At 35.1% G+C, this 72,089-nt stretch overlaps 1 pseudogene; it reads right to left on the reverse strand.

Annotated features, from left to right (window-relative positions):
• Nucleotides 1–19,542: 19,542 nt before the first annotated feature.
• Nucleotides 19,543–30,706, reverse strand: LOC113943658 (annotated as a pseudogene).
• Nucleotides 30,707–72,089: the final 41,383 nt, after the last annotated feature.

The following is a 72,089-nucleotide window of genomic DNA, read 5'->3' on the forward strand; positions in this document are numbered from 1 at the left end:
GATATTCTGCGATTCTACATAGCTGCTTTTAAAAGACTATCTGAAACAAAATGCCATCAAATTTGTATAATTTCAATTTCCACATATTTTATGCACCTCAGTAATCTTTTAACCACCTGACCACTCCTGAATGTGACTAATCTGCATATAGATAGTCTAAATTAACATACTTAAATATCTAAGAGCAGATTTCAAAGGAATCATTCTGGAGCTAGGTACCCAGGCTTCAATAATTTTCACAGGCTGGTTTGGAAACTCAAATGATATATTTATCCTTTAGATTATGGTAAAAGAGATAACCTTCTTCCAGGAAAAATAGCTCCTGTATATAACAGTATTTCTCAGATATTTCCTCTCTCTGTACAAGCCCATGAGATAACATGACCTTAAGTTCCTAATCAATAAATCAAAACTACTTTCAGATATCTTAAGCTTTGTGACATTTAGAGAGGGTGGCAAGATGAATATTAGGAGAGAATTGTCAGTATCATTTCTATACTTACAAGAATGTCTTCCCCTAGAAAGGAAGACAGATTGCCTTTATTTCTGTTTCAGACTTTAATTCTCTCTTCAGCCTTATTTCAGATTAAGAAGGGCAAAATTATGATGTCTCTTTTGAAGTCCCAATTACCCTCACTTATGTCAATGGTAATTTTATTAAGGTTTCTTTGTGTTTTAAGCCACTGAAGCACAATCCAAACAATTAAATCTATGCTATCAAAAACTGTGTGCCTTTGAGGAAGATGTCATTCCTTCTGTAGCTCTGAATGCAGTCCAAAGGCTTGACCTTTCTTAGGCAGGTGCAACATTGTACAGACTTGTCTGTGTGTTTCCCACTGGGAGCTTTAAATAGGAGGCAACTAATTTTTAGTTTCCATTTTTAATTATTCAATGCTGCAAGTTGGATTCTTGTGGCATAATGTTAATTAGTAGGAAACAAAGTGAAACAAGTGAAATGCAAACTTTCGACACTGCAAGAATTTTTCCTCTGTCCTCTGAGAGTTGGTAAGCACTGTAAAAGAAAAATGTTTCTGTCATTTAACTTTGCTTGTGCCATTTTTCCCTTGTACAAACTTAAACTAGGGAAAGTCTGTGGTTTCATTTTAGTGCACAGTAAAGACAACAGTGTCAAAAAATAATATTTAGATGTTAGGTTTATTCTAAAAATGGCAATCAGGGCACACAAATCTATTAAAAGACAGCTAAGTAAATTAAATGTTACATTCTACATACAGGGAGTTATTCTGACATACCATCATCATCTGTCATCAGAGATCTGGGTTCGAAGGGACCTCTTGAGATCATCTGGTCCAAATTCCTTGATCAATCAGGGTCAGCTAAAGCTGGTTGTCCAGGATAAAGTCCAGTTGGATTTTGATTATATCTACAGATGGAGACACACAACTTCTCTGGGCAGTCAGTATGTACTGATGCATAGGAATATTCCTCTATAGGAAAACTGAGGGTGATTCATGTCGCATCATTCAGCCAGGCAGAAAGGGACCTGGGGGTACTAATTGACAGGAAGCTCAACATGAGCCAACAGTGTGCCCAGGTGGCCAAGAAGGCCAATGGGATCTTGTCCTGTATCACAAATAGAGTGGCCAGCAGGACCAGGGAAGTGATCCTTCCCCTGTACTCTGCATTGGTGAGGTCATACCTTGAGTATTGTGTTCAGTTCTGGGCCCCTCAGTTCAGAAAGGATATTGAGGTGCTGGAGCGGGTCCAGAGAAGAGCAACAAGGCTGGTGAAGGGACTGGAGCATAAGTCCTATGAGGAGAGGCTGAGGGAGCTGGGGTTGTTTAACCTGGAGAAGAGGAGGCTCAGAGGTGACCTCATCACCGTCTATAACTACCTGAAGGGAAGTTCTAGCCAGGTGAGAGTTGATCTCTTCTCTCAGGCACTCAGCATAGGACAAGAGGGCATGGGCTTAAGCTCCGCCAGGGGAAATTTAAGTTGGATATCAGGAGAAAATTCTTTACAGAGAGAGTAATCAGGCATTGGAATGGGCTGCCCAGAGAGGTGGTGGATTCACCATCCCTGGAGATTTTAAACGCAGATTGGACGTGGCACTGAGTGCAATGATCTAGTAAATGGACTGGATTTGGACCAAGGTTTGGACTCGATGATCTCGGAGGTCTTTTCCAACCCAATCAATTCTATGATTCTATGATTAAAAATAATATAGACTGCTGAAGAATAAATACATCAAACAATAAATATAACTTTTATTTGGATGTTTCCCCAACCCAAATTAGAAGACTGGGTGTCTTTTTTTCTCATCATTCAAAATAAAACAGAATATCCCACTGTCTGGAAGCCAGGGTATTTAAAGAGGTTTAATCAGTTTCTTTTTCATTGTGTTTTATGTTGTCTAATATCTCATCCTGTTCATATGTAATTAATACTTTAGGTCAAAATACATATTTTTTAGGCATGGGCAGCTTTCAACCAAGTCATGTTAGGTAACCGTGGGGAAAAATACAACTGAAAAATTATTTCACTTTTTTCACTAATGTTTACTTTAGTTGGGGTATTTTCAATTAGTATTATTAGCAAGTGACTGCATGTAGTTTTAGATTTATCTTATTCTGTAAAAGTGAAAGTCATGTGCAATATCTACGATATAGAAAGGTCATTTGGCATGCCTATACTGTGTTATGGTGTGCAGGAATATTTGTATTGTCCTAGAAATAATAAGAGGGAGTGGTATACAGCTGTGCTATCAGTCTGCTGTTTGGGATAATCTGTCATGTCTGCTTAGATGCAATGCAGCAACAACCTTTGTTTCTGTCCTATGGCTGAAAAAAGTGTCTTTTGAATTACATTCAGTAAAAGCCAGGATTAGGGAAAAAATAGAAGTAATTTTTTTTGTTGTTGTCTTTATTTTTGTACTGGTTCCTCATTCCTCTGGCAAAAGTTTTAGGAGGATGGAATTTTTGAATTCTTAAAAAAACCACTGTGGTGAATATTAACATAACTTTCATATAGGATTTGTTTGCTTGAGAGGAAAGTTTTCTTTTTCTTGGGCTGGTACAGGGGAGCAAATCAATCATGTTTAATGAACAAGTGCGTCCATTTAAAAAGGACTGACTTTTTTTGTTCTCTTCCAAACTGGAAATGCATTGTGCATTTTAGTGGTAGGACAGGTCAGGTATGACAGCAGAAATTAATAAGTTACTTTTTTATTGACCTTAAAGAAATATATAATTGAGCCTGAAATGTAGATCATGTTTCAGATTATTTTGTATAATTAATTGATATTTCAGACCCTTCAAAATAAGGATTTAATTGGTAATGTTGATCAAAATTTGAATGAACAGTCATTCATCGAAGTTGCAGTAACAGATAGGTAATAGTTTTCAGATATCTATTGAACATCCATGTTCTGTCATTCCATCTTTTATTTTCTATGTTTGGTTTTTGGAAGCTTTCAAACATAAAACAAAAGTCCAAAATAAAAGCCCAAATAAAACTACCTCTACAACTTCTTCATAAACATCTCTTCATAAACTGATTACATTGCAAACTTCGTCTACATGTGTGTCTTATATGAAAACTACAATAAAATGGAATAAAAGTGTATCTTGCAAAATAACTCGTAGTTTTTTGAGGGTGCAGTTGAAATAATAAAATGAAAAGAAGATTTTTAAAAAGTTCTAAAATGAGCAGATTAATTAAAATACCATGAAAGGAAAGGTGAATTTAATTTACAGGTAAAAACTTTCATGAGTGAAAGGATGCGTTTTTTAGTGGACAATATTAATGGGGTCATAACTTACCTGCTTCTATTTTATGTTTTTATCAGTCTTCATTATGTTTGATTTGACTAAATGGCATGATCAAGTAACACAGATTTAATCTGACTTTTGCTTTGCCACTCCACTCTGAAGGAGGCACTGAATATATCTGGCACTGAGCCAAATTTTGAACCAATTTTCCTGGCCAGACTTCTATGTTTTCATGTTGATCCTAAACCAAATACAGAGAAGAGTGGTCCTCTACCTTTCAATAGAGCACTGATGCAAAAATGCAGTTCAGGAGCCAGAAATTCTTTCTAAGGTTGGGTGGAGGGGGAAGAGAAGGGAGAAGTAATGGAAACTTCACTGGAAATTCATGTGAAAATGCACAATACCCTCTTCACCACAGAGTTAATCAGATTAATATCTCTGGTGGAGTCATAGATGTCAGTACTTCTGTTTAGTTGGGAATTTTACAGTAAGATAAGCACAGCAGTTACTGCGTCCTGATATATTCCATACTTCAAAATAACAATAGTGTAATGATGTTAATCAAATATAAGAGCATTAACATTTAATTTTTTCTAAAATCCAGAGGTTATATTTGAAGACACCCTCTGCAGTTATATGACTGCCTGGTTCCCTTTATATCAATAATGAACTGGGCTAAAAAAGTATTTCTTTTGTGGTTTAAGCATATATAAAGTTATCTTTGATAGAAAATAGCAATAAATTAATGCAAAAAATGTAAAGTGAGACTGGTATCCAATATTCAACAATTTTTCAAGCTCAACACATGAAATATGTACTAAAAAATGGCTTTTGATTACATGTCTACATATATTATGTATAAAAATTAAAGCAGTGTTTTTATTACTGTGTTCATATGCACAAATAATAGTGTGTGTAAAAAATGTTAAATTTAAAATTGAAGTATTTGTCAATTTGCTATTATAATGAGACCATTTTTCTCTAAATTGGTGGGAAAATTTCCATTAATATTTGTGAAGCCATATGCTAATATTAAGTTGTTAATTACATTTAATTTTTTATCCCTCACTGTAAATGTTGCCTGTAAATTACTGTGAAAAACAGTAAGAGTAATGAATAATATACTTCATTGTGACTATTGTTTGAATTCTTCAGACATAGAAATGTGCTTTATGTACATTTTTCAGCATAAAACTCTTAAAAATTTAGCATTAAAAATTCCTGCAAGATTAGTTCTAACTTCTCCACTACAAGCAGTCAACAGCTCTCCTCTGTGAGAGTTGCAGGCAAATGTTATCACCTTTTAGGTAGTAACAGAGGTAATTTTGCTTCATCATCTATCACTTTTCTCTGATGCTTTCCCCACTGTAGCAGCTAACACCTTTGAGAGTACCAAAGGCAATGCAATCACAGAATCATAGAATCAACTGGGTTGGAAAAGACCTCTGAGATCATCAAGTTCAACCCTTGACCCAACACTGCTGTGGTTACTAGACCATGACACTAAGTGCCACATCCAGTCTCAGCTTAAAAACCTCCGGGGACAGTGAATCCACCACCTCCCTGGGCAGTCCATTCCAATGTATGATTACTCTCTCTGTAAAAAATTTCTTCTTAATATTCAACCTAAACCTCCCCTGGCAGAACTTAAGACTGTGCCTTCTTGTCCTACTGCTGGTTGTCTGGGAGAAGAGACCAACGCACACCTGGCTACAACCTCCTTTCAGGGAATTGTAGAGAGTGATGAGGTCTCCTCTGAGCCTCCTCCAGGGTGAACAACCCCAACTCCCTCAGCCTCTCCTCATAGAACTTGTGCTCAAGCCCCTTCAACAGCCTCGTTGCTCTTCTCTGGACCTGCTCCAGCATCTCAATATCTTTCCTGAACTGGGAGACCCAGAACTGGACACAGTACTCAAGGTGTGGCCTCACCAGTGCTGAGTACAGGGAAGAATCACTTCCCTGGACCTGCTGACCACAGTGTTCCTGATACAGGCCAGGATGCCATTGGCCCTCTTGGCCACCTGGGCACGCTGCTGGCTCATGTTCAGCTTCCTGTTGATCCAAACTCCCAAGTCCCTTTCTGCCTGGCTGCTCTCCAGTCACTCTTTCCCCAGCCTGTAGCGCTGCGTGGGGTTGTTGTGGCCAAAGTGCAGGACCCAGCACTTGGCCTTGTTGAACTTCATCCCATTGGAATCAGACCATATCTCCAGCTTGTCCAGGTCCCTCTGAAGAGCCCTCCTGCCTTCCAGCAAATCAACACTCCCCCGCAACTTGGTGTCATCTACAAATTTGCTGATTGTACACTCAATCCCCTTATCCAGATCATCAATAAAGATATTAAATAGAACTGGACCCAACACTGGTCCCTGAGGGACACCACTAGTGACCGGCCACCAACTGGATGCAGCACTATCCACTGCTCTCTGGGCCCAACCCTTCAGCCAGTTCTGAGGATGATCTGCTCCATAACCTTGTCAGGCACTGAGGTCAGGCTGACAAGCCTGTAGTTTCCTGGGTCCTCCTTGCAGCCCTTTTTGTGGATCGGCGTGACATTTGCCAACTTCCAGTCATCTGGGACCTCCCCAGTGATCCAGGACTGTTGGTAAATGATGGAGAGCGTCTTGCTGAGCTCTTCTGCCAGCTCCCTCATCACCCAAGGATGGTTCCCATCTGATCCCATAGACTTGTGAGGATCCAAGTGGCTCAGCAGGTCGCTAACTGTTTCCTCCTGGATTACAGGGGCATTATTCGCCTTCCTGTCTCTGTCTACCAGCTCCGGAGGCCACTTGTCCTGAGGAGAACCTGTCTGACTGTTGAAAACTGAGGCAAAGAAGGTGTTAACTATCTCAGCCTTTTCCTCATCTTTGGAGACTGTTCCCCGCCATGTCCAACAAAGAATGGAGGTTTTCCTTGCCCCTCCTTTCGCTATTGATGTATTTGTAGAAGTACTTGTTATCCCTAGCAGAAGTGGCTAGATTGAGTTCAAAGTGTGCCTTTGTCTCTCTAATTTTCTTTCTACGTGATCTAACTATATTCCTAAACTCTGCATGAGTAGCCAGCCCTTTTTTCCATAGTTGGTAAGCTCTTTTTCCTCCTAATTTCCTTCAAAATCTCCCTGTTCAGCCATAGTGGCTGTCTTCCCTGCTCGCTCGCCTTTCAGCACACTGGGACAGCCTGCTCTTGTGTGTTCAAGACTTCCTTCTTGAATCATATCCATTCCTCCTGGACTCCTTTGTTTTCAAGGGCTCTTTCCCAAGGTACCCTCTGAACCAGTCTTCTGAGCAGGTCGAAATCTGCCCTGCGGAAGTCCAGGGTAGAAGTTTTATTGATGGCCCTCTTTGCATCCCTGAGTATTGAAAACTCTATTATTTCATGGTCACTGTGCCCCAGACGGCCTCTGACAACCACATCTCCCACCAACCCCTCTCTGTGAAGAGTAGGTCTAGCGGGTCCCCACCCCTGGTAAGCTCATTTACCAGTTGGAGTAGGAAATTATTCTCCATGCACTCTAGGAATCTCCTAGGTCGCCTCTTCTCCACTGTGTTGAGTTTCCAGCAGATATCTGGCAGGTTAAAGTCACCCAAAAGGACAAGGGCTGATGATTTTGAGACATCTACCAGCTGCTTGTAGAATAATTCATCACCCTCGTCATCCATTAGAAAGGAATAATGAGTCACACTGGCATAGTTAGGTTTTACTTTGAGACTTTGATGTTAAAACTAATATTGTCAGTTATTGTGACACAGTTCTGCAACAAATGCAGGTAATTCAGCATTGTAAAATACCAGATATTTTTAACTAATACTGTACTCAGAAGGTCGTAAAATTTTATTGAATAATGTGACCTATATAAACTGCTTTTGTATGTTTTGGAAAAGCACAGCCATAAATAAATAACCCTAAGGCACCAATACAAATTGATTAGCTAAATGTAAATGAAGAAACTGTAAATGCAAAGTACAAACAGCTGTATTATCATAAAAAGAGCAGTATCCTTTGTACAGATTATGCACTGATCACAACCAATACAAATATCAAAGCATGTGACGTTCTGTAACCAGCTTTCTATTCTCTCTGAAAAGAATTCCTAATCAATTCTGATAAGTAGACAGTGCTAACTTAAGCAAAGTAAGTCTCAGGTCTTTGCTAAGTTAAACCATTTTGACTGAACTAGGTTAATATATGAGAACCACAGCTAGCAAAACCATCAGGAGCAATAGCTTGTGGTGTAAGGGTGACAACAATCAGCTGTGCTCAGGTTGGAGGCAGTTGACAGAAGATGTACAACCGTGTTCAAGCTATAAATACAGGTTATGGTTTTCTTTCAAATACTTTTCCTTCTCTAACATTGCTTACAGGCATTTAAGTTGTTTGATCTAACCTCTGACTCAGTTTTCCTAGACATAACTCACATCTACTTGCATTGATTTTTTTCTCCTGGTTTTATTTGTTTTGATCAGAAGAAAATACAAAGTTTCATTAATAATACCACAAGATTTTTTAAATCCATATGGGAATAGCTGTACACATTTTACAATCAAAAGAAAGCAAGTTGTGTATTTCAAACTGCTACTTTGAAGTAATTTGACTAGATTGGTTTTTTTCCTGACATTTAAAGGTGCAGATAAAGCATTAGGCCTAATATTGTAAAAATAATGTGTTTGGAGGAACTATTTCAGACAAAAAATTGCACTTTTCCACAGAGTAGAGAAGGTAAACAGGTCTTTAGATCATGATTTATATATTGCCCTTGCATTGTATGATTAATTGACTCTCATGTAACAATTCTAATCCTCTCTATGAATAATTTTCTAGGTAGTCTATGAAAAAAAATGTGTGAAGTATCTTAAGATGGTGGTTTTATTTTTTTTGTTTGTTGGTTGGTTTTAAGGTCTATCTCTAACAGTGAATTCTGTACTACAGAAATAAAACATTTTTTTCTTAGTTTTCACAGCCAATATCAAAATGTGTATGTGTTCTCCAACAATTACTAGGACATGAAAAGTCATTAAGATATAATGTCTAAGTAGCATCAATAATTCCAGTGTTCTCAGAGAAAGTAAAGCAAGAAAATAGAAAAACTAAATTCAGAAGATTATATTTGTTCAGTTTTGTGGTTAGAGAAAAGACTGTCTCACCAAACTGGTAATGAAATACAAGATCAAGTGAAACAGCCTATTTTTAGGTATTATAATATTATTGGATAAAAGTATTGCTTTAAGACAGTTATTCTTGTAAAGGCCTTAAAGGAAAAGAAAGTGAGAAATCCAAATCTGATCTTAGTAGTATAATATATATTAAGATGTGTTGTACTAAACCAAATCTAACACCAGAAACAGTCAGGGCAGACAAATAAAAAAATCCCCAAACCCTGTGTTTAGAGTGAGTTTTTATCTTTTATTAACAGCACTCAAAGTGACCCTTAAGTAGGTTATATGCATATTGCTTGTAGGAAGCAGTTTGTGTTATTGTCAACCCGCTTATTTTACTTCTATTTTCCTAACAGGATTAAGACCCGAAATAAAAAAGCGAGGCTCTGTATGGGTTGTGTGGAAAGCTCAGGTGTTCTGAGCCTGAATCAGGCTCCAAGCTAAAACACCAATGTCGATCTACTCACACAAATCAGGATCAAGACAAGTTGTAAGACTGACAACCAGACAAAATCAGACAAAAATCAGACAAAAATTATATAAAATCAGAAGCAACCTGTAAAGATTCAGATATAAATAGAACTAGAACTGAATTTGTTCTTGATGGTCATCTTAAAGAGCAAAAGTTTTCATCCTCTAATATTATGGCTGTAGAAAAAGAAATTCAATTTTTCATTTGTATATCTTTACACCTTTCCAATTGAGAGGAAAATCTGGCTCAGGCTTTTGCTTTGATATCCCCTGGATAAGAATATAATCCCAGTCCTCAAAGCTAATGCACATTTTGGTTTCCCCTGAACAGCAGCAGTTACGGCCATCTGTTAGACTGGCATTACTCCTAAGCCAAAATTCTTCTACCAGTTTAAAAATGGCATGGAAGACCAACTGATGGAAAGAATCAATTTTTATCTCTTCTCCCTCCTGTGGTAGCCTTCATCAGATATTGCTCTAAAATTTATGGGTTTTTTTAAATTATTTTAAGTGTTTCTAGTTAACAACAAGGCTAATTGCAGAAAGTTAATTGCCCATGTGACTCTTTAACCACCATTAATCTTAGACCTATACCAAATTAGTTTTTGTAAGATTATGTTTGAACTTTATAAAAGTAAAAAAAAAGAAAAAGAAAAGAGGATGAAGTTTAATAAAATAAGGCAATAAGGAAAGCACTAAAAAGTCCATGAAATATTTTTTAGTGGTTCAAGTTTTGTGAAAGAATAACAATTTTTTCTGGTTTTAAGTAAATTAATAAGTCATTTTATATTAAGCCATTCTGTGGGAAACATGGCCCTCATTTTTACTTCTAAGAAAAGCCATTAGCTTTAGTAGTATTCTTCCAGTTGAGCCTGGGATATCACATACAGTATAGCTTCTAAGTGAGTAAGCACAGTGATTATTGAAGCATCCAAAACAGTTTACTTCTCTGTGACTATCTGGAAAGAGGTATGCAAACAAATTTTCTCCAGAGGTTGCTTGAAGAAAAATGTTTATTTTAGACCTGTAGCATTGCAGTACTTCAGCTATAAAGTTTTCAGCTATTTCAAACACTTCCAGAAATTCTTGTGATTATTCCTTAATGCGGGAATCCTTCAAATGGTCGTACACGGCATACAGTGCTAAAAAATATCAGTCAGGAATCCACTATCCTCTGGCTGGCTTAGCATCTAGAAGTAGTGAACATCTGCCATGTACAACAATCACAGTATGACCTCAGACTGTGGGCAGACAGACAGCCACCCTTAATTCTTCTATGGTAGACACACCGCCAGGAAAACTTGTATTGAAGGAAATGCTGGTAACACAAGCAACCAAACAATGGGTGGCTATTGCTGATGAAACAGTAATTCAGTTTAAAAAATGCTTTCACTATGAGAAACTTTTCCCTCTGTGAGAAGAAAAATACCTTATCTACAAATAGACTAATTTAATGTATGTTCCATGGAATTTGATAGTATCAAACATTTGTTTGAGACTAATTCAAGGTTTTGTCTTCAGTTGAAGATACGCTCTTGTGAGTTTCTTTGTGCAGGAATCAGTTCTACGCTAAATTAACTGCTCTGTTTGAAGAGCTTCTGTTTTCAGTTGCATAGCATGCATCTTTGGGGAATGCATTTATTTTAAACTGTCACGGTTTCCTGGTTTTATTTTTACGAGGAACTGTTCTGCATTCTTAGAGTTTCATTTTCAGACTATTATGTTTGTTCATTAATGCTTTTAATGTTCCTGCTGAATCACTGTTGCACTTTTACTCTCTAACATGCACCAAGCTCTCACATCTTGGAATTTATCCCACTGTAATGAAAATTTGGGACTGTGACCTAAATTATGCTGATACAAATCAATCTGCTGTTATCTGGTATGCACTGGTATTAATTGATAGGTTTGTTGGCATTTCTTTAATTGCTTGAGTTATGCAATTAAGACAGATCTTGTGAAATGGCAGTAGGCTTAAACAGAACTGTTAAGAAAATAATGTCATACTGAATAAAATCAGGAAAAAAGTCTCACCCATAGGATATTTTATAGTGTGACACTCCTAAAAAATCCAGAAACCTGGTCACTACAACTAGCTGTGTAATTGGTTAAGTCATAATAATTAAGTAGTTGTCCTATGATAACTTTTTTTATCTTTAATTCAGTGAGGATTGTTTAGGGGTTTTTTGGGCAATGAGTTATTTATTGAGTACAACTAATTTTTATTTGTAATTTGCCTTCACTCTTTCTCTCTTGATATAATCCATTTTAAAGTACAAATGACACAAATTATCTTCAAGCTGAAAGAAATAATAACTTTCTATTATCTATTTTTTACCAAGAATGATTAAGCAAGCTATGTTTTCCATAAGACTTGCACTGGGACAAGAGGGTTGAAAGTGAAGTATGAAGGATGTAGTGGAGACAAACAAAGTCATGACTAAGATTAGTATTGTTTTCAGTGGAGAAGATGTGTGGAGCCTGGGAGAAAGAATAGAGAGAGGGACCTAGATGAGAGGACAACTACTGAAGCTAGATGCAAATATTGTCTGATGTATATATAGCAAAATACTGATACATGTAAGAAGTTCTGCTGCAAGACAGTACAGATTCCTAGCTCAGAAATCACAATGGGATGAGGATCAGTTCAGTCACATGTGATGAATGTGATGGACTGTTAATTCTTATGGACTGTGCTTATGCCATTGTATGCTTATTTCAAGCATTTGTTATTTCAAAAGAGTTGTTATATCATGAGCAAAAATTCCAGGATGCTCAGGTTTACATAACAGGATGTATGGTAATCTAATACGACATACAAAAACATCACTTTAGTCCTTCTGTTATCACGTATGGTCTTCAAACTAAAAATTAGCAGAAGAATATTTATAAGTAGGTATCTCTTGGAGTGAGAAACTGTCAGAATTGATTCTAGTAATTGAATCTAAGTAAACTCAAGGAGAAAGTGATTGAATAGTTTGTGCAGGTGGATAGAGACAGCTCTAAGTAATAAAAGTGTAATGCAATAAGTGTAATGCAAGAAATCACTCCTGGAGGGGAGGAACCATATTTCTCAACAGTACCTTGAAGCTGAGCATGCAGAATAGTTGGTGTTCTAATGATACTCATAGCATAAAAGTTGCTCGCTACTGATGTATCTATTCCCTCAGATGAGAAACCATTGCTTCCAGTACTCCACAATAGCTTTTATATCACCTTCAGTTAGTGAGCGAGCACTTTCCAGCCTTTTGTTTCATTTGCTAGTACTTCTTCTCTGGAAGACAGAAAATATAAAGTTGATTATCAGTTTTAATGTTTTAGGTTCTGAAAGACTGAAGGGATTTCAGATGCTCAATCACTATTTTTATGGAAAAAAATTAGCTCTATCTGCATATGGGCATAGGGATTCTGTGTAGGGAAAGCAGAGAATGAATTCAGTCTTACACGAGTAGTTACACTGTCTGCATTTAAATATATAGACAAAAAAGGCTGCAGTTTCTCAGATATATCTTAACACATCTGTTTTTTACTGTATTTCAAATATTTGTATGTACACATGTGTGTGCCTTTATATCCTCCTCAGAATAGGAGCAAAGTAAAACACTTCAATTTTTTATGTGATCAGGACCAGGAACAGATGATGCATAATTCTAGTCTTCATTTCACCCAGAGGAAAGATAAGAATGTAGTAAGTTGTGCATGTCTCTCATGTCTATATCCTCAGACATCTTGTGTATCAAAGGTTTCCAAGAGATCTAAAGAAACAAAAAACTAGTCCTGCCTTCTTGATGATTGTAAAAAAATAACTGAAGAAGTGTGAGACTAGTATTAATGCTGTATGTTACTGCATCTGAAATCTGGATGTACAGAGACAAAAAAGTCTCAGGATGTCCAAGTATAGCCAAAAATATTGGAATAAAATTTTACTTCCTTCCTTTCTTCCTTTTCATTTGTCCATTTGTTTATGTATTAATGTGCTTTCACACCTCTGCTGGTTATGTCTACAGATTTATTTTACATGTCAAAGGAGAAATGAGCTTGAGTTCATTAAACAAAAGATGCAGGAGAGGAACTGATTTACTCTTTTGCTCTTGCTCGTGTACATTTGTTTTAACCATAAGGTAAAATGTATTTAGACTGATTTCTTCCACTCTCTCATAAAGAATAATGCTTATGTAGAGTAAAATTGAGAAAATGTGGCATACTATACCACACTGATTCGAAATTATTACAGAATTTATATTACAAATACCTGTTAACAGGAAATCATACAAATGTTTGGTAATAATGCTATAGATCTTTTAATTTTATGTACTTCTATTATACTGTATTTTAAACAACCACACAAACTAGAGAGATGCAACACACTTTTGATGCACTTTCTCTGATTTTGGTGCTGAAAGCAGCAAAATATTTACCTTATTTGTTTGTTTATTTTGTCCTCTATGGAGTTCAATGAATCTAAAATGGCAGACCCTTGTGTGATGCCAACAATAAAAATGTGTCTTTGAAAATCTCTTTTCCAAGAAACAAACCAGTGCTTTTCCAAGTGTAGTCCCTATGCAGCCAGAAAATATAAAGACGAGTCTTACATATAAGCTTCCTTTTTATGTTTTTAATGTATATTTATAGAATTTAGTGTCAAAATTATAAATCCCAAATGAGACATGCATTGTGTAACTGTACTAAAAGTGTTTCTGGTTTAAATCCAAGTGGGAGGTGAGCAAGGCATCTATAGCTTTTTAAAATCTGTCCCTGGTTTCATAATGACTTTACGTCTTCAAATTCAATTTTGAAATAACTGTTGCATTGCTATCTCTCTACACAGTACATTTCTGCAACAGGAAGTAAGCTGAATTCAGCAATCAGATAGCTTGTTCTCTTATCAACAAAGCAGACTTCATTATGAAGCATCCCTGTTTATCTAATTTCTTTCTGTACATACTATCTGAATGCAGTGTCAGCCTCCACTAGCTTAGGATGTCTACAATTTCCTGTGGAAAAATGGTGTTTACAAGTAAAAATTATTTTATAGTTACATATATACGAGTGTGGGTTTGTGTATATATACGTTTATATATATATATATATAAAATTCTCAAACATTTATATGAATATACATTATATAATTCCATGGCTCCAGCCAGGACAGAGTTAATTTTTTGCAGTACTTGTGAGGGGTGGAGCCTGTAACCATGTGGGCATGGCTATGTGGTTCTTTGATGCCACCTCATGTCATTGCCAGAGGCAGAGGAAAGGTACTCTGGCTTCTGAGAAGGGTGGGGCTTCTGGTCCAGAAAACATGGTGGGAGAAGCCATCTGCTGTTGTTCATTGTTGCCCAGGGTCTGTGGAGAGCATCTTTGCATGTAAATCGTTCTTTTGTATGCTTTTGTTATTAATGTTGTTACTGTTACTGTTTGTTTTCTTATCTCATTTCTGTTTCTGGTAAACTGTTCTTTTCTCAAGATTTACATGTATGTAAATCTTAACTTTCTTATCTTATCATACATCTTATCTGTATGATCAGATAAGCTTCTGATCGTCCCCCATCTTTTAAAGCAGTGTGAGATAAGAAAAATCAAATTTTATGGAGAGACCATCATATAGGGGCTAAACACTATTCTATCTAAAATTTCACCTCCTTCAAACTAACAAAAATCAGGATGGTGAGCTCTTTTAGCTCCTAGCTTTTTTCCCCACTTGCCACTCATTCTCTCCAGCCTTGCTGTGGCCGAGACCGAACAAGAGAGAGGTGTCAAAGAATATCTCCGCCCTGAAAGACTATGAGGATAGTGTGTATAGATTATCATAATTAGTTTAGCACAATAATTTCTAATGATGTGGCTAATTGAAAAGAATTTTTTTTGTAGTGTGTGCCTCAGTTTTAATGGCATTTCTGTCTTGAAAGCAAGTTTGAGTTCCATATGGTTCTTCCCACATCAGTTATCCAAAACCTAGGGAAAAGAACTTGTCTTGCAATTGTGAGAAGAGCAAGACGAGGTCACTGCTCTGAGCCAGGAGGGCAGGAGCTGTAAGCATGAAAGACCACCAAGAGAGACTTATCTGCCCTTGAACTTCTATGGTATTCCTCTACTTTTTCATCAACTTTCTTTCCTGTATATATAAGAATAGTGTTTTCTTGGTGTTTTTCCCAGCATTCTCAGTGAAGCACTTGAACACTAGTGAAGGGAAGAAATTGTCACTTTTCCTGCATTTAATAAAAGAAAGGCAAATAATTTTCCTAAGTGTAATGAAGGCTTTGGAAATGCATTGGGTATCTGAAACTGTAGAATTTCCATTTTCAGTGATTTTATCATTCTGGGTTATTAGACACTCCATATTTTCAAAGTAATTCCAAGAGAGCAGTTTTTAAAACCTCCTACATCAAAATCTAGGATTTAAAAATACTTATTCTCATTACTCAAAAAGAAGAGATTAACCTCTATCTGTTACAAGCTAACATTAGACAGATGTAAGAGAATATTATTACTGTTATTTCAATATATGCAAATCTTGAGCCAAAATTTCAGAAGAAACCCTCCATGAGATCTAGAACCCATAAAATAATTCTGTTAAATGGCAAATATTTGAATCTAGAATGAAGAAAGGACTACAGAGACCATTTATCTATTTGAAGTAGAAGTTCCGCCTGATACGCATCATTTTTCCTCTATTGTTTGTAAGGTAGTGGTAGATTTCTTTAGCAAATACGTATCTTTACCCTGTTTTAGAGTGGATAATTTGAAATAATTAGATTGCCCAAATTTGAGTACTTAAACTCCACTTACCTGGGCTTATTTTTGGCTATAACAGTGTATGTTTGAAAATATAAGCCTTTACCTTCCACTTACATCTAGCTGTATTTTGATGTTACCATAATTGCACTTTCCTCCATAAAATATATTACTGTACTTTCCCCTCAAAACAACGGTCTAAGATTCTTTCAGCAGGCTCCTAAGCTACTGTTTTAGGCAGATGCATGTTCGCTTTTCTGTGACTTGGAGACTATCGTTCAACTGCCACTTGTTTCTGTAAAGGAGCACAAAGACCTTTTACAACAATATCAGATGGATAACAGCATTTACTCCCAATAGCTTGGAAGTAATTTCTGGTCTGAGAAAAAGAGACCTGTATAATGTGAAATTCCTAAAATGAAACTGGTGATTGTATATTAATATTACAATGCTAACACAGTATGTTAATTTTATTCATAGATATTAACGTGATAGGGTGTTACACAGAGTTAGACCTCAAGAGAGGCAGGAGGAAATTTTAGTGACTCATGAGAAATCAAGTATTTCAGGCAAAGTAAGCTCATTCAAAACAGAATTATTGAATTTCTCTTTATGATTACATTGTGTGAGTCTTACCTATAACTGTTTGGCTCGTAAAGTAGTTGTAGATATGACAAAGTTAACTTCTTATTTAAATGGGTTAACAAAGGTGTGTGTTTGTTTACTGACATGCAGGATTTTTTCCTTAGAGTACTTGGTAAAAAAAGTGTAGATTATCTCACAATTTCCATTTCAGTAGCAGTACAGATACATGTTTGGGTTTTCTGTTGTAGTATGTATTTTCCTAGCAATATTCTGTAAGGGTAATTTTCTACCTTATAATATGTTGCACACACGTTTTCATTTTACAGGTATTACAATGGTCCCTCTAAATGTGCGGTGTCTCTTATCAAAACTGCAGAAATTTTCTTGGGTTGCCTTTGCTGTACTAAATTAAGGTATAACTTCGGTCAGTGCTTCTAAAATTTCTGACTGATAAAAGACGATATTTCATCTCTACTTGCATATTGTGTAGTGCAAAAATACTGTTTTCTATGTTCATATTCTATAATAATCCTAATTTTGATTTTAACTTTGGGTTTCTGATGTGAAACTGTTATTGTGTGTGCATGTATTTTCTATTTAGGGACCAGATTTTATTAAGAGCTCTCCTGTTCATGTATCAGGCATCAATCATCTATCACCTGTGAGACTCTTCCAGTATGGCTCAGGCATGCATCAGTCAGGCATATGAAACACAAAACAGTTTTAGATATATGTAACTGTTTGTGTTTGTATGGCTAGTTGACATTTTAAATACTAGGCCTTTCATTTTAGCTAATTCTAGCTAGCAATACTTCGTCTTTCGTATCTCTGCTTGCATTTTGATATTTTACAGTATCAAAGAAAGTCTAGATAAAAATAAAGAAAAAACCATGTATTTTAATCTTTTATAAGATTTATCTCTCAGGCTTAACTTACATATTCATCCAAAATAAGAAAATGTTTTACCTTATTAGAGATTATTTACTTATCAAAGAAAATATTTAAAACACACAAGGGAATCTATTTAATTTTGGTCTAGTGGAACAGAAATTAAGTGACTCTTTAGAAGTAGTTTATTGATTTAAACAGTTGACTAGCTATAATTTTCTAGAAAGTATTACATCATAAATTGTATTATGTCTCCACAGAAAAGATATTGCACTGGAATCTCTGAACTGGCAAAGAGAGTTCATTAGAAATAATAGACACTTTTTCCCAAAACTCTGACTCTCTTGATTAGTTTTGTTGCTTTCTATATATTGTTGCTGCCTCAAAGATATGAACTACTAGGACTTCATAACAGATAGAATCTAGATTTTTTATATCTTCTAATCAAAAATTTCTATCTTCTGCAGTGTTGTGTGGCTGTGCATATAAAAGCTGAATTCAATATATAAAACTTCAGAATGACTCTAAACAGTAGAAGCTTGAATTCATTAGTATTAAATAAACATTTGAAAATTTTATAAACATACTTGAAGGCTTCCTAGGGTTCCTAAAATGCTGTATTGTAAGGACACTTAATATTGTTGCTCATTGTGATATGGTGCTACTAACAATGAAGGTGTCTTATTGGTGAAGTAATGGCATTTTATGACTCAAAAAATGGAAGCAGAATGATATATTTAAGGGAAAACAGGGTTTTCCTGAGCTAGGGTTACAGGAAAGCTTTCAAGTCATAGAATGTGGATCATGTAAGTACAAACCTTTCCTCTCCTTCCCTACTTATAGAATTTGGAGACAAAAATGTAAGTAACCTCTCCTTTCCTACTTATAGAATTTGGAGACAAAAATTTAAAAGCAGGATGATGTTTCCAGGTTTTCTTACTTAGTTTAAAAAAGATTTATTTTGGAGGTATTGGGTCATTCTAAAGTATCAGTAAATATGCTAACAATCTTTAATTATTATTTTCTAGGAGTCATTTAGAGGACTGAAAAATTCCAAAATTCCAAAGAGTAAAGGTAGACTAAAAAGTCCAACACAGTATAAATTGAAGCTCATATCTAGCTAGAAGTATGCAGTAGTCATTACCAGGTTTTAAAACACACTACTCTAAAAATATATTTTGAGTTTTTGAGTTCATTAAAAAAAAATCAAATATTAAGAGTAGATGAAGCTAGCCTGCCTAGTCTTTGCAGTTGTATTTTCCTGAGTGAGAGTGGATTCACCAACTTGTCAGAAAATCAATTAGAAATATTTCCTAAACTAAAACAAATTTTATTTTAGGAAAAAATTGAGGCTAACAAGAATTTATTTAGTGCTCAGTTAATTGCTTTATTCCATGACTTAAAGCAATGCACAAAAAGACGTGAATTCATCTCTTTTTTTTTTTTAACTTGGAAAATGTTTCTACCAATTAAAATAATAGATTTATCTATAGCTGAAGTCATTCTTATCTGCAGTGGTCTGGAAATAAAAGTGAGTTGTTTAGGGAAAGCAAAGCAGTCTAATTTCAGGCTGAAGAGATTATTCTGGGCATTTTATATATGAGTTAAACTCCAGTAGAGGCATAATGAATTCCACTGTGTATTGCAATGAAGGTTTTGGCTAATCAGACAGAATAAACTGATAATAAACTTGTGCCTTGAATAGTTTGCCTCATATCCTGCATAATTTAATGTGAGTTGTAGAAGAAGCTGGTGAAGGAAAGAAATCAGGATCAACAATTAATCATCAGTAAATGCAGATAAGGGCATAGCAGACAGCATCTGTCTCTGTTGGGACTACGTTGTATTGCTTTCCTTGGTTACTTCCCTGACACTGAATTAAACTTTATCAATGTTTATTCATCCACTGGAGAAATGCTCTTGTTTTTCCTAGGTCACAATGACCTTTAAGAGCCTGATATTCACAGTATTCACTGTAGATCTTATTTAAATGAGTGATTGGGAAGGTATTTAGGAGGAGAGACTTAGAGAAAGGTGCAGTTTAACTCATAATTCTATATTTGTAGCTAATGTTAGGTTCCCTTGGCCATGAGAATATAATTGTGAACAAGTGCATGAATTATGTAACTCATATTATGGAAAATCCAAAGTCCAACTTCTGTGCCTCTAAGAAACTCATTCAGGTTTGGGTAAAAGAGTAAGTTCCAAAAGTAAGTGACAACCACATCCAGTTTTCACTTTGATGACTTGTATGTATAAAAAAGATAGCTGCAAATTATGGCATCAAAGTCTGCCTTTATCCCTGGCTGCCAGTTCTAGCCTGGATTCCACATTTTGCTGCCTTTCCTATACTTTGTTTATAAAAAAGAAAAAAAAAAACAAACAAGCCAAACAAAAAATTTGTTTTTCAAGCATTTGGTTGGTTTTTTAAGTGGAATATTTCACATAAAAATGTGATTATATTTTTTAAACATTCACAGCTAGGTGAAAACTCAGAGTTGCTATTTTAAAGCTGTTGCAATAGAAGACTTTTCCCAGATAAAAGCTTGCAGGTAAAAACTCCCAGACAAAACCCACACTAAAAATCAGTCTCTTCATTTATAACTCTTAACATTTAACTTGAAATCTTCTTATATTCCTCAGTACCAAATAAAGAACCTCCTGTAGCTGGAAACCATCTCCCTATGCACCTGCTTAACAGACAGCTACCATGTCACCCTCTGTTGAAAAGATAAATAGCATAAAGAACAAATACTAATCAATAATACTGTGTGGGCCTCTGTCACAAGTTCTGCAGTGATCTCGAGTTGCTTCTGAGGTACTATCAGATCATACTTTACCTTTACAACCCTCACTGTTCTTAAGACCCTTCAGATCAGGTCATGCTGATCACTGTAAGTTTGAGAAACCAAAGAAATACAGCCCAGAATTTGAGAGCGGTTTGTTATTTTTCATTGAAACAAATCAGTGATTTTGTGGAAGAGAAGGTTCTATGGGTTACTTCCAAAATATTTCAGACTTTTCTAAGTGAGGAAAGGAAATAATGGTAAATACAAAAAACTGAGGTCAGGGAAAAAAACTTAAAAACTGTTTCTCCATCTTCCAGAGAGCTTCCCTAATCAGTTATGCTTCAGACATTATTTCTTCTTCATAGTGATTAAAGTGGATATTTTATAGAGAACAGAGGAACATTTCACTGTTCAGGAGCAGTTAAAGATCTGAATTGTGGGGGTTTGAAATTGGAAGAATATGCAATTTCTAAGGAATTACTTAATTTTCTGGTAGTTTTGGGTAACTGATCTCTTAGAGATTTTCCCATCCAATCTTATGAACACTTCTGGGAGGACAGAATTCATGCATTTTTAAAGAATAAACAATTTTCACATCAAACATAAAAAATTGGGAGCTTTTTGCAATGTAAGTATTTATCGTCTTTTTATGTAGGAAGGGAATCTGTAAAAACAAGCCCTCGGGTGATATTTTTGATGGCATATATTTGGAGTGAGTTTCTCTGACTTACCAGCTCCTGTTCCTAGTCAGAATGATCACTGCAGCTGCTTGCATTTTTACTGTTTTTTGCCAAAGGTCACTTTTTTCCCTTCCTAATTTTTAAGTCAAATGAAATTTTCCATAGTTTTACTTTCTTATGTTAGTGAAACTATAACAGTCATTAGTCATTAGGGAAATCAGTGTGCGACAGTGATTGCCTTGTGCCTGCTCTAATCTATTTCTAAGTACTGAAGTTTGTATGCTTGGAATATTAGTGCAAAAGTTGACAATGTTCCTAAGACTCTGAAAGAAGGAGATGTTATCCCTGTTACTTATTTTTCCATAGAACTTGACAGAGGTTTCTGTGCCAATGGAGCTCTTAGTGGGGTTGTTTCTGCAGTGGTGAAGTTTGGGATTGCTTTAGTTTTGAAGAATGCACTGACAAATTCAGTTGAGACTACCAGGATTAACAGAAATTAATAAAATTTTATTGAAGGTAATCCTTAGCTGACTGATATCAGGTGAAGGGCACTGGAGTCTGTAGCTAGCTTTGAAAAATCTTCAGAGAAAAATGAAGTGAAAATTGAAGTTCCTTACAGACCTTTTTTTGTAGTACAACAAACTTCCTGATATTTTGCTTCATATTAAAAAAAAACAACAGCAAAAACCCAAAACCGAAACCAAACACAAAATACTGAACTCTAAGACTATATGTGTTTTCTAAATCACCTTCTTTGTTAACAACCTTGACTACAAGCTTATTCTCTATTTAATGCTGTTCGGAGTTGTTGGCAATGCATTGTTATTCCTAATGGAGCCATTTCAGTTATAAAATGTGGAAAAAATACAAACCAGGTCCATGGTTCTTGGTGGTTTTTTGTGACAATGAAATATACATACAGTATGGCTTATTTAGTATTTGCACAGTGAAGGAAATATTCCAAGTTCTAATGTTGCATATATTGACCCAAAGCTTGACCCAGAACTTTCCCCTGTATCCTGAATAAAAATCTTAAATTATTTATTATGTTTTGCTTAAAAAGTGAGAAATACAACCAAAGATTCCATTTTCGGAAACATTTATGTTAATTCATACTTTCATGATAATTTTCTCTAATAGATCTTTTGTTTGGTCAGATCTACATCATCAGTAGAGAGTTAAACTTGGAAATAGAGGCAAGAAGAACTTCTATAAGAGAATGTGCAATATTTATAATTAAATGAGTCTTTAAAATTATTTTGTTTTGAAGTTAAGAATTAGTAGTAAGTATTTCACATTATCATCATGTTTGTTTATTAAGTTAGAGGAACAGAAATATCTTGGACTGTTTTAATTTCAAACATATTAGATTTTCTGGCTGAAAATAAAAAATCAGATGTAGACCTACTTAAAAGTGCATAGAGTTTGTGTTTTGGGAGTCCTGGAAAACAAAAAGGCACCAAAAAAATCTTATGCTTGCTTGTGGTGTTTTTGTGCTTTTAACTTTTAGCAGTACAAGAGTGTACTCCTTTCCAGTGTATTGTTGTTCTTTGGTTTTAATACGCTAAAGTTTTCTAATCAGATCTGAGTTTAGAAATTAACATGAAAAATTAGTACAAATTAAAGACTTTTCCAGGTCTATATCTTGTTTGAATTCTTACAATATTTTCTTGGAAGTCTTATGTCTTCCAGTGAGCCACACAGTTTGCCAATGTAATAATTGTTAATTTTTTAATCATGAGTAAGAAATTATGTGAGAAAAGTTTTAAGGATGGAAAAGATAATAATATTTACTATGTATTTTTCAGATTATTCATTAAATGAAATCTTATGAACATATGAAGCAAAGCATGTAAGTCCACTGCAGAAAACTTTTGTTGGTAACAATTTTCTCACTTCTTTGCTACTCCAGATTTGATTCTATTGATGAGTTTTATAACTATGACAGAATGCCACAGTATATTGGTTCCTTATATTCAGTCCCATACCATCTGTTATATTCTAGTATGACTACATATCATACTTTATAATACATTTCAAAACTGATGAAAATCTGTATTGTTGCACGAGACATGTACTTTGCTATCCTGTCTTTGTCCATTAACGAGAAATATCTGACACTGAAATTTCTGCTACTGCTACTGTTTTAATTATTCCCACTGATTTCAATGAATAAAGTTAAATTGTGTCTGCGGAACTAATATTATTTATAATCTTGCCTATATATTTATGTTTTATGAGATTTCTTCCATTGGACTGTATTCTATTTGACATCTTATTAATTTTTATTTCCAGAATTGAGAGAAAATAGAATAAATTGCATACACATTATTTATATTTAAAATATATTGATTTATACATGTGCTGCACATGTATTGCATCATATAGATTTCCACATATTAAATTTATGTTACATTTATAAATACAGTTTATAATTCAGAATTTTTCACATGCATTTTACGGGAAGCTTTTTCATTAATCTTATCCAGGAGTCTTTCTAAGATTGTAGCATGTGTTACTCTACATCTTAGGATTGATTTATACATACCAGATTTGTTTTTTCCCTTTACATTGGTGAAAATTCATATGAAAGAAATTTCAGGCATGGAGCATATAAAAAAGCCTGACTGCATTGTATTTTACTGGCTTCCAAGTACTCTACAAATCACTGACATAAGAATAGAAATTACATTTCTACTTTTTTACATTAAAATATTAAGCATAACTAGGATAAGCTGGGAGAAGGAGGAGATTAAAGGAATCGTGACTTTGGGGTTTTTTTTGCTATGTTTTGTTTTGTTTTACACTTTCCTTCCCTTTAATAAAATATATATTTTGAGAGAGAAATCTAGTGATTATAATAATATTTATAGATAGATATTTTTTGACTCAGTTTGTTTCAGTTTTGGTTTGGTTTTTTTACATTTTTGATACAAGCTGTGTTATATAATTAATATGCTTGTGCACTACGTAAAAAATATAAAATAAATGTGTGATTTTAATCTGGGAATATTCTAACAACCTAGAAAATTACTGTATCCAAACTGCAGGAAAAAATCTCCCAGTATTACTTAGTTAGGGTGTAAGAGAAGGTTTAGTCTTTCATTTAATCTAAAGAATTACTGCTATTAGTTTATCTTTTCTACTTAATAGATATTAGCAAACCAAACCATTATTATCATTCTCTCACATACGCAATTCATATCTTCAATAGAATACTCAACTGATTCTTCAGAAAAATCCTGAAATATCTTTTTCCATCTGATGCTTTGTAGGGATCAGAGCTGGGGTGAGAGGGAATGGAGGTATTAAGTAAACTTCTTCCATTATTTGCACTAATTTATAGCATATGTTTCTGCTTAATGACTAGAATGTAACCTACCAATTTGCTAATAGCTCTGTATGTAAAATGCATTATATGTGATATTGTAAACAAAATATTACCTTCTTCAGAAATATGTTTTGTCTTAGAAATGGGACAGGGTAAACAGGTAAACTAGTGAAAAAATTCAAAAGCTGTGATTTTTTTTTTATCTGAGACACTGAGGATGTCTGTATTTTCCATTCCTGCAAAGATGCTACATGAAATTTGCATTCACAGCATTGTCATAGTTTCTTTTAAGTCAGATGTTTCACTGAAGTAGAGAAAGAAAGGCTGCTAATACTCAAATTCAGAAAAGACTATACTTTTATAGTTTCAGTATATTGATTAAATCATTAGTAATTTAGGATTCTAATGCTTTCTTCCTGTACGGTGGTTCAACCTTATTGTTAAAGAGAGGAGCAAAAATTCCAATTTAGAACAGAATAAAAATAGCTGTTCCTGTTAGGAAATAATAACTCAGCTTATCAAAATTTCATTACACCAGTATAAATACAAACAGTCCTACTGAAACTAATAACTATTCTAGATTTACACCAGTGAAATGGTGTGAATCTCAGACTCTGGACCAATGCCTCACACAATCTTATTAACATAAGTTTATGCATGAATTTTGATAGCAAAAGGTTTGAGGTGGGAAAGAAGGCATCTGAAAGTATATTTAGGGATGTGCATACACTGCATAATGGGAACAGAAGTAGCATACAATGTGAATTGCTGCTAAAATTATCTATTGTCTTTCACGGTCTGTTTTTCTCATCAGAAACATTGGATGCTGGTGTTAGAGCAAAGAAAGGTTCAAGAAACATTTTGCTATGTAAATGAATTCAGGAATTTTTTTTTCTTTTCAGAGAAGACAAATTTTAAGTGCTTGATGCAGTATAAAAATTTGCTTTTAGAGAGCAACACACTAACACACAAATAGCACACAGTCAGTTTCAGAGACTTGCCAGAGACTGGCAATTTTCAAGTCATTTTCTGAACTATTGCTTCTGTATGCATTTAAAATTTTCAGCATGATTAAAAACTTATAAATATATTAATCACTAGGTGAACACCTTGAAGGAGTATGAGATTAGAATTATGAAACTGAGGTCCTGATTCAAGGAAGTCATTAAGTGCGTTTTATCTCACCGAAGTTCAAACCTAAAATTAAGCCTGTATTTGCATGTTTGTCAAGGTAAAGCTTAAATTAATATGACAAGTCCTCTTAGAAAGAGCAGAAGTGTGTTTGACTGCCACGTACCAAAAAGATAAGTTATTAGAGTCAAACCACAAAGCTAGGAGAGAAAAGCAAAACTGGCTCACAGAAAAGAGAAGCTTGTCAGACTATATAAGCTAGTGAGAAAGAGGTATGAATTATGGAAAAAAAAAAACAAACAAACAACCAAAAACCATCCTCAGAGAGACAGGGTACTGCAGTCCCTAGGGAAAAATATTACAAAGAGTTTGGAGATCATGGTGGAATTGTCTCTCAACTGAGCTTCGGAAGGTAGAAAAATGTGGCTGGTGTCCTCATATCCTGATTCTTTTCCTCCAGGCCCTTGTTATATATTCAGCCCAAGAAGTGCTCATTTTTCCTTTTTCTTCCTTTTTTCCTTTTCCTTTTATTTTTTTTCTGCCAACCTTGCTCTCATCCTGTATGTGTCCTGCCCTTTCAATGTTTATTCTTTGAATTGTTTATATCATCTTTTCAGCCATATTTTACCCATGCATGATTTTGGACAGCTGAACATCTAGGATGTATTTAAAAAAGGGAAGGTTTCCTGCCCATTGCAGAAGGGTTGGAACTAGATGATCTTTAAGGACCCTTAAAACTGTAAACATTGTATGATTCTATTATATGCAAAGAGAATGCAAGATATTGTGACACGTCATTGGCATTTATTAGGAAAAAACTGGGGAAATAATGGAAGCTGCATTCCTAAATGTAGCTGCGGTTTTCTAAGGCAAAATTACTGAAGGGATTTTGGAAAGCTGCAGGGCTACACATAACTTCCCAGAACAAAAAAAAAAAAAAAGCTTATCTAAAATCCCTCAAGCACACAAACAAAACATTATCCATATCTAAACAAAAATGTACAGTCTAACTACAAAGAAAATTATTAGGAGGGAAAAAAGAATCATGAGAAGTTCTTACTTTGGGTATGGCAGGGTCTAAGGTGAGCTTTGAAAACAGATACTCATCCTTTTATACCTGCATGTCCAATGTAAATCTGCTTGTCAAAGCACCCCTTTCTCATAAGAGCAGGGTCAGAAGTATCTGGCCTGTTAGTACCTGCCAAAATTGCTACATTAGTAATTGTATTAAATCCATCTATTTCTACTAGAAGCTGATTGAGTGTGTTCCCTTGCTCCCTTTGTCCTCCAAGGTTGCCCTTTTCTCTCTTCCTTTCTACTGTATCTATTTCACCAATGAAGAGAATGCACAAGGTATTTTTCCGAGCAAGAGCAAATAAGTCTCTAACTTGAGCTGGAAGGACACTAACAAATAGCTCTGAGAACTCTGAGCCATTGACTGTGATAAATGGTACATTAGTTTCTCCAGCTGTAGCTTTAGATAGAAGTGTTTCCCCAGTACTGCAGGACTTGTCAAAATTGCCCCCTTTGGAGTTTTTGCTCCCAGATCCTCATATTGTTTGAGATTTTTCAGAAAGGTTGCAAACTCCATTATCTCTATTTTGGTCTCCTCATATCCAGCTGCATTTTTGAATTTAACATCTATTTCCTCCTTAAGGACTTTGGCTATGGTTTCACTCACAATGAAATGTCCACCGATTCAACACCCTGCTGCACCTAAACCTGCAGGACCCTTCTTAGTGTGCACAGTAAAGAACCAGTAACCAGTAAAGAACCAGTAATCATATACAACAAACTCTGGAGAAATGGTCCATCACTCTCTGTTGAGTAGACTACAGGCAATCTGTTCTTCACAGATCTTGCTGTACAGTTTCAAGATTTAATTCAAAAGTGTCCACAGTACCAATATTAAACCAGATGTACCATTCAGGAGGATACTTTCCAGAAACAAAGATCATGCTAACAAAGTGCCTGTTTATAATTTCAGATCTGTCCACCACTTCTTTAGAAAGGTAGTTATTGACAAAGTCTTTCCAGGTGATTTCTCTCCCAGGAACCCAGAACTTCCCTCTACACATACCCAAAAGTCCCTGACAGCCTGTGGACTGTCACCCTTCTGTAATCTGGTTCATAATTCAGTTTCTTCTTTCTTGCCATGTTTTTTCCACCGCTGCCACCTCCTCTGCTACTAGTCCGACCAGGTTGCTGGGCAGTAGCCTACATCTTTTGTTTCTCCAGCTGTACCTCTAGTTCCATTATTTTTCTTCCCATTGGGAAAATATTTTTTGAAGTCTTATGAGGAGTGGATGGGGGAGCTGCGGTGGTTTAGCCTGGAGCAAAGGAGGCTTGGAGGAGACCTTATCTCTCTCTACAGCCACCTAAAAGGAGGTTGTAGTGAGCTGAGTGTCAATCTCTTCTCCCAGGTAACAAGTGACAGGACAAGAGGAAATGGCCTCAAGTTGTACCAGGGGATGTTTAAATTAGATATTAGGAAAAATTTCTTCATGTAAAGGGTTTTAAAGCATTTTTTAAAGGAACAGGCTGCCCAGGGAAACGCTGTAGTCACCATCCCTGGAAGAGTTCAAAAAACATGTGGATGTGGCACTTGAGGACATGGTTTAATGGTGAATAGGGTGGTGGTGCTTGATTGATGGTTGGATTTGATGATCTTAAAGGTCTTCTCCAACCTTAAAAACTCTATGATTCTAAGGTAACACAACCAAAACATGAAGAGTATTCAAGCAGGAGGTATGTTGTGCTTGTCCAGTCACCCTTAGTGGGAGTTTTCACAGCTCTACTCAAGATCACAGGAACAAGCCTGCAACAACTGTGCCAGAATGCAAAACCATTAGGTAGGAAAAGGTTAGAAGGTCCAAAAACCCTGCCCATCCTGGTTTTTTTTTTCACAAAATGGTGAGAATTTATTCAATAGCTTCATGATTTAGACTTCTTTTTTTTCAACAAGCATGAGCAAAATACTGGGGTTTAGAGTTTTTTTCCATTGAAAAATGAGTTCAGTAAATGCATCAAAGAGTTTTCAATACACATGTGCCTGCAAAATAGTCTTCAGTGGGGATTTTACTGGCCATTCCCAAGCTCAGAGAGCTGAATGTGAATGAAGGCATGTCAGAGAAATTTAGATCTTTTAAAAAGTAATGATTATTACTCTTGATTTCCAACATGTGAAAGCTAAATATTCTCATCTTGCTAGACTTGTCCTGATAATAAAAAACCTAGGCAGATTGTGTTTTGTGTGATAACTTTGTCTTAAACTTCTCTTTTATCATATGTATGTGTGTTCTCAAGTGTAAGCACCCATTCACATATCTGGTAAATTTTTTTTTGGTGTTGAAATCTCACCTGGTTAAAGGGTAAAGCTAAAGGCAATGACTTGGAGACACAGTCTGTCAGTACAATTGAAGAAACAGCAGCTCCTTGTGGTAAAACCAAGGAGAGATAGTGAGAAGGTAAATCCTCATGAGGCGTGGCAAAGTTTCTTGTTTGCACAGTAACACTAAACTTTCTGAACCTCTTGTAGCGCAGGTGCAATGATCACCAAGCAAAGGCATACACAGGTTGTCTAATAGTTTCCAGAGGGACTAAGATTCATTTGCTTGTAGACTGGGATGCCCTTTTAATTCCCAAGTGTGAATGTTAATAGGCTTCCTCATTAAAGAACCTCATTAAATTCAAAATCCCACTGAAAATTAACTGTGCTATGGTAATGCTGAGAAGGGAAGCTAACACAAAACCGGTAAATGTGTTTTGAATGTCCTGCTAATCTAGTGAAATTAGCTGTTGAGCATGTTGTCTTGGACCTCCAATGACCATCATAATAGGATCACTTTAATTCCTTAATTCTATTTTCACCATTCTACTAAGGGAACAACATGAAAAAAGCAATCTGATATATATACTGTTTGCAATTCTCTTTTTTGGAGACTCTCTTACTCCTGATTAACAGTACTATTTTTCTTAAGATTTTTTCATGTCTACCCTGTTTCTGTTTGCATCAGCATTTCTAGTAACTTCATTTATTAGAAGATATACGATGCAATAGAATATTTCATGATTACCAAAGTGTATGAAAACAAGGCCAAGATATAGAATGAGTAAAATATGAGAAAAGCAAGAAGAAAATCTGGCAACATTTGACTCCATTAAAGGCTGACTGACAACTGAATAAGTAAGTTAATCATAGGTACACCTCTATTCCTGTTTATTTTGACTTTTGAAATCATTTCTTGTTATCTCCTTTCCTCAATTACTCAATTTCCTCAAAGGAAGATCTTGAGTCCCACCAAGGTATATGTCTTCCTTCTGTGGTCCAGACTCACACAGATTGTTTGTGATATTCAATTCTGTAGGATACGACAATTCCTTTACATCAGGAAAACCTCTTCCCTACAGAAAAATGTGGAATTTGAAGGTGGTAATGGTTGCCTTACGCTCCGACAGAAAAGCTGTGTCTGGTTGTGAGGCAGGAGTAGTGTTTGTGATGTATGGGTTCACACAAAAGGGTTATGTTTAGCATCTTTCTCTCCACACACTTGCAAATCCAGTCATACTGTGGCCTGTTCTGTACATTTTAAGATTAAACTTAATGTGCTTATATTGCAGCTAATGTTAACTCTATACCCAGTGCACACTGTTGTGATAGGAGGTGAATTATGGCTGGAAGAGGCACAGCAGTTATATTTGTGGAGCTGGAAGACCACTTATTAGACAGGATAGTGTTGCTGTAGCAGCAGACTTACTGTCAAGCAGAGCAAAAAGGAATCAGGTTTACAGTGGAAGCTACAGCACTTTTAAATAAACACTGTGGTTTTTTTACCCTAGTGGGAAGCGATGTATTTAAGGACTCAGGTGAAAACCTCTGTTAGTCTGTTCCTTTGGGACAGTTACAGGATTTATATCAGCACATGCTGATTGACAAATTGCTAGTTCCTGAATGAAAGAAGGGATGGAATACCAAGTCCCTTTGTTTGTTAAAAAAGAGAGCATGATTTGGTGCCAGGATCCTACCATACCATTTTATATATAATCAGTTATTCTTCACAATGGACAACAGTGGAGACATTATGGTTTCAGTTGATGCGTGAGTGCACACAAGTAGCCAAAGCCTTTCTAATTTTGTAAGATTTTCTGCAGACTGACCTTTTAGTGCAATGAGGTCACTTATGTACTTATGATTAAATATTTGACTAAGAACCATGCTGGATTGAGATGTTGTACCTCTCCTTGAGGGCAAGCAGTGGTTTCTTGCTCACCACATGAAGAACTCTATTTCCCTACCACTAAAATAATTATTAAAGAAGTCTTGCTGTGACAGCTATTATGTATTCTAATCCTTGTGGATGCGTTAGAAATTGACAACAGTAAGTTCTGCATTAGAAATGGTCCCCATAGTGAGTAAGCATGCTGCTAGCTAAAATGGTTTAATCTTCTACCACAGTGATTTTTTTTTCCCTAACATTCTTATTGTTGCTTAGTTCATAAGTGAGATGCAGAGATCACTTATACTTTTATGGTTGATAATATGCCCCTCTCTGGGACATAATTGACATCACTGCAGTTGCAAAACAATGAATGAAAGGCTTTTATTCGTTCCAAGTGATTACTTCATGAGCTTTTTTCAATCAACTCTTTTAAAAAATATACAAATAATAAAGGAAACCAGGAAGCTTGTGACAACAAATTTAAATTCTGAAAGAAACATTCTGTATAGATAACTAAAGGGAAAATAGGGCTCATTTTCTAGTCTACCCAGAGAGTCAAAGGGTCATTTATTTACAAAACAGTCCTTTCTAAACTCATTTGAATTTGTCAGAAGACTCACAAAACTATTACCGCTGTACAAGTTGTCAATGTGTGATTAGCTTGTTAATGCAGATGGGAGAATGATTATAAATGAGAATGATTCCCAGTTCCTCAGCCCAAGTGAAACATGGACATACTGGAGAAAGTCCAGGGACCGATGATTAGGAGACTGGAGCACCACTCCTGTGAGGAAAGAATGAGGAAGCTGGTATTGTCCAGCCTGGAAAAGAGAAGGTTCAGGGTGGCATCTCATCAGTGTGTATAAATACCTAAAGAGGATGAAGCAAGGATCTTCTGTTGTGCCCACTGTCAGGGCACAAGATAAAATAGACACAAAGAGGCTACATCTGAACTTCAGGAAACACTATTGTTTTTAATTTATGAGCACTGGTACAAGTTGCCTAGGGAGGTTGTGCAGTCTTTGTCCTTGTACACATATCAAACAATGTCTGGACATGGTTTGGGTCAACTGATTTTAAGTGGCCGTGCTTGAGCAGGGCAGTTGTACCAGCTTGTCTCCAGAGACCCCTTCCAACTTCACTTATTCCGTGACTCTGTGATGAAAACAGTCATTAAATAAAACTCAGGGATGAGCCCAGCTGACAGAGCCATTTAAGAAACCAGCCACTGCTCTAATAACACTTATACAGATTGTAGAGACATCACAGAGGTTATAATGTCTGGATTTTTTCTTTCCAGGGGGCCGCTAATCACTGTTGTCTTTCATGGCTTTTACCGTTAAATAGCAATGGGAGCTCAAAGTAAATTTTGTTGTCATTTATGCCACTGGAGCTGAAAGCAGTATTTGGCCCACACAAAGTTAAATTCAATTTTAAGCTACATTATTATTATTATCATTATTATTATTACTATTATTATTTTGGCCTTCAAATAAAGAATAATGAACAATAAACTCTTGGGTGCTTTTGGAGTTTAAAAAACTTAGGACAGTTTACCCCCAAACAAGCTACATCTCCTGAAAGGGAATAAAGAGTTACTCAAATTTCTGATACTGATTCTAGCACTACACTGGAGGGAAGGATTTGGCCCATGGAGAGAGCTGTAACAGATGAATGAATTTAATAGATTTTTCAAAGGGCTATACTGGTGTGACAGCTTGTCTTTATTTAATTTTAACTCTCTAAATTTAAAGAGCAATTTAAACAAGAATGATAGAAGCTAGAGGGGAAAGACACCTATTAGATCATTGAGTTAATCTCCTGCCAGTGCACAAATGTTCCTTGTTGGCATTTTCAAGTACTTTGTCCAAAATTGTTCTTAAAATCAAAAGCAACAGGGCTCCCACCCCTTCAAGAGGATTAGGATTTTCTGGCCCTAGGGACATTTCTCAGACATAGTCTTTCTTTTCCTTTTCATAGTTTAATTGATGTAGGTCTGATGTTTTGTGAGAACAGTAGGAGGTTTAATAAAGAACCCTTATTACCTGCTTTTTTTGCTGAAAGCCTACAGGAAAATGGGAACTACAGCTTTTGGAGAAATGTAGGTTTTTCTGATGCAGCAGAGCTGCAGTAAAAGTTCAGCCCCACCTTCCCCAATACTCAACCTGCTCTTTCTTATGCCCAATAGAGAGTCCTGCCTTCTGGCCTTTTTTTTTTTTTTGTCTCTGCTGCTATCTACAGAAACTCTTCTAGCTTATCTCTTTCTTTCTCAGACAGAAATGTTCATTTTTTTCCTTGCTGTTTAGTGAGAATGTCAAACCAAATAGTGAAGATGTCTCTCTTGCCTATTCCATAGTCAGACATCTCTGAGCTTTTCATTTCTTTGCTCCTTCTCACACAGATAATTTTGTTCATGTACTGTCAGTTTTCTTTTCCCAAAGACTTAGATTCTTTCTGGTTGATAACTGTTGAATTTTTTTCTTTTTCTGCTGTTTCTCTGTGGTGACCTGTTCATTATCTGGTCATTACCTTTCAGGATTTTCTTTTGCTCTCTGTTATTCCTCTATTGCCTTAATTCCCTTTATTTCCACTTTCAAACTACTCCATATCTCCTGCTGCAGCTTGTGGAATTAGTTCCTTCCTTCTAGACTTTGTTCATGCCTAATGACTCTTGCAAATTTTGAGGAACCAGGATATTGTGTGGTGGAGATATTTATATTCAACCTGTTGAAGCTTTTTTATTTCATAGGATATTGGGGTTGAGATCCAATACAAAAGATTGTGAAATATAAAATGTAACAATATTCACAGAAATAATGAACTTTATATGTATTTAGTAGTGAAACAGTGCCCTACTGCTAAATTGAAATTTATGTTGAGACTGCAGATTCTTAGGCTGGCCATTAAATTTGGAACAGCTTGAAGAGGAGGAGCTGACAGGCTCCAGGGCCACCTTTGCCATAGAAACTGAAGAGCTCACATGATATTTGGGCAGAGTAGTGAATGCTATCTGGATCTTAAAATGGGTAAGAGAATAAGCACTGGTACATTGGATTAGAAGACATCCGTTTTAATGGGTGGTCTCTACCACAGGAGCTTGATGTTCTTCTGAACTGGCTAACTTTGGTGGCTGGCTGCTAATTGTTCCTTTTTTTTTTTTTTTTTTGATTACAAATAGAGTCTAAAAACCTAAAAACTTGGCATTGGGTTTTGGTGTGTTACATTCTGGAGAGCAAGTCACCTAAAAATTAATGCTACCATTCCATATTTCTTACTGGGATGTATAAATTTGTTTCTGGATCTATACTTAACCTGTGCTATTATAAGAGTTTATCTCATCACAAATGTAACACCTTTGCCTTTGTTGCATTTGCCTTTGTTGAACTTCATAAGGAATCTTCATATATTCAATCCACTTTTTGCTCCATCCAGCACCTCTCTGAATGGCATGCCATCCTTTCAGTGTAAACCAGTCCACCCAGTTTGATTGCATCTGAAAACACGATGCACGACCCTTTTTTTAGGCTGTCCAGGCCCTTAATGAAGACTTTAAGCAGTATCAGCTCCAATAGGAAAACTTGAAGAACATTACTTGTTACTAGCTATCAGAATTCACTTGCAACTAGAATTTTAAAAACTAAGAGTCTAACCTAATGAAAAAAACAAACACAAAGTATTTCTAAGTATGAATTTAAATTTCTCATTTGTGATTTTAGGAATTATTACAAAACCAAAGCCTGTGGTGTAAATACTCCTGCAAATTGGACAAAGGTAATGAATTCACAAGCTATACCTTCAGGGCTGGAAATCAGGCAACTCTGAATATCATTCTGGCAAACTGAGACAATACACATCTCTATTTTGCCTTGTTTGTCATTTAATATCTTCTAGAGGCAGTGTGCGTAGGAAGTAGACAGACATCCAGCAATTTTTCTCACACCAATAGCTTTGAAATGTCTTAGTCATATTTGTAAAGAGACATTTCAAGCAAAGTAGCCACTTTTGAAAGTAGGTCTTTAAAAGGAAAAGTACAAATAATTTTTCCCCATAAAAACAGAGAAACACATTTTTTTGCCAAGGTATTTCACATAATTGCTTCAAATCTTCATTATCCTAAATGAAATTCTTCTCCAACATGCCCTGCATTTCCAGAAGGTGTTGAATGGGTGCCTCAGTAAGAGATACTGAGGTGCTCTGAACTGCTACTCTCAACTAAAAGGGAATGAATACTTCCTTGCCTCTTTGACAATCATTTCCTTTAAAAACCTGTCATGCTTTTCAAAAGAAGCCCAGGACATCTTATTATGCATTTGCTGGGTAGTTGTATCTGTCATTTATAGCTTATTTCTTAAAACTAGCTCAGTAGAGAGTAGAGTGTATGAGGGAGATATAAGGAAGTTCTTTGTCTTTGCTTACTTCTTTTGATAGCACAACCAGATCCTTTCTCTGCTAGCCCAGAGAAGTCAAGCAGGCTCCAACGAGTGGCTCCTTGAGGACCATGCATGAAACATAAAGCTGAATCTCTGAAGATAGATAGATGGAGAGATTCTTGGCAAAAGTAGTGTTCAAAATAATGTTATGCATTACTTATAGATGAGAAATAGGCAGATTCTGCCTAAACTCATACAAAGGATACATCTGAAGATACTTTGGACCACTGAATAAGGATGGCATGTTCCCATGAGCTTTTGACTATTTGTGCTTTTTGTTCACTACCCATTACGTTTGAATTCTGCTTGGACCTCAGGTAGATTCAAGACAAAACCTTTGCTGCCAAATGTCTGACTTTTGTGGCTTGGATCAGTTTTCATTTGCTGAAGAGACTTGATGTGATTGGAAATCTAGAAAGTAAATTATTTTATGAAACACATAGAATAACAAAACTAATATGAACTTTTTGTTCTGTAGCTGGCTCACTGAAACCTTAAAGTAACTGTTTGAAATAATAAGGAGAAAGAAAATTCTTCAAGTAATGAAAAAAAATCGAAAGAGAATGTGCATTTGAATAACATCCAAATTACTATTTACCTCCTGTCAGTTTCCGTTTTTTGTTGATTTTCCTCTGAAGTGCTATGTATTCAATGTAAACAAATGCAGAGAGGAAACAGAATGCTATTGCTTTTGTTGTGGTTGTCTGTTCTTGTATCTCTGCAGACTCAAGATGTGAAAAGCTGTTTGTTGGTCTGCTACATTTCAGAATTTCATGCAGTTGTTAAAAATATCCTATTTAATTTCAACAGAAGCATATAGCAGTTATCTTTGTCGCTGTCATTCCTAAGAACAACTGCTGAATGAAATTACTTGAAGCATGAGTACACATGTAAGTAGTTACAAATCAAATGCAAATAAAATTTGACAATCATGCAAACAATGCATTTTACTAACCAGACAAAATAATTAAGTCACTGTTGAGGAAACTGTCCTTCAAAGAACAGACATGTACAAATCAAGCTGCATTCAAAAATGGAATTAGTTTTATTAATTTTTCATTTTATTTTAAAACCTGGTAGGCTACATGATTTTTCCTTTATGCATATATCCATATTTACAATATAATTCACTTTTTTGCTTATTAGGTCACAGAGAGTTTTTCTAGTGGAGTGGGTTTTTTTCCAGAGCTTAAACAGACAATAAAGGCTAGTTTTAACTGAAGCCTTCATAGTGTTGTAAACCTGCACAAAGTGATAGAAATGTGAAAAAGGAAAAAAAAAAGGTATTGATTGAGATGATTCAGGAGTTTTGATTGAAGCATTCATGTAAGTGCTTTTCTGAACATGTGCCAGGGCACTTAGTTGTTCTTTTAGTGACAACTCTCCAGTAAAGTAGATCTCTCAGACTGTTTACAATGCTGTTTATACGAGTCATTCTTACAATTTCTCATGGTAATTTGAGTTGGAATAAACCCAAAGTTTTTAATTATCAGAAAGATCAGAAATAGGATTTGAACTTGGCTCTTTAGCTCACCTCATATCCTGAGAACTGCTGAGACTTCCCAATGGACTGGCTCCCCTTCCTGCCTACTGGCATCATGCAAATGAGCTACAGAACAGTGCAATGTTTCCTCATCTGAGTGGAAGTGTAGCTTTTGGTTACATTTCAGGGATTTTTATTTTATTCACAGTATAATTTTTCATGGCCTTATGGCCTAATGTATTTTGAGTATGAACTATCTTTCATTTAAGCAGTTGAGAAAGATGTAAAAGTCTGTGTGCTTCACTTCTATTCAATTAAATGTGAAGACATGGAAAACCAATGTTACATCAGAAAAATAATTTCTAAAAAACAGGTAGCATTTAAAAGTATTTGAGGTATAACTGCAGGTTTTTCTTAAAGAAAGGAACTTGAACTAAACCAAAGGAACTTGAGTAGAAGCTTTAAAAATTGAATATGTGACAACTTCAAAAGCAACAGAGGAAACTCTTGAACACCTGTCAAATGAAACAGAGACTGTACTCCACTCCAAGTATGACTGAAAGGCTTTAGAGAGATGAGAGTTGAGACTGTGTATATATATATACATACATACATATATATATATATATACAAAAAAGATGTTTTCCTTTTAAACTTCTTTACCACTTCCTTTTAATCATAAGTAGCAAGATATTTTTCATAACTCTGTAAGAGCTGACAGATTCTTTTCTACACATCTACAAATATGTGTTTCCATTCGATTTGCCTTCGCTTCAGCTATGCTACTTTTCCTACTCTATTTTAAATTCTGATTTACAAAACAATTACAGTCTACCAGAATTTAAATCGTAACATCATAGAAATACTCCACAGGATACAAAAAAATAATTTAGAAAAAGATCCTGCTTCAGGATGCAGAATAATTTTCAATAATAAGCATGAAAATTGTACAAAATACTCATAAAGTGAAATGCCTGGAAATGCAAATCATGATAATGTGGTTTCTCTGCTAGAAAGTCCAAGTTGTTTGAGTATGTTAACTTTAAAAGTCTTTAAAACTCTCTTTCTCTTCTAACAATACAATGTCAATAGAAAGAGAAAAATGTTTTTGCATTTTAAAATATGCTGCCATCATTGCCATGCTATGTAACATTTTACCGCAAAATTACTTGTTTCATGGCAGTGGATTTTTTTAGCAAAGTCAGACATTAGATCTCTGGCTCCTGAATGTTGCAAAAACTTTTCTAACGTATTTCAGATATGACATTTCCAAAAGAGCCCTCCAGCTCTGTCATTTCCACAGTAGTCATTAAATTAATCTATAAAGCTCATAGGTGAGATCACTGTTCCAGTATGTTCAAGATAGCAGAAGTGAAGAATTGTTCACTTGTTATTAAATAATTTGCAAGTTAGTATTGGATAAATGGAAATCCTTAACAAGAATTTTTCATGTTTAAAACTTTCTTCTTTTCCTAGTCTGAAAGATATAATTTTTATCTTGATGATATATAACATGATTATTACTGGAATTAGTACAATTTTAGCAGGACATAATATTCCTAAACCATCTTGAAATAAATATGCATATGCGGGTCTGGATGTTATGAAATATTCAGCATGTGACAAGAAATACTTCGAAAGGTAGATATGTGCTGGCACTCCAGTAATTGGGTTCGTGAATTGCTTCCAATAGAAATATGAAACTTGCTTTTCCTCTTTCCAACTAATTTCACTAGTGCTTACGAAAAAAAGAAGTAATTTTTAAAGATAGTTTAAGAAAATGAATCTACTCACAGAGCTGAAATACAGAATACTGACATTTTCTCCCTCAATGATCCAGGTATTTAGTGACGCATACAATTTGTCCACTATTAATCTAACAATATACATGCAATCCTTGGAAGTATACTACCAATATTTTCCAAGAGAAATCCCACAACTCTGTTTGTCTTCATTTATAATAAACTTGTAGAAGGAAATTGACAACTTCTTGTCAGGGAAAAGGAGAAGATAAAAAGGAAATGCCTTAATTTTTTTTTCTTCCAGCAAATTGAAATGTTTTTACATAGTGAGAGAGAATAGCACTACTTGGTAATGAATGCCTATTAAATGCATCTTCTCTAAGTATTCTTGTTCATTTTTGAGAAAAATTATACCAGTTTCCCAGTTGTTAAAGATCAGACACTAGTTGAGATTAAAGTATCAAAAGCAGAATTTCCCTTAACAAATTACAAATCAAACAGGATAGATTGGAAGATAATGAAAGAGGCTGAGTTCCTATAAAACAAGCAAATGAACAAAAAACTACCTGCCAAACCAAAAACTCCCAAACTCAGCTATTAATTACAATAAGCTTCTGTAGCAGAAAATATTTTACCTACCTTTATGAGAGGAGCAAGTGAGATTCTGGAAATCACTGAATCTTCCCTAAATAATTTAGTTGAAGTAACAATTTAAAAATAAAATTATGAAATACTTAATTTTACAAGGAGATTGGCTTCTATAAGGGGAAAATATATGCTTCTAATTTAATATAGTATAATTCCTTAAGGATGTAAATAAAATAGTGATTGAAGTAGTTGGTAGATATGTTAGTCTAAACTTTCAAAAAATCTTTTGAGAAGTCTTTCACAAGAAGCCTTAAAAATTTATCAGTCTTAAGAGGAGAGCTAATGTTCTGTCACAGGTCAGAAGCTGGATGAGATTGAGAGATAAAGAGTCTGAATAACTCCTCATTTTTGAAAAGTGTGAAATGTTAACAGCTGCATGTCTGAAAGAGAACTACCCTGGTTTAATGTACTGTTTGCATTAATGATCTGGAAAAGATATGGAATGAGCAAACCCCTGATTAGTTATGATAGAACTAAATAAATAATTTGAGAAGTTCCAGGAGGATTTAGCAGAATAAAGTCATCAATGTGTGACTTTATTACCCAGTGCTGGCAATTTTTTAAATGTTCTCGAGTTTCTTTAGATCTGTAGTTAAGATAGCTCTTCATTAAAGAAAAAAACAAACTCTGATATGTGTTTCTCAATGATAGCTCAACTCCCTGTCATTTCCCCAAAGAAGAGGAGGAGGAAGAAGAGGAAGTAGAGGAAGAAGAAGAGGAAGTGGTAGAACAAGATCATGGAAAAGAAGAAATTAGAGATGATTGTGACAGAAGCATTTGGAATATGGACCTAAATTAGTGTATAATACCACAGAACTGATTAGCTCTGATGGCAATGGGCCTTGCCGATTGTAGCCATCAAGGTGGTCAGTTTTCAGGGCTCTTTCATAAGAAGAGCAGAAGCCAAACCAGGTATCTGCTTTTTCTCCCCTGATGTATAAGATCTGGCCTTTTAAAAGACAACTGAGTTTCTAGGCAATTTGCAGCTCTTGGATTATGTCCCTCGGTTAAGCATTTTCAGGGGTGTTACTTTGTCAGGGCAGTTATTTTGTGCTGTTTCTCAGCTATTATTTCTCTTGCTGAGCTGCTGCTTTTTTAACCAACTCCAGTCCTGCCCCGGCTCTCAAGGTTGGACTTCTTCAATGAACCATAAGTGACCATTAGTGAGCTGCTTGCAGTGTTGGGGCCTCCTCTTCCAAGCTGTGCCCACATTGTCAAAGCCTTTGCTGCTATCCTGCTGCTAAAATGCGCATCGTAATAAGACACCCAGTATCACATTCAAGTTCACACAGCTGATGAGAAGCTGACAAGAAGCCTGCAGGTCATTGGCACCTGGCACTGTGGGCTGCAAACATGCTAGTGTAGAGCTTCTGACCTCTTACTGGCAGATTCTGTAATGTTTTTACAGGGCACTTGTACACACAAATGCGCAAAAAAATATAAAAAAGTTTTGCTATATCTGTGTGTTTATGCTTGGGTTCAGAAAAAAATAATGTTAAAATCTGCACAGTGTGCTTCTACTTTTATGGGTAAAATGTGTTTCTGCTTTAACTACATAGGATACAGATTTCCTAAAACAATATGTTACTTTAATGGTGAATATGCACGCTGAGAGGATAATAGGCCTGGATTTGAGTCCCTGTTGTAAGAAACCATTATGCTTTTTTCATGACAAGGCCATTACATCAAACATAAGAACTGTTCTGATGTTAATAACTGATTAAATTAAATAAGGAAGGCTTACTTTGTATGTACAATGATTTGGGGTACAAAGTGATAGGGACTAAAATTACTGTAAAAAATGGAGCTTTCAGAAAATTATTTAACTTTCCTCCAAATCGCTGCCTATTTTCAGTATAACATATTGAACTACATTGATGACTAATTTGACCTGATGTGATTTCTTTCCTGTAGTGATCTGTCTCAAAGGTATGATTAGCAATATCATTTTCTACAGTGCTGTTGACAACTTTCCCTTTCTAATGCTGACATATTCATTTATTATTTAACTCAATTCAGGTAACATCAATTGGGTTTAAGTCTCTGTTGAATATTAAACTTATAGTAGTAATTCTGTCAAAAAAATAAGAACTATATAGTAATTCAATTATTCTAAAAACCTTACATTTCTGCTGTCAAAAATAGGTACACATATATATACACATATATATGTTGGTGCACTGTATCTGACTGTTAGCTTTTCTCTATAGAATTCTCTATAGAATTTCCTGGCACATTTTTTTCCCTGTCAGAATAGATAAAGAAACTGTAAAAATGGGAGGAAAACAGTGCATGGAAAAACCTTTCAGTTCATGTGATTTTTGTGCAGCGCCACAGCAACAGTCTCAAGCAGACCATTCATAGGAAAAAAAAAAAAAAGAGGTTTGAAAAGTCACTGGAGCTCCTAATAAGCTAATAAAAGTGATTTTCAGTGCTGATCGAAGCAATGTATTAACTAAAATTTAAGCTTAAATTAACTTTAAATTCCCAGCTAAAGGGAAATATTGCTAGATCTACAACTGCATGGCATGATGTGATAAAATCCTTTGGCCTATTAGCATACTGCAAGAGCTAAATGAAGCATAAATAAAGAAGGTAGCTGACCATAATGAATATGCAATGGTAAAAATCACTGTTTACATAGTGTTGGATTCTTACACACTTGCCTTGCAAACAGTCTTATTGAGCAGAAGTTTGATACCAATCTCCATGAAAAGCAGTTGAGAGTCTCCTCTTGCCATTTGTAGTGTGAGCTGTGGGGGGTTAACTCACTGTTCACTTGTAACCAAAGGGTTTGCAGTTGGGGCTACAGGAATCTTGTCAGTGAGAGGAAATTACTTGGAGCACAGGAGAACCCGAGTACCTCTTATGTGCTTTAAGAGAGCAGTAACATCAGCTTTTATTTCTTCTCAGTTTGTAGTCCAATAAATAATTTTTACTTAAAAAAGAAGGCATTTTATTTGGTTAAACAAGACTTTGTACAGTGCATGACGTGGGATTTTGTGTAACAGAGAGGAAAAGGCAGGCTACAGAAAATGAGTTTTAATCATGCTCATTGAGAGTAAATTTTATACTTTAAATTCAATTATTCCTTCTTTTTTTTAATTCTTTCTTTTACAGTAAGTTCTGGTGTCTATGCCTTGAGCCCATATATGTGTATGATAATGACAGAGATGTTATACAAATTTATGTTTTCAAATTAAATGTGGAAATTCATACAGTCATTATTTGTAACTGAATAAGACATATGACATACATATTTTGTAGATATTTTAAGTAAGCAACTTCATTTTGAGTGCTCAGTGCATTTTAAATAACAAGGAAAAGGTGGAGGTCTTACCCTTAAATCACTAAATGAAGATTTTGCATTATTATTACTATTATTTATTTATTTACTTCTATAAGCAGAATGTGAACTCCACTGTTGTATAGGATTAGCCTTGAGTCTTCTAGGCTGTTTTCTTGTCTCTCAGTTTCTTTTGCATCTTTCTGCAGAGAAAACCCTCTCAGAGGTGACTTTTATGATAGAAGTTGCACATGCAACCAGTCAGAACTACACTATTAAATACTGCAAATCACATCTTTCTTGGACAGTCAAACCACACACTTGGCAAGGAGTATCATGCACATAGATAAGTATGGCTGAGAAGAGCAAGTGAAAACTCAGAATAATCCTTGCTGGAAGATGTGTCATTGCTAATTTGTCTTCAGGAAAAGGCAAATAAGGTTTTATTATTTTTTTCCTCTTATACTTAATAAAGAATTTTAAACTTTTTTTTTTAATTCACTTTAACTTCAGCCTCTTACATTGCCCTGTTGTAACTTTGATGTTTCCTCTTATTTCAGATAAATATCTTACATGTTTTCTATTTTTGAGAGGGTTTTTTGTTGTTGTTTTTTTTTTATTTTACGTTATGGTCTAAACTGTTAACAGTAGTGGATACGGAATTTCTGAGAAGTGCAAGGCACCCAAAGATAAGCAAAATTTTTTTGTTTTAATGAGTTTTGATCTTTGCAAGCTGGAAAGTTGTGCTCTGCAGCTTTTATACTGTACATATAAAAAATCCTATTGATAAAAACTTATCAACATGTCATCATAATATCATTAAAGAGCCAGGACTTTGTAGTAAGATTAGTGTTTTGCACTCAGTGAAAGCCAATGCAAACAATACAGGTACAGATGTAAAAATGCTAAGTAAATATCATCCCCCTGGATCAACACTCAAAATAAAGGAAAAAAAGTGGACACACATTTGAAGCTTGACTGCTCGTCTAGCATCTGTTTATGATGACATTTGAATAATACCAGATGTATGAGAAATACCAAAAGTTAGAGACACAGTAGCTCATGTCATCACTTAGGCCAATGAGTGTAAATACACACAAACAGAAAAACAATCCAAATCAAGCTCAGTCACATGTATAATTTCTCAAGATGTTTTTTGAAATTCAGCTTAGATGACACTTCTAGAACAGTCCATCTTTTCAAACTGAAGGTTTTTTTGTATTTTGTCTAATCATTTTTGAAATTAAAGTTTAGTTTCTATTGAATAGCAGCTTTGATTCAACTGATGTTAAAAGAGGGATCATGCTACCCTGATTGCCCATGCTAAACTCAGCCTTTTCTAACCAGAGAAAGATTTAAGTGATACCCACATGCTTTAAATTATTAGAACAGGGAGAAGGTTATCATTTTTCTCAATTGAACTTTTTCTTTTATTAAACCCAGACACTTTGGTCACTTTTACTGTTCATCCACAAAATAAGAATAGCTTTTTTTTTTGGCTCTGCCTCAGAATCTGCCCTTTCCTTCAGTACAAATGACTGGGGAGGCTTGATGATGACAGAGATATTCTGGCTATTTTAAGGATAATTTATAGACCAGATAATTCTGTCACTTTTTTCCCACCACCTGATGAGAAACACTTCCTTTCTTTGAAGAAAATCAGCACCTCCACTTATAGTATTTCTTCTAATAATTCCAACAAACAGGCATAAAATCATAACATGGTTTGGGTTGGAAGGCAGATGAATTTGGGAGTTTTTCTTCATTTGTTGCTATTTAAAAAAAATATATGCCTCTGCTTCCCAAAAGCCTTTTCCTCTACAAAGCATCAGTTTTGCTTACTGAAGAAGAAAATAAAGCATCAGGCTGAAAAAGAGGACATTAGCAGTGAAATTTAGTTTTGCATCTCTTCGTCAGTATCTCTGTAATAGAGAAATACCACTGCAGTGAACTCCTTATCTGAATGTGAATAGCTTTATTGTCAGCTGTATACCTACTTTATATACTAAGTGACAGCTTTTCTGGTGTTCTCATTTTTCTCCCCTCATTGCCCATTAGAGGCATTCGTACTGATATGTTAAACTAGTATTCTATTAAGATTTTGCTAGTTATGATGCAACAATTGAGCAAGCAATCCTTCCTAGTTTTTCCCCAGAGACTTCTGTTAGTGTCTGTCACACACAATAAATAGGAAATATTTTAATAGATGGCTGTTCTTCCAACTCAAGTTATCATTAATTCACTAAGAAAACAAAAGACAAATTGAACTGCAATAGGAGAGTCAATTAAAGCAAATGTTTTGATAATGCTGGCACAAGGCACAATCATGTTACTGTACCAAGCCCAAAGAGTTGAACTTGGTCTTCTATGTACATGGTAGATAGAAAGAGAAACAAAACCAGTTGGTTTTATACCAAGAGGTATAAACAGTGAATTTATGTAATAGATGATTTGCAACTTATAAAACCCCAGAGCTGTATCTCTGTATCTCCTACAATGGTGCCAGATCTAGTGCTCTATAGTACGTTCTAGCCCATGCACTAATATGACAAATACAAACAGTGCTTTCACATATGGTTTCAATTTACTATTTCCTGGGGATTTTCTTCATTTTAGTTGGCTTTAGCCTTCTCTAATATTTTTTCCTCTACTAGTTTTACCTGCTCTGTCAGTGGAGTAATTTCTGTTTTACTTCCATAGGTGCCTTTGTAGGGACTTCAGAGTTAACTTGTTTGATACATTCTGTGTAACTTATCCATGATATTGTCCCCAGCTGTTCTGTAGCATCTGCAGCTATGGAAGAAGGAGTTAAATCTTTTCAGTGGATGCTGCCTCCATGCAGTAGATCTCTTCTGGACAGTTATAAAGGTTGTTGTAGACCAACATCTATCATGAATGAGCTACTGTGTGCTGAGAACCAGTCACGCAGTTCCCACTTACACTAATTATAACCACTGGGATTTTTTTTTTTTTTTTGCCATACTTGCTGCTGAAAGCATAATCCTTAAAATACAATCATTTCTTGGAAAAAACCCTTATGGATATGGTAAACTTCCTATAGCACATCTTAGAAAATTACATTCTGTCTCATGGAGTATTCGGAAAACTTCTAGAGCAAACATTTCATATATGTCATAGACTAGTATATCCATTTCTACCTATTAAGAATTTTTTCAAACATAGTGAGTTTTAAAGGACTTTTCAAAAAGGAACAGTTAAAGGATGAGCTGTGATTATGTTGCAAGGACTGCATGAGGATTTACTGTGCATTGGTTACTCCTTCCCATGCAGTTCCTGTGGAACAAGCCCTGGGGATTTATACTAAGGGAATGTGGTTCATTAAACACTTCAGGTGTAGTAAACTACTCTGCAGTAAGTCTGCACAAGCTCTCTGTGCTCTACTTTCTCTCTATGAACAGTGTTTGAGAGTTTTGCCCTTTTCTGTAAGGGCAAAATTGAAGGTTTCTGTGTTAATCCTGACAGGGATTTAGTTTGATGTACCTGACTGTGTATCTCCATGTGATCTCTTCACTTGCTAAACCAGGAAGTAGCCAAACATTCGCATTAAAATAACTCATAAAGAATTCTCTCTAATTGCATCTGTTTGAACATTTATTATAGATCTAATTTCTACTGAAGTATTGTTAGGGTCAATTCATTGAAGGAAGAACTTGTGATGATTTAGTCATAGCAACGGCCAACCACCATGTTCTCTTGTGAGACAAGCTTTCAAACAATTTAGAAAGCAGCAGTAATTACAACCATAACTCAGCGAAGAAATAAAAACAATGTAGTTCAGCAAAACCATTTAAATCAGAGAAACTACATAGCTGCTTTGCCCACACTTTGGTACATCTCTTCATAATTGATTGCACCTGTATAACCATAACAGGTTAAGATTATCTCTAAGTAAAAGCCTTATTCACCTCTATAGATTACCTTTTCAAAAAATTAAAGTCTTCATCTTATTTAAGCCCCGGAACAGATGGCATTGGTACTCTTGTTGCACATGATGAAGAATAAAAGCACAAAAAAGGATAATCCTTTGAATAAAATGCATTTACCCTGGAATTACTGTTTTAATAACTTGGCATTTCCAGTCAATCCTGAACAAAGAATTTAGGTACTCCTCTGTTTCTTTCTGATCATCATTACAATTGCATATAGAGTTAACTACTCTTGCTGGTATTAGTATTTGCTGAGTGGTCTTCTTTATATGGACCATCACTCCAAAAGGTTTTGTGATTTTGAGTGAAATTTTATAATTTTTCATGACATATATCTGGTTTTTTCAATTCAGTGAAAGACACTGAGTGCTGACTGCATGAGCAATGAATGACTTTGCCAACTGATTCAAAGGTGAAGCTGACTGGTAGCAACTATGATGGAACAAATGAGAAAAATATAACATTTTCTGCCTACAGGTTTATCTATTTATTTATTTAACTTTTCCATGTGCCCAAGATGCTCTAATCTTCTTGACCAGTACATTGTCATGGTATTTTTAATAAGGGCCAGACTTAATCCATAACTTTGTCTGGTTTAGAGTGAGACTCCATTCTTCTGGTATGCTGAATTAGAAGTAATCTTTTCCCCGTGTTTGTAGATTTTTTAAAGAAAATAAGTTCCATAAATTTACATAATAGAATGTGGGTTAGGATACTGTAACTATCAGTTCTTATTAATAATATGTATATATATATATAGATTAAACCAGAAGAAGGTTTCAATTGATCTTTGTCGGTAGTATATATACTAAGGTGTCTGTATGTTTGCGAAATGTGTGTATGTTTGAGGTACATTGCTGCATTTTAATATTAAAAAAAAAAACAAACAAACAACAAAAAAATACACACCTCCAAAGAAAAAAACACACAATGAAAAAAATGCATAATCATTAGTTTTCATTAATGTTTTTGAACATCTGCCTTCTACAAAACTAAAAGGGCACAGATCGTACACCTTTTGATCTGGTAAATTGATATCCAATTAAGATCTGACAAAGTTAATTAAAAAAATAAGTTATTTTGAGAAAAACTATATGGATTAGATCAATTTTTTTCTTCCTCAGTTAATCAAATATGGCTAATAAAAATCTATTTATTATGTAGGGTTTGTGAAATAGTTTTTGTTTAAATATATGAAAAAATAAGATTTTGGCTTAAAACTTAGAGAAAATAGTGTAAAAGGACGAGTTTAATATGAAAAACTAAGAGTTTTGTGAAAACAAATTTCAAATGTAAAATTTTAAGTATCACTTGATGTTTCTAAATTCACTCATTTTTACGGGCTAAAGCTGCAGGTTTTGCCTCAGTGTGTTTGCAGTTTATAGTTTCTGTTTTCATTTTCTTATTTAATGGCATAGGTTCTTGAGCTTTCAGATCTCCTTAAAATCTTGTCTAACTTATCGTAATAGGGGATTACAAATTTTCTTCAATTGCAGTAGCACACAGCAAGTCAATTGTAGCTCTGCATTAGCAGAAGGAAGACTGCTTATCTGAGAGTAGAACATGAGCAGGCTCCTCTAAACCAGTCTGACAACTTCAGAACTGGAGTCATGTAAAGGAAACTAAAGCACTCAAATATAATAACATCCTCAGGTAATATTTAGTTTGCAAGCCTACATGACTGAAGATAGTATTACTGTTTTTAATACCATAAATAAATAAACTTCCACCTGAAAAGTTCAAAATATTAATACCCCCTGGTGTCACTCCCAAATTATCTTACAAGACTACTTGATCTTGGTGTTTGTAATGTTTCTCTTGTATTATGTACACATACTTGTGTGCTTTCTGTCCTACAAATATTAATATATTATTATAATAATAATAATAATAATTATTATTATTATATAAAAGCATAAAGAATCTATTATTAATTCTCCTACAATTGTTATGTAGGCAAAATATAAAAAGTGATAATAAAGTATGATTTACTGAGATGATTTTTGTTTTTTAACATAAATAAAGATGATCAATTTATGGTCAAAGCATTTCTGAAATCATTCCCTAACATAAAACAGAAATTTATGAATCATTTGTCACAATTACAAAATTAGGCTATGTACAGCATGACATTTCTCCAGTTACTCTGAAGTAAATCTGTAATGATGTCAAAAGTCAATCCTTTGGTATTTATAAATGCTTGCCATTCTGTCATAGGCATTTTGTGCATTTTCCCATCAGCATAAAAAAGGCTATTAATGATTCAATGGCCTTTTATTATTATTTACAAGGGCTGGGTGTCTAGGTGGTTCAATGGTATGTGGCTTCCAGCCTTCTCTTACCACTGAAGATGTGGATGTTCTTCCTGTCCTATAGCAGCCCCAGGCTCCTAAGCACATGACACAAAGAAAACTGTTTGTGCAAAAAGATGAGTTTCTTTCCCCTGAGCAATCACCATTCTTGTTTGTATTTTTCCTTCATTTGATAAAATTAATTGGCCCTTTTTATTGTTTTTCTCCCTTCAAGCACTTAAATCTCCCCAATTATAATAATGTTTTATGTTTCTATAATGGCTGTGCAGAATTTATTTGTCCAATTCTGTATTTCTCAAACATAATTAGCACTTCTATTTAGTATTAAATATTCATAAATTTGACCTCAAGCAACTGGTGACTCTTAACTAATATAGAGATTGATAACAGCCCTCAGTTCTGAAAGCTGATTTTTTTTTTTAACTCTTTTACAAGAGTAATATGGGTATACCAGCAACTGCAATGCGAGGTGTAGCTGCAAATCGACTTCTTTTTTTTTTTAATATCATCGGTTTATTTTGCTCAAGAATTCTTTCATGAAACAGAAAAAGGAAACAACATTCTATAAATGTTTCTAATATATAAGCTTTTATAAGAGAACAAAATTGCTCTGAGTGACACAGTATTGCATGGTTGGACAGCATAACTGGTTTTGTCTATTCTTCGCCAGAACACTCCTTGCCACCAAAGTTAATTGATTAACTAATATTGAAATATCTGCTGTTCAAATGTTAATTTCCCAGACATGAAGTCTAGCTTTTATATCAGAAAATACAGCAAGTAGTAATAATTCTAGAGAGCACAGTGGTCTTGACCAATTTTTGAAAAAGTGTGTGAGACTTCATTTTCTTTGGCACAGAGAAGTCAGATTGTAAGTTGGGAAATGTTAAAAGGTTGGGAACCATCTTCTCCTCTTTCACATTAAAATATGCTTACTGAGACTACTTCCCATGTGCTGAGGGATTTTGTAACATATTTCCCCTCTCACCATGACAATATTTAGTTAGAAACATGGACTGAGGAAGCAGAGTGGGCTAGGGGCTAAGAAGAGCAGTTTTGAATTTTCTGAGCTAAGAGTTTCAGCTGGAAAAAGTCTCCTACGATTTTTTGAATCTTATATCTTGGGTTGTTTTGCTGTTTGATTCTTTGAGATTTTTTGCTTGTTTGTTTCACTTTTGTTTTGTGAGATTTGAAGCAACTAATTTATTGAGTAAAGACCACCAAAATTCTTCCTGGGTATGACCTGTGTTCTCATCCCAGCAGCAAAAGAAACTGGTCTGTAGTTTTGGGCTCAATGAAAGTTTAGTCCTATTTTTCTGGAAATTTATTGAGGGACTGAAGATAGAATTAGTTTAAGCTATTCCCAAATGACATACAGAATTCAAGTCAAATATGACCATTTCAGTGTTAAACTTCTGATACCAAAGGTATTCTGTTAGGGTACCAGCATTAGAGAACAAGCCAAAAGCATTTTTGGTTTCTTTCTTAACTACTTTTCAGCCATTTTGAGATGGAGCTATTTGTAAGATTTTTATCTATATAGGAGGAGATGGGGAGCTCTGAACATTCTTTCGAAAAGCTCCCTAAGCCAATCAGTAGTGAAATTAAATAACTAACTGGTGAGGTAACAAAAGATTTACATGATGATCATGTCTTCAAGGTTGTACAAAGATGTAAAGGACGTCATGTAATAAAGAACTTTCATTTGAGAGGGATGTAATAGAAGATTAGAAGACATTTCTAATTTTTCTCTATTTAATTTACTATATATTTTAATTAGATATTAATGTTTAGTTATTAGACATTAATATTGTTTAGCAGTTGCAAATTCAGAGAGAGTAAATTTGTGAGCTAAAATGCCTTCATGAAACTGGCAAACAGAACCTAACATGTATTTTAAAAAATATTATTATTATTATATAATATTAAAAAAGAGATCCATAAAAAGTACAGGGAGCTTTCTTGAGAGGAGCTGTTGACTCCCTCAAAGGAAGGAAGGTCCTGAAGAGAGACCTTGACAAATTAGAGGACTGGCCATTCACCAAACATATGAAGTTCAACAAGGGACAGTTGCAGATTCTACACCTGGTGTGGGGCAACCCCAGACCCCAGAAGTACATACAGACAGGGGAATGAGATACTGGAAAGCAGTGCCATGGAAAGGGACCTGGAGTCCTGGTCAATGGCAAGTTGAATCTGAGTCAGCAGTACCCTGGCAGCCAGGAGGGTCAACTGTGTCCTGGGAGGCACCAGGCAAAGCATCACCAGCTGGTCGAGGGAGGGGATTGTCCTGCTCTGCTCTGCGCTGGGGCGGCCTCACCTTGAATATTGTGTGCAGTTTTGAGCACTACAATCTAAGAAAGATATTGAGCTATTGGAGAGTGTTCAAAAGAGGGGAACAAAGCTGGTGAAAGGGACTTGAGGGAAAGCTGTATGAGGAGCAACTAAAGTCACTTGGTCTGTTTAGCCTGGAGAAGAGGAGGCTGAGTGGAGACCTCATTGCAGCCTACAACTTTACCGTGAGTAAAGTTCTAGGAAGTGAACCTACATGCATTATCTGACTTGAAAAATATTTCTTAAGAATTCACTTAAGACAGTATAGGATCAAATGCTCTATTTACTTTAAATTGATGGTAAGCCAGTCCCCTTCAATAAATAAAGAAACAGGGGAAAGAGGTTGTTGCCAAAGAAAACAACTGTATCATCAGTATACTAAAACAGTCCTTTCCTTTATTAATAAACTATATTTCTATCTGCACTTTATTTCCAACCTCACCACCACTCAAATTCACTCAAATTAGTGTTTTGTATCATGTTAGATTTTCCACATGGAACATATTCTCTTTTATTTTACCTGAAAACACCCCCCCCATATTAATATTATTCCATATACTAATAGAGATTGTGTTTCAACCTCTTCTAGCCTTAGAGTTCTGTATCAAAAATATGCAGGTTTTAATTTTAATTTATTGCATTAATGTATAGATTTGTAAACTAAGAAAAAAACTATGTATTTCCCTTTTGTAACCTTATATTTTTACCTCTTCTAGTCTTCCCATACTTCAAATGTAAGTATTTTGCCATTTTTAAAGGAACTCTCTAGCATTACTTATGAATACAAGGAGGGGAGAAGGTAGTTGAGAGGAAATGACAGGTCTCTTTTTTTTTTTGATGTTTCTTAGAACCATAAGAAAAAAGCCTATGAAACTGATAAATCACTAGGGAACACCAGATGTGTAAATACATATGGAGATTAACATGCTTGTGAACATATATCTGCTTGCTTATACATATACATATAAATCCCTCTGTATGTGCTGTTTGCTACAAATGGTATAGATATTAGAGGAATATATGCTACAGATAGAAACCTAAACACAAAAGGTGCCCTGTTATTTGCATAGTAGTCAATTCACTTGGCAAGAAAATGTAGTATAAGAAACTGTCACTTTTACATTGCAATTTTTCAGCTTTTAATCAATTAAGCACATGTTGGATTACTTATTTACAGCATATAAATGTAATCTGTAGAAAATAAACCTCATCAGTTCTTTTCTGAATCTGGACATAGATATTAAATTGAAGCTCAGCAAGATACAGCTTGATATTGGTGTCAGGACTAAGTGTATAGACTACTGAATTCCTTCAGGTATCTAAAGAGCTCATTTTCTCCATCTCCTCAACAAGCAGAAAGATGCTCATGATACCTTTCCAAGGTGCATATTTAACACTTCTGGAAAACAGGAAGACTGTTGGCATGCTTCCCCTCCCCCCCCCCCAAGTCTATAGCATTATTATTATTTAGTACTTAGATCCTGCTAAGGATGTGTGAATGTTCTTCATATGCATCGTTTTGGGGGAAGCCTCTTTTCAGTGGCTTTGGTAGTTGTTTCACTAGCTCTGCTGTCTTATTTTATTCTCCCTACAATGATTTCAAGTGGTATATTATGGTTTCTGTTTCACGATGCAAATAGTTCTTTGTTTTGTTTCCTTCCACCATGTTTTATTCTTTGTCAAACAGTACCAAAGGTTTAAGACTTGATTCTTGACAACATTAATGGTTCTCTGTAGAACTGAGTGATATACTGTGATTTAGGTGACTTTGATACATAGATGATATTACAAACTAACTGCACTACTTTGGAAGGCTTTTATATCAATAAATGGCAGTAGGTTGTCATTTTGCTCTTGACATCTTAGATATAAGTGTGAGCTAATAGTGTAGGACTAGGATCTGTAAACCTGTGAAATTTTAATTTTGCTTCTGACATTGACATCCCTTTGCCTTAAGTAAGGCATTAGCCCATCTCAGAATTCCCTATTATGATATAGTCAAGATATTTAATCATATGTAAGCATATTTTACATAACATTAAAAGTTAATGTTAAAGGATACATCATGGCATTGTTCTTTACTTCAAGAAGTTTGCATAATATTGCATTTATTTCTTTTGGAATTTGAAAGGAGTGAACTCCTTTGGTAGGAGTTTCCCTTTGGGGTTTAGTCTTTTTTTGAAACCAATGCTATCAAGTCAGGGAAACCTGCATATTGAAATATTTGGTTATTTCATTAAATATTTTTAAAAATTACTTGTTGTATCCTTTCTTTTGATGATACCAATATATGTGCAAAAAATTACATCTTACTGACAGAAAGGTCTTCAAGTCTAAACTTTCCCAGTTGTTGTTCTTTAGTCTTAGGTGTGTCTGTGTGACCATCTGTTTTATTGAAAACTGTCTTATAAAAAAATTAGCTCTAGGGGCAGCTAGGGCCTGAGAACTGTCAGTTCTTGACCTCTCCGCAGATGTTGCCTATAAAGGTTCTTATTTTGACAGTGTTTCCTTTGAGGCAGAGGAAATAGGTATACCTGTACAGGAAAGAATTAACTCTGCAGAGCATTCTAAAGGATAATTTCCTACTCTGTGCTACAATACATTACACCTTTGAGAGTATCTTTCATATGGGGACAAAGCTGTACCTGTAAATGCCTTGTGATTCAAATCTTTTTGTCCCCAAGGACTGCTGAGTGCCATGGCAAGGGCTCACCTTCCCTTGCACTGAAAAGCAGCAGCAGAGGCTGCTTGGACTTGATGTGAATGTCTTGACTTCACACAGGCCCCATTACCAGTTTGGTATGTGGGACATAAAAGACAGAGCCAACAAAGGAGCTGTGCTCAGGTCACAGAATTAAGTGGTAAAGTAGTAGGACAGAGACCAGCACAGCACATTCTCTGAGGCAGTAAGAAACTTCCAGTTATCCCCTGTTCCTCCCCATCCATGTTGTCCTTGTTCCTTCATTGCTATTAACTCTGTCTGCTCTCCTAACATATATTAACGTACATTACATGTATATTAAAAAAGGTCTCATACCCTGCCAGCATACATCATGTATAGGAATTTTTGACTTATTTTTTCACAGAATCAAAGAATATTCTGAGTTGGAAGGGACCCACAAGGATCATCAAGTCCACAGCACCTCTTTTTTGTGCTTTAATTCGAGAGAAATTTGAGAGGATGAAGAAAACAGTTTTAAATTAGCGTTTAAGACTAACAATTAAGTATCTCATTAGTAACACCTGCTGCCAAATCATATTCTTCTATTGTTACTTTGGATTGTTAAGACCTCTTTACTTATGTGTGTGTATATATATATATATCAATCATATACTTGTATGTGAGGTCATGATAACAAAGGGAAAATTTCTTCTAGAATTCTGAAGCCATTAAAAATCAATTAAAATATTGCCTTAATTTATATTTAAAGGTATGTTTTAACATTCTTTTCTGAAATTCTTTTACTTGGTCTATTATTGCTACTAGTCCATTGAAGATTTCAAGTCAACTAGCTGGCCCTGGATTAGCATATCCCTTTTATATACTGATTCATAGTCACATATCAGAATCCTTCTCAGTGACTCAAAGGTTCCAAGTCGTATTTTAAATCAGTTTTGTCTCACTTTTTCTTGAGTAACTCTTCCGGTTTTCCTCTCGTAAGTTTGAGTTTGGGGAATTTTTTGGACAGGGAGGGGATGTTATTTTTTGGTGGTTGGTTGTTGGGGGTTTTTTTAACTTTTTGTGATTAGGTAAATCAAATGCATATCTTGGAAAGCTTCCTTTGGTTATGGATATATGAATTATATTATTGTTGTGTTTTAACCACAGCTAGCAGCTCACCACCCCCACCAGCTTTTGGGATGGGGAGGAGAATTGGAAAAAAATGTCAAACCTGTGGGTTGGGTTGAGATAAGAACAGTGTAATATTAATAATAGTAGTAATAATGATGATGATGATGATGATGAAATGGTAGACAAAAAAAAGAGAGAGAGAAATAAACCCAAAAATGACAAGTGATGCACAATACAGTTGCTCACCACCCTCTGACTGATGCTCAGTCTATGAGCAGCGATCATCAACTCCTGGCCAAGTCTCACCAGTTTATAGACTGAGTATGATGATCTGTGGTGTGAAATATACCTTGGCCAGTCTGAGTCAGCTGTCCTGGCCCTCCATGATCCCTCACAGCATCTTGTGCACCTCCTCACTGGCAGAGCATGAGACACTAAAAAGTCCAAGATGTAGATTAAGCACTGCTGAGCAACAACCAAAACATCTGTGTGCACAGTATCAGCTACTAGAAGGAAATTAACTCTATCCCAAATGGAACTAGGATAATAATGAAAGAACATTCTTCAGGCAGAAAAGCTTTGAATGTTTGTATGGAAATCTATAGCGCACCTAATCTTTTCTAAACCAAACAAAATTAATCTAAGTATACACAATGTGTAACCTTTAACTGAATGGTTCAAAGTGTTATCTCAATACACAGTGAATGTATAAATATAAATAGTTTTAGAAATAGGCCTTCAGGGATTTAGCTGCAAAATTTATCTAACATGAAAAATTTCCTGGATCAGAAACTGTTGCATTGGGAAGCTTAAGGGGGGGACGAGTGCAGGAAGGAGAGAAAAAAAGAAGTGGAGGGAAGTAACATAAAACAGAAATGGTCTAATTATACTGATTAAAAAGTAATATAGATGAAGGATTTTCAACAACTACAACAATAAAACACCACAATTAATGCTTGAACCAAATATACTGTTTTGGTATTTTCTATACTGAAAAAGACCAATAAACTTCTCAGATAGTTTGCACAAGACAAGGCAAAGTGCGTTCCTATCTAAAAAAATAGAAATATTTTTACAGTATATGAATGTACCAAGTATTTCGTGTGACTCTGTCACAGGTAAGAGCTATGCAGCTCTTCTTCTTTTTTAAACCTGTCATTCAATTTTAGAAAATAAAAATATAAGGTTAGGGTTTTTGGTTTTGGTTTTGGTTTGGGGGGGGGTGTTTTCTTAAAAAAGAACATTCAGAAGAAGAATCATTGGATTAGCTGCTCTTTGCTTTCAGTCATTGCAGAATAGATGTTAGGAGGCATACCTGGAATGTTAAGCTGGCCTTTTATGTATCTTTAAGCATAGGATACCCTGGAGCAAAGCTATATTTCTTCAGTTGGAGGATATCCTTGTTGATTTTTGGGTAAATTACATAATATGTATGCATTGAAAAGGAATTTGTTACTGTCAATTATTAATCCTGATGGTTATTTCAGCACAGATAGTAAAACCTTTTTAAGGAATTATTCAAAAACTAGAATTGGAAAAGAGAGTCATTGCCTCAGAAATTATCCTATCCCACAAAATTAAAATTCTCAATAGCTGAATAAGTGATAATAAATTATCTCTTTCAATATATGTTCTATTTTAGATATACAGACTCACTGTAAGAGAGGACCACATTAGCTAAGACTTAAATAGTTTTTTATTGTTCTCACTTGAAATACTGTGGAATTATTAATCTTGCTTTACCCTACAAGCCTTGATATATTTAGTGTAATATTTTGCTTTTACATAAAGTAATGTCATATATTGACACAGTGTTAAAGTATGGAACACACTACCAAAATTACTTTGCATCACAGTTGGTGCCGTTGACTGTTAAAGGTGGATCTGCTTTACTGTGGGAAGGTCTAGCTAAGAGTTTCAGTATTGTTAATTAATAGAGTGGAGATTTTCTAAGCTGTCTAAAATTTAGTATCAGGGTGATAGATTCACTGAGTTGAGCTCCTGCATATATCAGATAAGTATTTGCAACCATATTTTTTTTAATTCCCCCTCCCCTGCTCATCCCTGGTTTGTAACAGTAATCACAGGCTGTATGTGCAGTAACAATTAGGAGTATTAAGCAGCTAAAATGGGTTGTTAATTTTTTTGGGTTAATTGTCATACCAAACAAACCTATCTCCTGGCAGTAAAAAAGAATTTGTGATCAGTAGTTTTCAAATTCACAGTATCATTTTGAACAAAGTCATATATAGACTTGTCAAGGCAGGGCAAAAAAGAAGATGAAAAAAGAGAAATACAGACATCCTTGTCATCAGTGCGTTAGCAGTTAAATAGATCAAGCCTCCCTGAATAACTGAGTTCTTGAATTATTAAAACATCTTCTTACTTTCCTTCAGAAGATGATAGACCTAATTTAAAAAGAGATATTAAATTTGAAGTGATAGTTCTTAACATCTTTTGTTCTACATTAATATGATTTAGTGATATTCATTCTTTCTACTATAGCATGTTATCTTACTTAAACTATATGGAAAGAAAATTACTTAATTCAAAAAATGTTCAAATTTCAAACTCCTCTGATTTTAGTGGTATCCATATCTGCCCAAGAGATTTGTCTCCCTAGGTTTCCCTTATACTTAGAGAAGTGGAAATTCCTTACCAGAGGGTGATTTGTATGCTCCAATTTGTCCTCTAAAATAATGTCTCTCGTTTTGCTACTAGTAGAAGGAGCCTCAGGAAACCAGCTTAAAATTAGCCTCTGTGAATAACCCATCAAAACCCAAAGACCATATTTTCAATGGAACTCAGACAACTAACAGATTGATTTTATTGAAATGTACTTATTGAGTTGCTTTTAGTGTTCTCTTAAGCATTTCACATCTTAAGAGGAAAAATTCTTGAGTGGAGCAGTTAATGACATGAGTTTCACTCAATGTTTCACAAAACTTGGACTGTGGCTTGTGAAATGAATTATTAAGATTTTTTTTAATAAACAATTATTTTACTTAAAATTATATGAATGGTTTATTATTTAAGATCATTTTTAATAATTGCAGGAATTACATATGAGAGAATAAACAAAGTAAGCAGCAAACTCACATATTTTCTTAACTAATGCAAGCTAGACTTTTCTTTTATCCTAAGCTTAGTGTTTGTATATAGATTTTACAGGTTTTGGTTTTGCTTTCATAAATTTGGAACAAACATAAGTGATCTCTGTTGAAAAGAGAACTTAAAAAATTACAAAAAAACAAGGTAAAATTCTGTGCTGCTTCTATGACAGCAAGCATTGAACTGAGTATAAAATAACTTCCCACCTCCAAAGCAAGGAGAAGATTTAAAATATATATAGTATAACACATAGAACATAGTGAATATGTATATATTAGTAAACATTGTCACATCGCAGTGGTCTGAGGATAATATAAAATATTCTAATATTACAGATCATGATAAAGAAAGTAAAATTCCTATCCAGGAAAAGATGGAAAATTAAACCAAGCATGTCTGTGTCCTGTTGGTCAAAAAATCTATGAAAAAAATGAACAAAAATGTAAATATAGACAACAAGGTCATAGTTTCATATATTTTCCCAAATATCTGGAACATATAGTAATAAAAGTACTAGTTATAAGGTTAAAGTTTCAGCAAAGGTAGGATGAGACCTTCAGTATACTTTTGGATAAATTTCTTTAAAAAAAAAAAAAAAACAAAAAGACCAAATTATAGAAACAAAACCAAACCAACAAAACCCACTACGGACCAAATTTAGCAGAAGATGTGACTGCATAATATATTGAGGATATTTTGTATTCACAACATGACCTCATAGCAATTTTCTTATGGGAAAGATTGTTTTACTCCTTTAAGTAATCTTGTGCTAACATAGGTGGTGATTAGTAATAGACACAAGGAATAGAGACTGGGGAGAGTAAAGAGTGGACCACAGAACGGATCATGTCTTTGCACTCTTTCATTTGTCATTACTAAAGACAACGCCTAGAATTTAGTCATTTCCAGTAGCACAAGCAGAAGATGTCTCCCCCCACCCTCCTCAATGTGACTGGGTTGTGCTGATTAAAAGATTTGTGCAAGAGGTGAATGTCTTTGCATGCCATTAAACAGACCCATCATTATAACACAGAATTTTTTAATACTTTGATCATGTTGAACTATCACGATACATAGCAGCACTCACCATCCAGTTATAGAAATTCAGAGGAGAAAACACGGACAGGGTGAAGGAACAGGATGATACTTCCAAGGAGTACTAATCTATCTTTCAAGGTTCAGAATGTTTTTCAGTCAGAGATGGTATTTCTATATTTAATAGTCACTAATGTGTCTTTTCTCCAAGTATTTGTCAAGTTGCCTTTTCAGGTCATGTAAACATGGCAGTATCCAAAACATCCTGTGGAAAACATCGCTCCATAAAGGCAATAGGTAACTTAGGAAACTGTCTTCTCTTTGCTTACTTTGAACTTCCTAACTGATGATTTTTCCAAGAAAAAAAGAGAGTGAGCATTTATTCCTTCTAAGTCCCTGCTAAGGAAATCGAAACAAAGAGAATTCACACAACAGAGAAAAGGTTGAATACCCGGGTCCAAAAGCTCAATTGTGAAGAAATTCTAAGGAAATCAAATGTAACATTCATTCACGGCCATATACAGACATTGAAATATCATAGTTCTCATTCTGGGCAATTTAAATACTCTTGTGCAGAGTATAATTTTTAACACAATTTTCTAAGAATGAGACTGAGAATTAATTTAATTGAACTCAGGTTAAATTACTTCAACTAAGATAAGATGAATGTTGATTAACAGAGACAAATGCCAAGTCTGTTAAAGTAATTCAAACTTAACAAGAAAACATTTGTGACATATTTACTGAGGCAAAGTCTCTTGAAACAAGATTACATGTGTTATTTTACAATACTGAAGTTTAGGTACGTTCAGGACCTTATGTCAGCAGGAATTGCTGACAAAGAATATAGAGCTTAAAGTTAATATTTTGTTAGTGTTCATGAAGTTGGAATCTTAAATTGTACCTACAAAGCCAATCAAGTTAAATTGTACAGAGTGTTATCCTCTAGTTTTAAATGTAGAAATGGAATTGCAAACATTGAAACAGTAAGCAGGGTCTGTCGAAAGAAATTTGTTTGTTTCACTGGATCTTTAATAATAACAAAAAAAATCCCTTTTTTTTAAGATTGTTGTATCACATACAACAATATTTATTCCTCAGATTGCCAAAGCACAGTTCAATCTGCAATAAAATTTAAGCTACTAATACAAGGGAATTACACAAAATTAATAACTACTGAAATTACAAAGATGGTAAAAAGATCTATTTTCAGTGTCTCAACCCACTGAGAAAACTACAGAAGAAGAAGGCAGCAGGAGGGAAGGAAAGCAATACAACATAATTGCACTTTACCATGCAGCTAACATATAGACTGCCCAGAGGAAAACTTTCTGAGCTTTAGAAGGCGAAATATGCTCATTTAAGCTCTGGCCTTATATTAAAATTGTGACATTCTTGTCCTATACAACAAAACAAAAACATATCAAATTCCTCTTTGTAGGGATGATCCTTTTTTAGAAATTAAAGCTTCTATGTTGAAGATTTGTGAAGGTGCTTAAAGAACACCACGGATTTTAATAAGAGAAAGAGAGATTAATTTTGTTGGTTGAAAAAACACCTTTCTCAACTTTTTTTTCTGACACATTGAAGGTATATGTCAGTTTATTAAATTTTCCTTCTTATTTCTCCATCTTTCAGCAGTAGAATCTATGTGCGTGAGGTACTTAAACACTGTGAAAAGAATTTTTCCAGTCAACAGATTAGGTAAGAGTGTTTAAAGGTTTTGGCTCATGCTGATGAAATAGTCAGCAAAGAAATAAATGAAAATAGAGGATAGAATGGCTCTCACAGAATATTACTGATGGAGTGGACAATGAGAAAGGGGTGGATAAAAGAAACAGTTTGATCAAAAAAAAGTTTTAAAGGTGATAGAAAAGGGTCTCCTTGAATATTGTATGGACTACATGTTCTTTATTCACAGAAGTTTAAAACAGCTGGCCTGTGAAATTGGCAGTTATTAGCAAGGATTTGTAGTGAATCTGCCAATTTTGAGTGGCGCCATATGACAGGAAAATACAATATCTAGCTCACAGGAAAGAAAAACATGCAGCTGCAAGCTGATTAGGCTATCCTCTGTAGCATTCATGACTTATGAATAAATACTGAAAGTAAGTAGTCAAGTCATGCCTGTAAATGAATAATTGTTGGAAAATAATGCATTGGTCCATCAAAAATAGATTGTATCAGACTAACCTTGTATATGTCTTTGATAAGACAAATGATTGACTGTCTAGACAGGGAAAGTCAATAGTTTTATTCTAATTTCAGTAAAACATTTGATATAATACCACGTAGAGAACCCTAAATTATAATAGTAAGCCTTTTGGATTGTATGCTCTTCTTAGACGTAGATTTAAGCTATGTTCAATTTTTTTAATTATTTTTTTAATTATTTTTTTAAATTCCATTACAGCGCTAACCAATCTAAATCTTTTGCTTTTAGACCATAAGAATTCATTAGAAAAACTGCTAAATCTAATGGACAGATTATAGAATCATAGGGAATTTCTGTAGGTATCTAACTGGGCATATATGTCACATACCTCATCAAATATGGAGGGATTAGGGATGAGAAATGGAGAAGGGAAATGATAGTGGAAAAGGGTCCAATATGTTCACATCAGAAAAATGTGAAATAAAGAATCTAGATGTCACGAGCTTGATGTGGTCAAAAAGAGTTATTTGAACGTTTGAGAAAATAGTGAATTCAAGAGCAAAAATTTGAATGACACATCCTACTGACTTGCACATTTTTCAAAAGATTATTTGGGGCTGTAATTGTATCTTCAATTTTGCATATGTTGAAAGTAAAAATTGCTGCCTATTAATGTGTGGTTTGTGGTAATAATTGTCAGAGTATTCATAATTACTAAAAAAAAAAACAACCAAGAAGCATACACAAGTTTTCTGTGAGTTTTGTGGCTTATGCCTTTGGTCTCTAGTGCATCACATAGTGATACACTAGCCCATTTCATGTGGTTATGTGTGACTATAAAGTTGTATTATGCTGTAGAATAAAGCTAAAAAGTGACACCAATAACAGAATCACAGAAACATTTAGCTTGGAAAAAAAACTTTAAGATCATCAAGTCCTATAGTAACCTAGCATCTCCAAATCCCTAAGTACCATGTCTATAACACATTTTTCAAATACCTCCAGGAATGGTGACTCCACCACTTCCCTGGACAGCCTGTCCTAATGATTGGCAATCCTTTCATTGAAGAAACTTTTCCTGACTATCCAACCTGAATCTCCCCCGGCCCAGTTTAAGGTCATTTCTTCTTGTTCTGTCACTTTCTACCTGGGAGAAGAAACCCACCTTGCCACAATCTCCTTTCAGGTAACTGTAGAGAGCAACAGGGTCCCCCCTAAGCCTCCTCTTCTCCAGACTAAACAAGCCCAGCTCTCTCAACCTCTCCTCATAAAACAACAGACCCTTCACCAGCTCTGTTGTTCTTCTCTGGACATGCTCCAGCACCTCAATGTCCTTTCTGTAGTGAGGGGCCCATAAATGAACACAGGATTCGAGGTGTGGTCACACCAGTGCCAAGTACAGGGGGATAATCACTGACCTGGTCCTGCTGAATACGCTGTTTCTGATACAAGTCGGGATGCCATTGGCCTTCTTAGCTATCTCACCACATTTATTATGAATAGAAAGAAAATCATAATTAAGAAATACTTTATGATTTCAAGTTTAAATATAGTGCAGATTCATTTCTTTTGCATAGTGTAAATTGTCATCAAGCTATCAGGACTGTCAGGTGGGCATAGGAGCAAAGAATAGACATTTCTTGCAATGGTGGAAATAAAAAAACTTATGCCAAAACTCAATGCAGGTAGAAACTTTTATTTACATTATAGGACTTCTCTGTCTAACTATTAGACATATCAAGTTCAGATCCACAGACTTCTCTATAACCTGTCCTACTATTTACAATTTTTTTCCAAGATGTCTACTGGGCTGTGGGCTTTCTGAATTTCTATTTCAACATTTCAGAAATATAAGATTGGTCTGGCATTAGTAATTCTAGTTTATAATTGCTTTCTTGTGCAATATGCTCAAGATACCAGCAGTCCAGCGGAAAAAAAAAAATCCTTAAAAAATTTCTATTGAGTCCTGTCTCGCTCTATATTAAAGGTGAAACGAGTCCACTCCATACTTACCTTTATTCCACATAAGTATTAAAAAGTTGTTTTATAATAATGACTGACAAAGTTATTAAAATTAGTACTATAAAAATAAGATTTGTACAAGCTTAGTTCATATGAGCAAATTAGTTTAACTTTCCTCAGTTGTTACATGACTGGAACACATTACATTAGTGTGATTTGTCAGTATGAGTAAATTACAAATGGAAGATTGAGTTATTTGTGTAGAATGGAGGTACTGATTTAGCTAAATTTACACTTTCTCATTGATAATACTCATCCAATTTATATCCTCGGGTGATTTTCTATGTGGTCTAATATAACTCAAAAGCTACTCATTCATGGAAAATACATAGATGATTCTTCACCTAGAAAGAACTTCTACCTGTTCTCTAAATCCTAAAGTGTTCTTGGTAAGAACCGTTTCCAGACTAGGCTTAATTCTGATTCTAATTCTATTCTACTTCTGTATAAGCAAAAAAAATCTTGACCATTATTGTGACAAAGTAAAAAATTCTCAGTGAAGAAAATGGTGGTTTTTTTGTGAGGTACACAAGAGCATCACATGACAAATGTTAATAGTTCTCGTAAAGCATTCAGATAGTACTACACCTGCACTACACTCCAGTATAGTTTACTCTATTGCCAAAAAACAAGCTGAAAACTTCCTGAGAAAAGGAACAGAAAAAATCTGAGAGATAAAAAAAGTGACTAAACCCATAACTGGGATAACTTCCCACTGAGTTTGCTTACCTAGCTTGTAATAAAAGGGAATATGATAGTGTTCTCCATGTTAAACATTAAAGTTAAATTGAATAGCAGGATAAAACAATCCAAGCTCCTGTCAGCATGATGAGAAGGACTTGGGTTACACAATATTACTTTTTTGAGACTGAAAACACCCTTATTGTAGCTTCTTGTGTTTTGGAGAAGTCTAAACTTAGTGTGACAGAAAACACTTGTAGGTCTTCTCTCAGGCACAGCTATCCTAGCAGGATGGAGAGGTAAGTCAGGTCTCTTGCAGAGAATAATTTCGTCTTTTAAATAAATGATAGAGAAGATTGAATAGACTGTCAACAACATGCTAATCACCTTCAATCTGCTACCAGTAACAGTTCCCCACAGACCACAAAAGATATTCTGATTTGACTTTTAGATGCCTGGCCATCTGTTTCCTGAACATCTTGTATTAATTGTCTGAAGGATAGATATTTGGCAAGCACATGTAGCCTACCTAACCTGTCCATTCGTTCAGATGAGATGCATCATTAGCAGTGCACTATCTATAGTCCACAGTTGTTTCTCCCTTTGACAAGTCCATAGTAATTATGTATGCGTAACATGCAGCCTGTCACACCAGGAAAGTCAGTTGTCAATGCTGTCTCATATTTATGTAATCTGTCTGTCAAATGATTACTCATAACAAAAAGAGACAGAATGAGCATAAGTAGGGGCATAAGTCTCTTGACAGTTAATGAAACTACACAATATCTTATGTGACAGTGATGTTTTTCCATATGGAGGTAGCCCTGTTGTCTTCAGCAAAGCTGTCTATTAAAATGGAAGAAATACCACTGTTGCCATTGGTATAGTTAGATTAGCATTGTGGAGTCCTGGCCATTGATTTCATATGCTAGATATTACTGTGAGAGGAATAATCAGTAGCAAGCTCTTGTTATCCTCTCTGACTGTTTCAGCTGAGTTTGATGCTGCAGTTAAATATAAGACGTAAAACCACACTGAAATGAACATAATAGTTTTTGTTGGGGTTCCTCTCTTTTAAATAAAATTATTCACTTTTCTAAATGGTTATGTGGACCATAAAGCTTCATTTATGAGTTCAGCAAAGCATTTAGTAGAATTGTCTATTTACTTTTAGAAAAGGAAAGAAAACAAATAGGGAAAGCTTGAAGCCCAGAAATGTTATCCTCATAACTCTATTTGGTAAAATTCATGGCATTCAGATCAGGGATGCAATAATGTATAACAAATCATGTTATAATCATGATTTGAACTAAATTAGTTCTTCTTCCTTGATCAGTGCTAGAAGACTTGCAAAGTGCTAATGCAAGTGGAGAAGTCTGGTAACAGAATTTTTGTTAGCATTGTTAGCAGTACACCAGATTTCTGGGAACTAAAATAAAACTTAGGGAAAAAGATCAGTCAGGTATATTTCACAAATATCTCCTGAGAATTGACATAGTGATAGAAGTGCAGATAGTGAAAAGATTCTATAAGATCATAGGATTGATTTAATACTTCAGGACAAAAGGATTGCTTCTATACTTTTCTTGTTGTCAATGAACATGTGCATCAGTTTTAAAAGAAAGAAACAAACCCCAGCAAACTGCAAACCAGAAAAAATGTACTGCAGATGAAAACCAGTGCAAATATAATGTCTCTCTTCGTATTAGTTATTAGTGACTGTCCTAAAAGTATTTTCTGCAATTTATTTTATTTTTTTAGAGTTTGAGAACTATATGTGAGCAAACTGTTCCCTGATTGGCTTAACCTTGAGATCTGACTTTTAAAAGCATGGTGTTTAACACTCCACATGAAAAATCCATAATCACTACTAATAATTGATATGAAGGCTATTGCAAGTGTTGAAAACAATTTTGATCTGAGAAAATGTATGGTGGTATATGTGTATTTTAAGGGACTTCTTAAAGTTTTTCTGCAAATGTTTATTGATTAAGGTATTCTCCCAAAGGCCGCATTTAATATTTTATTTTGGTATACACTTTGCATACCTACAGTCATGTCATTTATACGCATCATATTCTGTTGCTGTTACGTTGTACTGTTTTTTAAATACTTTGCACTTTAAAGGAAGGACTCAATACTGATCAAGTATCCCTAAAAGAGTTTTTAACCACTCTTTTACAAAGTTCTTTATCATATTGGATAATTTCCCTGTTTCCTCTGATTTCTCTTCCTTCCCCTCTCACTCTGTGACCTGGGATCAGCTTCAAAGCAAAAGACTTGTGAGGGACTGAACAATGGTGTTATGTTACTACAACTGTACCTGATCTCTTTTAATTCGGTTGAAATACGTCCATGGTTGTGCAGACGGGAAGACAGGCTTGTTTTGAGCAAACCTTTCTCTTTTATCTTCTTTGAAGTAACTTCTGTATGCAACAACAATGAAGTCGAGGTACCAAACTGTGCTTCATGGGTGAAAATAATCCTGAGCACTTGGGCCAACAAATGCTGTCAGGATTTCACAGCATCTGAAGGCACTGTCCATGCTGTATTCACAAAAACAGTATGGCATCTACATGAGAGATCTCTTCAGCATGACAGAACCTATGATTCTTTTAGGTAGTTAGTCATCATCAGCTAAAAATAAAACCTTTAAACCAGCTTAAGAAAAAGATGTAAACACAAATATAATTTTAGAGATGGAATTTGAGGATAAGAATTCTAAATTTTCATGCATTTGGGAAGTAGTTACTGAAGGAAAGCACATACCTTAAAGACAGTATTTTTTTCACTTCCACATCTTTTGATGGAAGTCTTATAAAAATAATCTTAAGACATTTTAAGTTGGAGATAGTAGCAGGCAATACCATACTGGAAGAGTTCACCATGCTCACCTAGAGTATTTGCATCTCCTTCAAAAACACAGCTCTTTGTAAATTTTCTGTTCTTTCTTTTATTTTCATCTCTTCTTCCAGATATAGACAAAATTATTTAAAATTATATTTTCCTTTCATTCTTACATGGATGAGCTGGCATTCACTGACTGACGGTATCTTTGTGCTAGTCTCAGCAACAGAGATCTAGAAAGAAAGACAGTAAGAGAAGAGAACATACTGTTTTATCATGAATGTAGTCTCCATACAAATTGTTACACTTTTTGTTCTGATTTACAAATTCCACTTCTGTATAGCTTTCAATTTCTTGAGGTAGTCTAGATAGATAAATGGAGAAGGATGCAAAACAGGAAGGGAACATGGATCAGGAGCAACAGATTAGTACCAAATATGCCTCTCTTATGCTCTAGAAGATGTGCGTGCTTGCAGAAACAAGCTTATATGCCAAGTGAGTAATTGACATCGTGGAGTGAAGCTTGGAGCACTCTTGTATCAGGCATAGCCTAAAAGAAGCAAAGAATGACCATACTGGACCATAGAAGTCCAAAAAGATGCAGGGTACTGGCAAAAGAACCTTGGCAGAAAGTATGCCTCAGGAATGCATTCACATTAAGTTCAGTGGTGGAAAACATCCCACATCTCAGTGAAACTGCTTTTCGTTAGGGCCAGAAAATCATTTGCACAAGCTAAATAACACACAGAAACATTTTGGCTGTGGATTAAGGGTGTTCTGGCATAAAAGAAGTCAAAATGACTCTCTGCAAAGTAGAAGTGTAAACAAAGCCCAAACATGTCAGAAATACTTGTTTTGAAAAGCACAAGCTTATAAATAACTTGTTATAGCCACTTAACTAAATCCATTTTTTTCTGTAACCAAATTATTAGAATTCCACAGAAGTTCAGCAGGAACACCGCGATTAAAGCACAGTATACACATGTATGTATGTTCTGAATTGGTATGTATTTTATGATCTAGTCCTATCTTACCATGTTACTTCATACAGGTAATACAGACAGTTTCAATTTTTAAGATATTACCTAAACCCCTAAATTTTCTGTCGTTTTAGAGCTGGAAGCCAATCTCAATAGTAGTTCAAGTCAAGTATAGACACTCTCTTGGCATTTCCAAGGTTCACCTTGGTAATTCGCAAAGCACTTCAGGCAATGAGCCTGATAAACAAGAATCACTATTAAAAAAATGATAAAATTACTGATAAAATTACTGTTACACTTGAAAAAACCCAAACAGACACTGTTACAGTAAGTTTTAAAAAGAAGATGCTTTTTTTCTTTCAGAAAAAAATAATAAAAATTCAAGATTCAAATGTTGGGGGGGAAAGGAGAAACTAGAATTTATATGGCATTTGTAAGAGGTTTCCTTTTTTTTTTCTTTTGGTTTTTTTTTTTTTTTTTTTGAAAGGGCACTGATTGCTCATTCTTAAAAAGCATTAGGAGCAGTTATCTTTATGGTTGGGTGAAAGAATATATAAAAAAGTCCATCTCAAAGTAGAAGTAAAAAAAAATCTATAGAAAAAAACCATATTTGATTTCACTTTAGTACCATTTTCTTTCTCTCTCTCATTCCAAACTTTGGGGTTTAGATCAAATGTATAAAACCCTTTAATATCTTCCACCTGAATTAGCACTTAACTAGTTTTCCTTTTTTTTTTTCAGCTTACTTTCTTGTATTAGTTACAAATATGTTTCTATGTTAATAAATCTGTAGTTAGTTCATAATCTCTAGCTCAGGAGCATGACATCTAGTGAAAAAGATGCTTAAAATTTTAAAGAGGAGGACAATCCCTTCACATTGATTGTTTGCACACTGTGTTATCTGTGATATAGTATTTGTATCAAATTTTCTGTTAGTTACTATAGCAAATTTGAAATTACAACCATCTCGAGAAAGTGTTGCTGATTTTGAATTTATTAAATAAGCACTATTTTTCTAAGTATTACCAATAGTTTTGTCAGGTTGTTTCTACTTAAATAGATTTTTGAAGTCTTTCAAGTCCCTCATACTTTCGTTTACATAATATCTTGAGTTATATACCTCTTTCTGTCACTAATTCACTACTGTTTGTAACCTTCCAGTGGTATATAGATATGAATCAATCATGCAGTCTGAGGGAGTTTGGTTTTAAACCTCACTATATAAAATGCAAGGGACTTTAAAAAGAAAGAAAACCATGAAATTAGGCTACCTGCACTCTGTTCTCTGTTCTGGAGAAATACTGACAAAACAAAGGATACCTTACTAATGGCTGTTCAAAACAGACACAAAGAGAAAGCAGTGATCAGAGAAGCAGTAATGAGTTGGGAATCTCAGCCTCTCTGAATCAAGTACTAAAACTAGCAAGATTGATAGATCTCAGTCTTTATCCCAAACAGCTAAGCCTTTATCCCTGTTGGAAAACCTACTGTGGTGCTTCCACAGAGGACTGCTGCACAAACTAAGGGGATGACTGCATAAAGGTGGGCAGGACATACTAGTGGAAACTTGGAGAGGGGTGGAGAGGGGCACTCTGGTTTTGAAGAATTTGAAGACTGTACAGAAATTATTATTGGATGTTTAAGTAGAGAAAAAAAAGCTTCAAAGTGAAGAGATAGGAGTGAACTGGGATGGAACAAATGCAGAGCAATGAGGGGAAAGGGGCATAAAAGAGGCTGGGAATGTGTAAGCAGGCTCTTGGTCACTGTGCTTGTCTCACCAACCCTGCAACTGACCATCACCTCTCATTTCGTGGTTAACCTCCCTTTTTAACCATTATCTGAATGTGCTCTCTATTCTGCATGTGTGACTCAGTAGCAAAATTCAAGGCAATCTATCTCGCAACCAGGAGAAGTCTGGATGATGGTTAGCGGGGAGACCGAGGGTCTTGGAGGTGGCTAGCTGGAAACTAGATCTGATAGTAGGACCCCAGAGAGATGGAGAACCTGGGAGTCAAACACTGATGGGATCTGAGAAGGGTTTTTTCCCCAAGAAATCTGAAAAAGGATTGAGTGATTATTCATGCAGTCTCTTTTTAAGTGGGTGTCTGTGCCAATACTTTTCTCCTGTCTATTGGTCTGTTTGTAAGCAGTTGTGTTTGCACAGACCTTTTGTGTACCCATGAGAGATTAGTGTTCAGCTTCATTCCTGGTAAGACCTGGAAATGGAACTGGAGCAGATCCTCTCAGTCAGCTCAGGAGGGGATAGACCACCTGCATCCTTCAATCCACTGGATTTGGCTATATATTATATGTCTACTAAATACTCTAAGTTTACCTACTAATCTTAATATTTCAAAACTGTAGGGTCAAAACTCTAGGAGGTCTTTCTCACAGTGGGTGTGAGGGTAGGAAGGGGTGTGGAATTTTGTGTACTTTTTTTAGGGGGGGAGTATTTTTTGATGGAGTTTTTTTCCACCTATTGTATCATTAGCTTGGACCATAGCTGGATGGGGGTAAGAGAGGAAGAGTTATTTAAAGGTATTGAGCATGGATGTGCAACTATGTGTTTTGTTATCTCAGTGAAAAATTCATGTTACACTTGGACTCAATACAAATCTTGATTGTGAGGAAGTGACCTGAGATATCCTGACTCATCTCCCTGCAGGTCATGTTTTGGCTGGCTTTGATGTTTAGGGTACCCAACCTGCAAACCTGGACTGAAGTTTTGCCTTTGGAAAAGTGATTCTGTTTCAGGATTCCTTTACTTTTTCAATAATTCATGGTTCACACATTACAGTGGCATGTCTTATACCACAAGTCTGAGGTGCAATTTTGTTCTCGTGAAAAGTTGCAGACCAAAGCACTTTCTTTCATGACTGTGATAAAGATAAAATACTGCAGGGCAGGTTATCAAGGTATTGAAAGGATTAAATGAGGTTAGAAATAGCTTTGGGGTTTACTTTGTGCAGGAAAAAAACTTCTATGAAGAAAAGAGACTAACAAGTTGTATAACCTGCAGGAGAGCACATTCTATTTTGAGTCTCTTGAGGCTATCATAGAACCTCACTAGGGCAAAACAATAAAGATAGAGAAAAAATATTATTGATTTAGATTTGAAGGGAAACATAAAACTTGAAAATATTTTATATCAATGTTTTTTAAATCCTAATACCTATTTTTTTACATGAAAAATAGTTTTTATTACACTAATATTTTTATTTGCTGTTTTTACCTGTTGATAAGATTCTTACTTTCCTTAGTAGTTGGCCAGTTAAAAAAGTACTCCTCATTTACACCTGGTGTTTTTTGTAAATGTTTCTCTTTCAAATGACTTGCAAACTAGTGATTTCAAGAGATTTGCAAAGTAGAATTAAATTTCAAGCAAAAAAATTCTAACTCAAATATTCACTGTAATATCAACTAATTTACATAATCAACTATTTAACTAATTACTAACACAATGAGAGTTTACAAAATCTATTCCCCAAGTTTATGTTTTGCCCAGATGGATATTGTAAGAGCAAGTATCCCATAATTGGAGATGTCTTCCTGGGAAGAAATCTTGCATAAGGTTGCTGTTATATGCCATTTTTTGACACAAATGGAAAGCACTCCCATTTTATTTAGATACTAATTCTCAAGTGCAAAAATACATCATGCAGCATTCAGGCACAAAATGTTGATCTAACAAGATATACTGTCACCTGATCTTGCAATATTAAGCTTTACTTAATACTTTTCCCTGGCTTCAAGTCCTGTGCATCAATTCACTTCTAACCAACTGTGTTTCTAGTACATCTCAAAGTCTTTATATATACTACCCCTCAGAAGTCCAGAATTCTGGAATTCATCATTCTCCAGCTTCAGCACATTCAAATACTGTTGTTGTCTATGAAAATGTATAGTCCTGGATAACTATTTCTCGTGGTCATATACTCCCTTTTTCATTCTTTGCTCTATGCAGATATGATAATATAATTTGAGGCCTAGAAAATTGTTATTGATTTCAGAGATTTCTCTCTTATTATTTAAGAAAAAATAAAATTTCACAGCTGATAACATATTTTTAATTGAATACCTCCTGCTATGTCTTGTCTTAATCTAAGTTGAAATGCAGTAGGTGTTAACGCATAACCTTGTGCCTTATTCCCTTACTTGCAAAGAACTGTCTTATTTAAAAGACCAAGATCTCAGTTCTGTGTGACTTTAAAAATAAGTTTAGTTTATCTCCTTTCAGTGATGATCTTTCTCAGGGAAAAATCCCTACTGATGTACATGGAGCTTTATAAATACCTCCTGAATTTTGGGGGTTTTTTAAACATCGAAAGAGACATTGAGTCAAAATAGAAATTGATCACAAAATGGAAATTGAGTTTTAATGGAGGCAATTGAAAAGAAGATAGAAGGACCTCTGTACAGGAATAATTAGACAATTACAGTGAAATATCATAAATGAACAAACCAAGTGACAAAAAAATCATGTAAAAATGTCTAGTATCAGTGTAAGCTTATTCTAGATTCCCCTTTTATCTCTTAACTGCCTTCATTACTGTTGCCTGGACATAACATCACG

This window comes from Corapipo altera, unplaced genomic scaffold (genome assembly GCF_003945725.1).
Source record: "Corapipo altera isolate COAL_440 unplaced genomic scaffold, ASM394572v1 22b, whole genome shotgun sequence".
Lineage (NCBI taxonomy): Eukaryota > Metazoa > Chordata > Aves > Passeriformes > Pipridae > Corapipo > Corapipo altera.